This window comes from Mesoplodon bidens (assembly GCF_964165515.1).
Source record: "Mesoplodon bidens genome assembly, chromosome: 1".
NCBI lineage: Eukaryota > Metazoa > Chordata > Mammalia > Artiodactyla > Ziphiidae > Mesoplodon > Mesoplodon bidens.
The window spans coordinates 6,866,136-6,937,983 of record NC_138176.1 but is presented as its reverse complement, the minus strand read 5'-3'; the positions used below and the strand labels follow the sequence as shown (position 1 = coordinate 6,937,983).

The 71,848-nt window shown below is 41.3% G+C and overlaps 2 protein-coding genes and 1 long non-coding RNA gene across 4 annotated transcripts; 1 reads left to right on the top strand and 2 right to left on the bottom strand.

The window, feature by feature from the left end:
• Positions 1-12,927: 12,927 nt before the first annotated feature.
• On the bottom strand, positions 12,928-22,070 carry LOC308619160. The gene is made up of 3 exons (XR_014016133.1): positions 21,749-22,070; positions 16,277-16,476; positions 12,928-13,095 (listed from the first exon to the last, which is right to left on the bottom strand). It is a non-coding gene; the product is annotated as an uncharacterized lncRNA (long non-coding RNA).
• A 1,740-nt stretch (positions 22,071-23,810) lies between these two features.
• Positions 23,811-64,427, top strand: EDRF1 (erythroid differentiation regulatory factor 1). Of its 2 annotated transcripts, none has more exons than XM_081236529.1 (25): positions 23,811-24,027; positions 25,348-25,556; positions 27,540-27,606; positions 28,266-28,391; positions 29,467-29,591; positions 29,832-29,988; positions 33,330-33,431; positions 33,699-33,820; positions 34,532-34,643; positions 35,945-36,092; positions 36,186-36,294; positions 36,611-36,722; positions 38,368-38,628; positions 40,386-40,457; positions 40,758-40,908; positions 43,058-43,246; positions 43,573-43,773; positions 45,414-45,632; positions 47,294-47,517; positions 48,891-49,049; positions 49,224-49,373; positions 50,898-51,051; positions 52,403-52,518; positions 54,009-54,160; positions 63,352-64,427. In XM_081236529.1, exons 1-25 carry the CDS (start codon positions 23,920-23,922, stop codon positions 63,518-63,520), a joined length of 3,714 nt encoding a protein of 1,237 aa, XP_081092655.1. In that variant the 5' UTR covers positions 23,811-23,919; the 3' UTR covers positions 63,521-64,427. The 2 variants fall into 2 exon arrangements, with proteins under 2 accessions (XP_081092655.1, XP_081092654.1); XM_081236528.1 differs by having other exon boundaries at positions 63,349-64,427.
• Positions 64,428-67,304: 2,877 nt separating this feature from the next.
• MMP21 (matrix metallopeptidase 21) lies at positions 67,305-68,288 on the bottom strand (the record flags this gene model as incomplete). The annotated part of the gene is given in 6 exon segments (XM_081245116.1): positions 67,305-67,402; positions 67,405-67,461; positions 67,464-67,597; positions 67,856-67,928; positions 67,931-68,041; positions 68,264-68,288. Coding segments are annotated over 6 exon segments (498 nt in total).
• Positions 68,289-71,848: the final 3,560 nt, after the last annotated feature.

The following is a 71,848-nucleotide window of genomic DNA, read 5'->3' as shown; positions in this document are numbered from 1 at the left end:
TATCCATGTTCATAGCAGCATTTGCAGCAGCCAAAAGGTGGAAACAACCTAAATTCACAGGCAGATGAATGCATAAACAACATGTGGCATATACATACAATGGAATATTACTCAACTTTAAGAAGGAAGGAAGTTCTGACACCTGCTGTGCTGCAACATGGATGAGTTTTGAAGACTTTATGCTCGGTGAGATAAGCCAGTCACAAAAGGACAAATATTGTGATTCCACTTCTATGAGATACCTAGAATAGGCAAATTCATAGAGACAGAAAATAGAGGTTATGAGGGGCTGAGGGGATGGGGGAGTGGAGAGCTAGTGTTTAATGGGCACAGAGTTTCTGTTTGGGAAGGTAAAAAAAGCTGTGGAGCTGGATGGTGGTGATGGTCCCACAACATTGTGGATGTGCTTAATGCCACCGAACTGCACACTTAAAAATCGATTAAATGGATTAAAAGAAATACTTGTATAAGAATAATATTTGGAGTTACAGTGGTAACCAACAGAAGCAACAGCTGGGAGCTGTGAGCACTCACCACCTGGAAGCAACATGGGGAGACGGGAGGAATGTGGCCAGAGACGGCTCCTTTTTATTACAGCCCTTTTTGCGCCGTTTGACTTTAAAAAGTACAGTGTGCACATTCCTACAGGCCTGCTTTAAATACTTTATGTATATGCTCATTTAATTCTCATATCACTACGAGGTAGGTGTCTGTTCCATATTTTGGAGAAAGAAAACAGATCGAGGGAGGTGGAGAGGGCACCAGCCCAGGCAGGCTGACTCCAGAATCCCTGCTCTTAATCATTCTACTTTGCTGCCTTTAATGCATGTGTATTACTGTGATACAAGAAAAAAATTAATTTTAAAAATATGCTTGTATACATATTTTATGTGCTAGTGTGAGAAAATCAGATTCCTGATTTTCCCCAATTCTATAAAATTCTATAAAATAAAATAGAAAATTTCCCCAATTTCTATAAAAGATGAAACATGGCATTCAGTTCATCATGTGGGCATAAAAGCTACTGGAATAACACTGATACTGACATTATGCTCATTTTATTATGGAACTGAAGCACAGAAGCAAATGACTTGTCTTTGTATTATAATTTTTTTAACATCTTTATTGGAGTCTAATTGCTTTACAATGGTGTGTTAGTTTCTGTTTTTAAAAAAAGTGAATCAGCTATATGTATACATATATCCCCATATCTCCTCACTCTTGCATCTCCCTCCCACCCTTCCTATCCCATCCCTCTAGGTGGTCACAAAGCACTGAGCAGATCTCCCTGCACTATGCGGCTGCTTTCCATTAGCTATCTATTTTACATTTGGTAGTGTATATATGTCCATGCCACTTTCTCACTTCGTCCCAGCTTACCCTTCCCCATCCCCGTGTCCTCAAGTCCATTCTCTATGTCTGCGTCTTTATTCCTGCCCTGCCCCTAGGTTCTTCAGAAGCATTATTTTTTTAGATTCCATATATATGTTAGCATACGGTATTTGTTTTTCTCTTTCTGACTTACTTCACTCTGTATGACACACTCTAGCTCCATCCACCTCACTACAAATAACTCAATTCCATTTCTTTTTATGGCTCAGTAATATTCCATTGTATATATATGCCATATCTTCTTTATCCATTCATCTGTCGATAAACACTTAGGGTGCTTCCATGTCCTGGCTACTGTAAATACAGCTGCAATGAACATTGTGGTACACGACTCTTTTTGAATTATGGTTTTCTCAGGGTATATGCTCAGTAGTGGGATTGATGGGTCATATGGTAGTTCTGTTTTTAGTTTTGTAAGGAACCTCCATACTGTTCTCCATAGTGGCGGTATCAATATACATTCCCACCAACAGTGCAAGAGGGTTCCTTTTTCTCCACACCCTCTCCAGCATTTATTGTTTGTAGATTTTTTGATGATGGCCATTCTGACTGGTGTGAGGTGATACCTCATTGTAGTTTTGATTTGCATTTCTCTAATGATTAGTGATGTTGAGCATCCTTTCATGCGTATGTTGGCAATCTGTATCTCTTCTTTGGAGAAATGTCTGTTTAGGTCTTCTGACCATTTTTGGATTGGGTTGTTTGTTTTTTAGATATTGAGCTGCATGAGCTGCTTGTAAATTTTGTAGATTAATCCTTTGTCAGTTGCTTCATTTGCAAATAATTTCTCCCATGCTGAGGGTTCTCTTTTCATCTTGTTTATGGTTTCCTTTGCTGTGCAAAAGCTTTGAAGTTTCATTAGGTCCCATTTGTTTATTCTTGTTTTTATTTCCATTTCTCTAGGAGGTGGGTCCAAAAGGATCTTGCTGCGATTTATGTGATAGAGTGTTCTGCGTATGTTTTCCTCTACGAGTTTTATAGTGTCTGGCCTTACATTTAGGTCTTTAATCCATTTTGAGTTTATTTTTGTGTATGGTGTTAGGGAGTGTTCTAATTTCATTCTTTTATATGTAGCTGTCCAGTTTTCCCAGCACCACTTATTGAAGAGGCTGTCTTTTCTCCATTGTATATTCTTGCCTCTTTTATCAAAGATAAGGTGACCATATGTGCATGGGTTTATCTCTGGGCCTTCTATCCTGTTCCACTGATCGAAATTTCTGTTTTTGTGCCAGTACCGTACTGTCTTGATTACTGTAGCTTTGTGGTATAGTCTGAAGTCGGGGAGCCTGATTCCTCCAGCTCCGTTTTTCTTTCTCAAGATTGCTTTGGCTATTCGGGGTCTTTTGTGTTTCCATATGAATTGTAAAATTTTTTGTTCTAATTCTGTGAAGACTGCCATTGGTAGTTTGATAGGGACAGCATTGAATCTGCAGATTGCTTTGGGTAGTATAGTCACTTTCACAATGTTAATTCTTCCAATCCAAGAACGTGGTATATCTCTCCATCTGTTTGTATCATCTTTAATTTCTTTCATCAGTGTTTTATAGTTTTCTAGGTCTTTTGTCCCCTTAGGTAGGTTTATTCCTAGGTGTTTTATTCTTTTTGTTGCCATGGTAAATAGGAGTGTTTCCCTAATTTCTCTTGTATTATAATTTTTAACAGGTCTCCCTGGTTTTTGCAACCCCTCCAATTTTCCCTCTCAGCTCACCTGTCACAGTGATCATCACCATAATGGTACCTGTGGAATAAAACACAAAAAAAATGAGCACTGAGACAGTAAATCAAGCTTCCTTTAGACATAGAGGAAAACAATTTTTCAGTTAGAAAACATGTTGAAATATTATTTTTTACAGTGAAAATAGTTACATCACAATTTTAAATTACATTTCCATTTGAAATGGAGTCGATTTGCACCACCTACTGGAATATACAGATCTATATATTCAGAGGTTTCAAAATTATAAAACCACCTTTAAACTTTAGAGTTACATGTCTAGTTATCTTCAAGAGACCAGCCCCTTGGACATGCTGGAAATACCAAATGCTAATTTACTTCAGGGACCATTTTCTAAAACAAACTTTCTTTAGAAGCCAAATTTAATCATCTAGCTAAATTAACAAATTGTACAGCTGCTTATAAAAATGAAGTGATTAAGCCAAATACATCAACCAAAGAGATAAAAATGTAAATTAGAAGCAAAACTGAAATCAATACACATTATCAGTTGCTAACTCACTATTAAAAAAGAGGATTCAAACAGACAAATGGAAAATGGCAGGAAACATAAGCAAACAGGATAATAAAAAGAACATAACTCAACATTAATTTAAAAAGAACTCACCCAATGAAAATTTGATAGTGTTTATATCCAAAGTAATAATCATTGTCATGGCTTAAATACAGCCAAACATCAACACACAAAGTATTTGTATTTAGGTTTTTTGACATTTTAAAGGAAACATCCACAGAAAATTTCATGTTTCATTACAAACTACTCCAAGCAATAAATTTCTCAGAGAGAACTTCAAGATGGCAGAGGAGATGTGGAGATCACCTTCCTCCCCACAAATACATCAGAAATACATCTACATGTGGAACAACTCCTAAAGAACACCTACTGAACGCTGGCAGAAGATCTCAGACTTCCCAAAAGGCAAGAAACTCCCCACGTACCTGGGTAGGGCAAAAGAAAAAGAGACAAAAGAATAGGGACGGGACCTGCACCTCTGGGAAGGAGCTGTGAAGGAGGAAAAGTTTCCACAGGCTAGGAATCCCCTTCACTGGCAGAGATGGGTGGTGGTGGGGGGGAAGATTCGGAGCCACAGAGGAGAGCGCAGCAACAGGGGTGCAGAGGGCAAAGCGGAGAGATTCCCGCACAGAGGATCAGTGCCGACCAGCACTCACCAGCCCAAGAGGCTTGTCTGCTCACCCACCGGGGTGGGCGGGGCTGGGAGCTGAGGCTCAGGCTTCAGAGCTCTGATCCCAGGGAGAGGACTGGGGTTGGCAGCGTGAACACAGCCTGAAGGAGGCTACTGTGCCACAGATGGCTGGGAGGGAGTCCAGGAAAAAGTCTGGACCTGCCTAAGAGGCAAGAGACCATTGTTTCAGGGTGTGCGAGGAGAGGGTATCAGAGCACCGCCTAAACAGGCTCCAGAGAGGGGTGCAAGCCGCGGCTATCAGCGAGGACCCCAGAGGTGGACACGAGATGCTAAGGCTGCTGCTGCTGCAGCCACCAAGAAGCCTGTGTGCGAGCACAGGCCACTATCCACACCTCCCCTCCTGGGAGCCTGTTCAGCCCACCACTGCCAGGGTCCCATGATCCAGGGACAACTTCCCCAGTAGAACACACAGCAAGTTCCAGGTTGGTGCAACGTCACGCCAGTCTCTGCCGTCGCAGGCTCGCCCCGCACTCCATACCCCTCCCTCCCCCCGGCCTGAGTAAGCCAGAACCCCCGAATCAGGTGTTCCTCTAACCCCATCCTGTCTGAGCGGAGAACAGATGCCCTCAGGCGACCTACACACAGAGGCGGGTCCAAATCCAAAGCTGAACCCCGGGAGCTGGGCGAAAAAAGAAAAGAAAGGGAAATCTCTCCCAGCAGCCTCAGGAGCAGTGGATTAAACCTCCACAATCAACTTGATGTACCCTGTATCTGTGGAATACCTGAATAGACAATGAATCATCCCAAACTTGAGGCGGTGGACTTTGGGAGCAACTGTAGACTTGGGGTTTGCTTTCTGCATCTAATTTGTTTCTGGTTTTATGTCTATCTTAGTTTAGTATTTAGAGTTTATTATCATTGGTAGATTTGTTTATTGATTTGGTTGTTCTCTTCTTTATATATATATATATGTGTATATATATATATATTTTTTCTCTTTTTGTGAGTGTGTATGTGTATGCTTCTTTGTGTTATTTTGTCTGTATAGCTTTGTTTTTACCATTTGTCCTAGGGTTTTGTCTGTCCGTTTTTTTGTTTGTTTTTGTTTTTTTTAGTATAGTTTTTAGCTCTCATTATAATTAGTGGATCTGTTTTTTGGTTTGGTTGCTCTCTTCTTTCTTTCTTTTTAAAATTACTTTTAATTTTTTTATTTTTAATAATTAAAAAATTTTTATTTTAGTAACTTTATCTTATTCTTTCTTTCTCTTTCTCTCTTCCTTCCTTCCTCTTTCTTTCTTTCTCTCCCTCTCTCTCTCTCTCTTTCTTTCTTTCTTTCTTCTTTTTTCTTATCTCCATTTTCTTCTGAGCCATGTGGCTGACAGGCTCTTGCTGCTCCAGCTGGGAGTCAGGCCTGTGTCTCTGAGGTGGGAGAGCTGAGTTCAGGACACTGGACCACCAGAGACCTCCTGGCTCCATGTAATATCAAACAGCAAAAGCTCTGCCAGAGATCTCCATCTCAACGCTAAGACCCAGTTCCACTCAACGACCAGCAATCTATAGTGCTGGACACCCTATGCCAAACAACTAGAAAGACAGGAATACAACCCCACCCATTAGCAGAGAGGCTGCCTAAAATCATAAGGTCACAGACACCCCAAAACACACCACTGGATGCAGTCCTTCCCACCAGAAAGACAAGATCCAGCCTCATCCACCAGAACACAGGCACCAGTCCCCTCCACCAGGAAGCCTACACAACCCACTGAACCAACCTTAGCCACGTGGGGCAGACACCAAAAACAACAGGAACTACAAACCTGCAGCCTGGGAAAAGGAGACCCCCAACACAGTAAGTTAAGCACAATGAGAAAAAGAGAAACACACAGCAGATGAAGGAGAAAGGTAAAAACTCACCAGACCAAACAAATGAAGAGGAAATAGGCAGTCTACCTGAAAAAGAATTCACAGTAATGATAGTAAACATGATCCAAAATCTTGGAAATAGAATGGAGAAAATACAAGAAATGTTTAACAAGTACCTAGAAGAACTAAAGAGCAAACAAACAATGATGAACAACACAATAAATGAAAATAAAAATTCTCTAGAAGGAATCAACAGCAGAATAACTGAGGCAGAAGAACGGATAAGTGACCTGGAAGATAAAATACGGGAAATAACTACCACAGAGCAGAATAAAGAGAAAAGAATGAAAAGAATCGAGGACAGTCTCAGAGACCTCTGGGACAACATTAAATGCACTAACATTTGAATTATAGGGGTCCCAAAAGAAGAAGAGAAAAAGAAAGTGTCTGAGAAAATATTTCAAGAGATTATAGTTGAAAACTTCCCTAATATGGGAAAGGAAATAGTCAGTCAAGTACAGGAAGCGTAGACAGTCCCATACAGGATAAATACAAGGAGAAACATGCCAAGATACATATTAATCAAACTGTCAAAAATTAAATACAAAGAAAAAATATTAAAAGCAGCAAGGGAAAAACAACAAATAACATACAAGGGAATCTCCATAAGGTTAACAGCTGATCTTTCAGCAGAAACTCTGCAAGCCAGAAGGGAGTGGCAGGACATATTTAAAGTGATGAAATGGAAAAACCTACAACCAAGACTACTCTACTCAGCAAGGATCTCATTCAGATTCGACAGAGAAATTAAAACCTTTACAGACAAGCAAAAGTTAAGAGAATTCAGCACCACCAAACCAGCTTTACAACAAATGCTAAAGGAACTTCTCTAGATAGGAAACACAAGAGAAGGAAAAGACCTACAATAACAAACCCAAAACAATTAAGAAAATGGGAATAGGAACATACATATTGATAACTACCTTAAATGTAAATGGATTAAATGCTCCAACCAAAAGACATAGACTGGTTGAATGGATACAAAAACAAGACCCGTATGTATGCTGTCTACAAGAGACCCACTTCACACCTAGGGATACATACAGACTGAAAGTGAGGGGATGGAAAAAGAGATTCCATGCAAATGGAAATCTAAAGAAAGCTGGAGTAGCAATTCTCATATCAGACAAAATAGACTTTAAAATAAAAACTCTTACAAGAGACAAAGAAGTACATGACCTAATGATCAAGGGATCAATCCAAGGAGAAAATATAACAATTGTAAATAATTATGTACCCAACATAGGAGCACCTCAATACGTAAGGCAAATGCTAACAGCCAGAAAAGGGGAAATCGACAGTAACACAATCATACTAGGGGACTTTAACATCCCACTTTCACCAATGGAAAGATCATCCAAGATGAAAATAAATAAGGAAATACAAGCTTTAAATGATACATTAAATAAGATGGACTTAATTGATATTTATAGGACGTTTCATCCAAAAACAACAGAATATACTCAAGGAACATTCTCCAGGATAGATCATATCTTGGGTCACAAATCTAGCCTTTGTAAATTTAAGAAAATTGAAATTGTATCAAGTATCTTTTCTGACCACAATGCTATGACACTAGATATCAATTACAGGAAAAAATCTGTATAAAATACAAACACATGCAGGCTAAACAATACACTACTAAATAACCAAGAGATCACTGAAGAAATCAAAGAGGAAATCAAAAAACACCAAGAAACAAATGACAATGAAAACATGATGATGCAAAACCTATGGGATGCAGCAAAAGCATTTGTAAGAGGGAAGTTTATAGCAATATAATCCTACCTCAAGAAATAAGAAACATCTCAAATAAACAACCTAACCTTACACCTAAAGCAATTAGAGAAAGAAAAGCAAAAAAAAAATCCCAAAGTTAGCAGAAGGAAAGAAATCATAAAGATCAGATCAGAAATAAATGAAAAAGAAATGAGGGAAACAAAAGCAAAGATCAATAAAACTAAAAGCGGTTTTTTGAGAAGATAAACAAAATTGATAAACTGTTCACCAGATTCATCAAGAAAAAAAGGGAGAAGACTCAAATCAATAGAATTAGAAATGAAAAAGGAGAAGTAACAACTGACACTGCAGAAATACAAAAGACCATGAGAGATTGCTACAAGCAACTATATGCCAATAAAATGGACAACCTGGAAGAAATGGACAAATTCTTAGAAAAGCACAACCTCCTGAGACTGAACCAGGAAGAACTAGAAAATACAAGCAGACCAATCACAAGTAATGAAATTGAGACTGTGATTAAAAATCTTCCAACAAACAAAAGCCCAGGACCAGATGGCTTCACAGGCGAATTCTATCAAACATTTAGAGAAGAGCTAACACCTGTCCTTCTCAAACTCTTCCAAAATATAGCAGAGGGAGGAACACACCCAAACTCTTTCTACGAGGCCACCATCGCCCGGATACCAAAACTAGACAAAGATGTCACAAAGAAATAAAACTACAGGCCAATATCACTGATGAACATAGATGCAAAAATCCTCAACAAAATACTAGCAAACAGATTCCAACAGCACATTAAAAGGATCATCCACCATGATCAAGTGGGGTTTATCCCAGGAATGCAAGGATTCTTCAATATACGCAAATCAATCAATGTGATAAACCATATTAACAAAATGAAGGAGAGAAACCACATGATAATCTCAATAGATGCAGAAAAAGCTTTCGACATAATTCAACACCAATTTATGATAAAAATTCTCCAGAAAGTAGGCATAGAGGGAACTTACCTCAACATAAAAAAGGCTATATATGACAAACCCACAGCCAACATTGTTCTCAATGGTAAAAAACTGAAACCATTTCTCCTAAGATGAGGAAGAAGACAAGGTTGTCCACTTTCACCACTATTATTCAACATAGTTTTGGAAATTTTAGCCATAGCAATCAGAGAAGAAAAAGAAATAAAAGGAATACAAATTGGAAAAGAAGATGTAAAGCTGTTACTGTTTACAGATGACATGACACTATACGTAGAGAATCCTAAAGATGCCACCAGAAAACTACTAGAGCTAATCAATGAATTTGGTAAAGTAGCAAGATACAAAATTAATGCACAGAAATCTCTTGCATTCCTATACACTAATGATGAAAAATCTGAAAGAGAAATTAAGGAAACACTCCCATTTACCATTGCAACAAAAAGAATAAAATACCTAGGAATAAACCTACCTAAGGAGACAAAAGACCTGTATGCAGAAAACTATAACACACTGATGAAAGAAATTAAAGATGATACAAACAGATGGAGAGATATACCATGTTCTTGGAATGGAAGAATCAACATTGTGAAAATGGCTATACTACCCAAGGCAATCTACAGATTCAATGCAATCCCTATCAAATTACCAATGGCATTTTTCACAGAACTAGAACAAAAAATTTCACAATTTGTATGGAGACACAAAAGACCCCAAATAGCCAAAGCAATCTTGAGAAAGAAAAACAGAGCTGGAGAAATCAGACTCCCTGACTTCATACTATACCACAAAGCTACAGTAATCAAGCCAGTACGGCACTGGCACAAAAACAGAAACATCGATCAATGGAACAGGATAGAAAGCCCAGAGATGAACCCATGCACATATGGTCACCTTATTTTTGATAAAGGAGGCAAGAATATACAATGGAGAAAAGACAGCCTCTTCAATAAGTGGTGCTGGGAAAACTGGACAGCTACATGTAAAAGAATGAAATTAGAAGACTCCCTAGCACCATACACAGAAATAAACTTAAAATGGATTAAAGACCTAAATGTAAGGCCAGACACTATAAAACTCATAGAGGAAAACATACGCAGAACACTCTATCACATAAATCACAGCAAGATCCTTTTGGACCCACCTCCTAGAGAAATGGAAATAAAAACAAGAATAAACAAATGGGACCTAATGAAACTTCAAAGCTTTTGCACAGCAAAGGAAACCATAAACAAGATGAAAAGAGAACCCTCAGCATGGGAGAAATTATTTGCAAATGAAGCAACTGACAAAGGATTAATCTACAAAATATACAAGCAGCTCATGCAGCTCAATATCAAAAAAACAAACAACCCAATCCAAAAATGGTCAGAAGACCTAAACAGACATTTCTCCAAAGAAGATATACAGATTACCAACAAACACATGAAAGGATGCTCAACATCACTAATCATTAGAGAAACGCAAATCAAAACTACAATGAGGTATCACCTCACACCAGTCAGAATGGCCATCATCAAAAAATCTACAAACAATAAATGCTGGAGAGGGTGTGGAGAAAAAGGAACCCTCTTGCACTGTTGGTGGGAATGTATATTGATACCGCCACTATGGAGAACAGTATGGAGGCTCCTTAAAAAACTACAAATAGAACTACCATATCACCCATCAATCCCACTACTAGGCATATACCCTGAGAAAACCATAATTCAAAAAGAGACATGTACCAAAATGTTCATTGCAGCTCTATTCACGTAGCCCGGAGATGGAAACAACCTAAGTGTCGACTGACAGATGAATGGATAAAGAAGATGTGGCACAGATATACAATGGAATATTACTGAGCCATAAAAAGAAATGAAATTGAGTTATTTGTAGTGAGGTAGATGGAGCTAGAGTCTGTCATACAGAGTGAAGTAAGTCAGAAAGAGAAAAACAAATACCGTATGCTAACACATATATATGGAATCTAAAAAAAAAAAAAAAGTGGTTCTGAAGAACCTAGTGTCAGGACAGGAATAAAGACACAGATGCAGAGAATGGATTTGAGGACACCGGGATGGGGAAGGGTACGCTGGGATGAGTTGAGAAAGTGGCATGGACTTAGATACACTACCAAATGTAAAATAGATAGCTAGTGGGAAGCAGCTGTATAGCACAGGGAGATCAGCTCAGTGCTTTGTGACCACCTAGAAGGGAGGGATAGGGAGGGTGGGAGGGAGACCCAAGAGGGAGGAGATATGGGGATTATGTATACATATAGCTGATTCACTTTGTTATACAGCAGAAACTGCCGCAACACTGTAAAGCAATTATACTCCAATAAAGATGTTAAAAAAATAAATTTCTGGGTATATAGTAGCCACATTTATTATTGTATGATTCACAGAGATTCAGGAAAAAATTACATCCACAATATCTACCGTTCTAGATGAAATTGCTTTAGAATAGAAGCCTAAATATATTACATTTTAATTTCTTGAAACCTATTATAGCATTCCACTTATTTTATGTGTATTTTGTCTGAAAATTGATTTTATTTTTATATGTCAACTAAATTAGATGTCAACTAAATTAACTGAAGCATGAAATATGCCAGCAAGATATATTTACAAATACACATGGCAAAATGCTATGCAAGTAACAGGAATCTGATTTAAACTCACAAGCACAAAAAGTCCCCTTGCAACAGTGACCAACTCATCCCTAATCCTCTTCGTTGTTGTAGGTGATTTGTGCACGACAAGCCTGTTTACAGTGACCAATGTCATGAGCAAGGTTGCCAGAAGGTTTTTGTCATTTTAGTTCACAGCTGGTGTGATTCCTCTTAAGGTTCTCATCTGCATCAGAAAGCTTGGGTTGTTTAATTTCTACCAGGTGAGTGGACAGTCTCTCCCCAGACATCACATCCGTGGACCCTAATTCTAACCCTAAGGTTAAGGTTGGCTCACCACCTCTGTGGAGATGACTCCCACACCTAAGTCTGCTGCAGCCCTGACCTCTTTTTACTGCTCAAGTGGTATATCCTCCTGCCTGCTGAGGACCGTCCTAGGTGCCCCAAAGGTACCTCAAACCTGTATGTCCCAGAGCCAACTCATGACCTACCCCTCCAACTTCACCTTCTTTCAGTGTTCCCAGATCGTCCACCCTATTTATCTGACCAATTTCCCCTGATATGTATTTCCCACTTGCCCCTAATCCAATCCCCCCAGAGTCCTGGCCATTTTACTTTCTAAATCTCCCTGGAGCCTGTCTGCCATTCTCCATCTCCATCACTATCCCACTGGTCCAAAGAACCATTATGTCTAGCCAGGACCAATTCAAGATGGTGTAGCCTTGTTTACCCTGATCCTGTGACCCTTTGCTCAAAGCCTTTCACTGAGGATGCTGAGAAATTCCTTAACAAGGTCACGGAGACCTCCCCTGGTCAGTGCACACCTGCCTCTCCAGCCCCGCCTCCCAGCTCAAGCTCCTGTGGCTCCCATCCCAGCCTTACCACCGTGTTCCCCTGCCTCACAATGGCTGTGCCTCTCTCTGTTGATACCAGGACTTCACCTATGCTTTTCCCTCTGCCTGGAATTCTCTTCTCTGCCCTTTTTGCCTAGTTACCTCCTCCCTGACTTTACTGACTGGGTCAAGTCATAGTTGCAAGTTCACAATTCTGAGGGGGAACTTACTTGACAGCTTCTGCATATGCCCCCGCTAAACTGTTTCCCCTCACCTTTGTGTTCCCAGCACCCAGCATACCACCTGTACATGGAAACATGGAATAATTCACTCAAATCAGAGTCAGAGGGGTGCCTGCTCTGGCTTTCCTCTGGCCACCCCTGCCCTAAGCCCCCTGTAACACACAGGGAGACAGGCCCACCTGGAGCTCCTGAGAGCCTTCCCTAATGGCTCCAAGCCTGCTTCAGGGCCCACACAGTGTGCTTCCCAGGCCTGACCCCCAGAGGACCTGGTGTTTGTACCCTATGCCCAAGGGGTGGCCAGGGGGCACCTGTTAGAAGGGTCAGAGGATAGAACGTTTTAATAGTCTCCAAGGGGTGGCTGCGATGAAGGTGTACCAGCCAAGGAAGGAGGATAGGATATATTTTATTTAATAATTTGTTGGCTTAATATATAACTTAGATATTTAGCCATATGCTCTGCAGACTCCATTTACAGTCTTCCCCAGGCCCTGCAAAAAAAAAAGCAAACAAAACAAAAATAAAAAAACAAGCACAGGCTTGGTTTCATGCATATCTGAGAATAAACTTTCCCTCTCATTCAATATAGAGATGATCCCCTGTATCCCATCTGCAATCTGAGCTCAAAGGAGGATTGACTCTTAAAGTCAGCAGAGATAGAAATATTAACGCCAAAACTCGATAAGCACAATGAATGGGGCGGGGAGGGGGGCGGGGTGAATTACTGAAGTCATTCAGTATCAAAAACATGTTCCCAAATCGTCATATGACACAAAAACATTAAAAATTATGTTCTTTGGATAGTGGGACGATGCATTTTCTTGCCTTTTTGCGTTTTGCTACGTTTGAATTTTCCAACATAAACGGGCCCACATTTGTAATGAAAACCTTATTCTTTTGAAAAATCAAGTTACTGTTCTGTTTCATTTACAAAACACGAACGTTTTGCCAAAGCTCACCATCTTCTTTGCCCTCCCTTACATGGAAGCAATGCTAGGAATTTTCTGTCCATGTATTTTTTCACTGGCAGAGACAAAAAAACCATATTTTCTCAGAACTCAGCAGCAAAAGACTACAGTTATACTTACATTTTATGTAGTGGGGAATCACAATAAGTCTCATTTATAGGTTTAAAAAATGCATCGCCTGGCTAGTGGAAGCTGGGTCCACTTTATTTCAGGCAGCTACCTGAGTTTTCTTATACCACCCCTGCTGCCTAACTTCCGTTAAGCCCACCTTGATTTCTTCCGGTTTCCTAAGTGTGGTCTGCAGTATGTTTTTCATAGCCATGCCCTAAAAATCCAGTTTTGGTTTTCCTTACTTAGAAATAAATATTATCTAGTTCTTAACCTAGGAAGAACCAATTGCCCTCCTCCCCCCACCACCCCTCCTTCCCCCATTCCTCCCACCAAGCCCCTTGCACCTTGTGTTCCAGCCAACTGGGGCACTCCCACAGCTCCCTCAGCTATTCCCACCTCCACGTTTTGGCAAGTGTTTTTCCTTCACTGTCCCACCCCACACTCAACCTTCCAAGTCCCTCCTCAACACCTCAGGCTCCACGGGCCTTGCTGACCTCCCTGAACCCTCACCCCTCCCAGCCCAGTGTGTCTATCTCAACCTGGAATGTCCCCCGCACCTGGTCTTTTCCCTTTCTCAGTGGTTACATCCGCCTTCTATTGCTGACTACTTGCTACAGCCCTTGTCCTCTTCCCAGAACTAGATCATATGCCCTTGAGGTTAGGAACCCTGTTCTGCCGACATCCTTAACCCAGCACTGTGCCTAGGACCAGACGTGTGTCTTTGGGTGGAACTGAATTAAGCCTAGGTCGTTTGGCCAGTCTCAATATTTCTCCCTTGAGAAATGTGTCTGCTTAGGGCTCCCTTGAGAAAGGTGTCTTTTCATAGACAATCCAGGAGACTGACTTAAGACAGTGATTGACAGAAGAAAATGGCCAGAAAAATGCAACAGGGAGCATTAAATTAAAAATAGTTAAGGAGGGCTTCCCTGGTGGCTCAGTGGTTAAGAATCCATCTGCCAATGCAGGGTACACGGGTTCCAGCCCTGGTCCGGGAAGATCCCACATGCCACGGAGCAACTAGGCCTGTGTGCCACGACTACTGAAGCCTGTGCTCTGAAGACCATGAGCTACAACTACTGAGCCCATGTGCCACAACTACTGAAGCCTGTGCACCTAGAGCCCGTGCTCTGCAACAAGAGAAGCCACGGCAATGAGAAGCCTGCACACCGTATCGAAGAGTAGCTCCGGCTCACCGCAACTAGAGAAAGCCCGCGTGCAGCAACAAAGACCCAACGCATCCAAAAATAAACAAATAAATTTATTTTTAAAAAAGTATGAGGTGGGCTTCCCTGGTGGCGCAGTGGTTGAGAGTCCGCCTGCCGATGCAGGGGACACGGGTTCGTGCCCCGGTCTGGGAAGATCCCACATGCCGCAGAGCGGCTAGGCCCGTGAGCCATGGCTGCTGAGCCTGCGCATCCGGAGCCTGTGCTCTGCAAGGGGAGAGGCCACAACAGTGAGAGGCCCGCCTACCGCAAAAAAAAAAAAAAAAAAAAAAAGTATGAGGTAATTTCAATAATCATCTGAGGAAGGGGAGGGTGTGTGGAAGGAGATTGGATGGTGTTGGTCATTTTTCAAGGTGGATAATGGTGATGGGTACATGGGGGTTCATTTTACTGTTCTCTCTGCTTAGGTATATATTTGAGATTTTTGTGATGAAAAGATTTGAAGAAGGAGGCAAAGGAGGAGGAGAAGCAGCAGCTGATTTGCAGATTCAGAAGGGACCCTGGGCAGAGGAAAAAGAGAAGGGCTTGGCATCTGGGTCTCTCCCTTTGGGAACCATCTCTCCTGGTAGCAGCACTCCTGCTCTCCAAGCACCTCTCCTCCTGCATCTATACACACCGCCCCACCACTCATTTATATGGCCCCCCACGCTCAGACCTTTGACCTGAGTAACACCATCCCAGGCTCTGTCTCTTGGGTAATGCCCCATGTTCTAGAACATTCCCAGAGGGGCATGGGAGCCCCTCCAAGCCAGGCCCTACTTTGACTAATACAGTTGGCAAACCCTCATCCATGTGTGTGATGTCACACACTGAGAACTTCTGGGGCAGAAAGTCCTTGATGCTTCTTAAATCATACCAAGCAGGGCCCCTGCAAGAAAGGATCTGCCACGGGTCAAAGGAGCCATCATGATGGACGTTTCTCCACTCCGGCAGCTAGTAGAGAACTGAGCACCGTCCGCCCAGAATGGCTCCTTTCTAAATGACCCCTCAGCAGCTCTTCCCCATGGCTGTGATTCTCCCATGAGTCACTGAAGTCAGATAATACACATTCACTGCAGCCAAGATGCACAAAGCACTGTCCTGAGTTCACACTCAGGTCTTTCCAAAACAATTCATGACATCCACAGCGATCATGTCCAACCAGTTTTAGGGATAAACAAGCAGGAGACCCTCCAACATGAGAGCTCACTCTTATGCAGTCCCTTTCCCACTTCCAGACCATTAAAGGAGAGAGATTTGTAATGTAGATGAGGCCAGTCCTTTTGCACAATGTTGACAGACACGAGGAAGATTCCAGAGAGAAATGCCACAGCAGCAAATGAATATAAAGGATGCTTTTTCACTCTGTGCTTATAAAATGCCTTTTGTACCTGAATCTCAAAGCGCTCCAGGAAGCAAGTCTTTGGCACTTCCACTCAGGGTAACTGTGAATGGTCAGATCTTCTCAAGTCATTTGTGATAAGAAAGAACAAAAGTCCGGACACTTTTAAAATGCAATAGTCTTGCCTTCTGGGTAGTAAACAAAAGCGTGCAGATGGATCATGACATCTGTGGATTCTGGCTTCATTTCCTGGAGAGAACAAAATGTAAATAAATATGTAAAGAATTGTCCTATGTGGATAACACTCGTGGTCCATCCAGTAGTTACCATTCTGTCCAACATGCTCCTGCAGTGGATTCCATTCCTGGGTGCAGCCTTGTGACTGCATTACACTGACAAGGTGAAATAGATCTCTTCAATGCCCACAGGAAGACAAATATAGAAATGTTTAGTAAAAAGGTCCAGTTCTGACACCGGACACTTTTGCACTAAGTGATGCCTTCCTTTTGTTCTCTCCACTGGAAGCTTCCTTGGAAATGCTCAATGGCTAAATGATTCATTAGGGTCTGGAAAGGCCAAGCCCTTAACTGGAAAGGCAGAGGCCTGCCTGAGGGATTGATCTGAAGGTTCATTTGAGAATTCTTTCCTTCTCACCCTTAGCCTAAGGTGTGTGCCCAGCACGAATCACCACTAGTGCTCCAGCCCCCAATGAGGTGCCTGGAGAGCAGTCGTGAGTGAGTTTGGAACTGTTGCTGGGATTCCTTTAGGGTAATAATCAGCTTCGGAGGATAAAACTCACAAAGACTCTAAGGACGTTTCTGCTGGGAAAGTTAACACCCAGCAGAGACAACCTGCCCCTACGACCACCAGTGTTGGATTCTGAAAGTCAAGGCTAATAGCTTGCAAAAGAATTTGAGTTCATCGTGTATCTAGAAAAGTATCTGCATTGAGTTCAAATGCAGTTGAAATGATTTCCAAATAGTTTCAATTATTTTGCTTAAATGCTATTAGTCTATAGAACAATTAAATAATTATCAAGAATAATTATGTAAGGTATCCTGTAATTGTAACTGAGTGTTCCTTGCCATTACACTGGTAAATTGCACATCAAGGTTTGCATTATCTTATACTCTAAAATTTTTCTACTCTGGTCAAATTAAAGTGTCAAGGAAAATATAGATTATTAATTTACTAACTGTTCTTGACCTAAAGAGTAGCTAGCATGTGGTTTTTGGTTCCAAAAGCAGTGGTCTATAAACTCTTATCTTATACTATTAGTTGAAAAAAATTCTGAACATGTAGCCCCAATATATGCATCTTAATTTATTTGTAAATAATACACTAGCAGTAATACATTAGCATAAAAACACAAAAGTAGAAAATGCTTAAAGTCTAAAACAATATTTTAAATATTTTAATTTTATTTATTGATTGCAAACTAGTTCTGCTCTCCCTAGCATTTTTTTAAAGAGAGTAAAGTGGTCAAATAGGTTTATTTTTGTGACTCTTGACTGAAAACTCTGTGATATAACAATTTGAAGTGCGCTTCTAAGTTCCGTTTATTTTAAAACTTGGTTTTAATGGCTGTCATTGCTTAAAATATCTCAAAAGATAAGTAAACTAACTAGGAAGAATCACACCGCTTACCAAGTCAAACTGCTCATTGCAATTGTTTCAATTGTTTCCACAAATCATGCAAAGGTTTTAAATGAAATTTGGCTAAATTTCCATCTGCTCTGAAGTCCACCAATCCTCCTTTTACAAACCAATTAAATGGTGTCAAGGAATAATTCAGAGATGCTTAGCTAGTTGTTTTATATGCAATTCATTTACTTGTACATGAGGAAGAAAGGTCAATTGACTGTTGTCATGGAACACAATTAAAAACAGGATGTAGAGAGGAGAGAGGAAAAACCCTGCTGGCAGCTGGGAATGGTGAATCTTACACACACATTTTAGGGGTAAACAAATCAGTTGGAGGCTGACAAAGAGATCAGTCTGGAAAGATTTGCAAACCTCTATTTTCAAAAATGCTCTCTCCATAGGATTCAGTTCTTTTGAAAACCAATGAGTTTCTCACTCATTGTTAAAAACATCACCGTTATCATGAAGGAACAGATTAAGTCTGTTTATTTTTGTGAAACTCTCTCCTACACCATCCTGATGACAGCTACTTGTCATCACAGAAAAGATGAGTAAATGTGGAATACTTTCTGTAAAACAAAATATAGTAACTCATTTTTTAAGCTTGACAATTCTTTCAAGTGCTTTGTCACAAGATGATCTGTGAACTGTGTGGTACATGAGATTTTCAAGGTCACCCCTCATCTTATTACAAAACTCTGAAAAGATTCTTCTAAAGGCCTTTTTTTTTTTTAAAGTCTTTATTGAATTTGTTACAATATTGCTTCTGTTTTACATTTTGGTTTTTTTTGGCTGTGAGACATGTGGGATCTCAGCTCCCCAACCAGGTATCGAACCCACACCCCCTGCATTGGAAGGCAAAGTCTTAATCACTGGACCGCCAGTGAAGTCCCTAAAGGCCTTGTTTTGTCATATTTTACCCTGTGGATGGCATCTGGTGGCCCATCCAAGCCACCATATGCCGTGGTAGACTGCATAATGGTCCACAGACACCCAATGTCCTTCTGTAGGGAATCATTAGTCTTCACCACCACCTGGATGCTAAGCTTGGCCATGTGTATCATTTTGGCCAAAAAAAGTGAGAGGCAGCGTGTTTGTCACTTCTGAGCCAGAGATTTAGGAGCTAGTTTATGGTTCACCAATCTCTTTGTTGCCCCACCACCCCTACTAGTTCCAGATGCAGGTTGCTTCATCAACCTGGGTTCTGGAGTAAAAATTACCTGGACCAGTGAAAGTCTGTCCCAAATGTCACAGGTGACATACTGCTACTAAATATTTGGAAATTCTTACCCCCAATTTTTTCTGTTTATCTTAAATTTATTTTACTTGACGTCCCTGGTTTAAGTCCCTGACATCTGGGGATCATTTGTTTTGGCTGCATAACCCAGTCATACTGGACTGATACACCAGCTGACCACAGCCCAGGGAAGGACACCTGTGTCAACCTGTATGTTAGGCATTAGTAAGGCTTAATTTTGCCTTTACTTTCCAGATTAAAAAAAAAAACAAAAAACAGAAGCCACAGTTCTTCCTGCACCCCAGGGCTTAATTTTGCCTTTACTTTCCAGATTAAAAAAAAAAAAACAAAAAACAGAAGCCACAGTTCTTCCTGCACCCCAGGGGATAATCCTTGGAGATCACTGTTCTAAGTTGTGGTCTGCAGGCCAAGGTGGTCAGACACGAGGAACTCACTCAAAACGTCGATTCCCCAGCACTGGCCTAGCAATACTGACTTAGCACCTGGAGGTGGTTAGAGGATTTGCTCGCTTAACAAGTTCCTCAGGTGATTCGGAAGCAAATTAAAGTTCCACTGGCCAGTGTTTGCAATTTGACTGTTTTAAAGACTAAGTGGGGCTTCCCTGGTGGCGCAGTGGTTGAGAGTCCGCCTGCCGATGCAGGGGACACAGGTTCGTGCCCCGGTCTGGGAAGATCCCACATGCCGCGGAGCAGCTGGGCCCGTGAGCCATGGCCACTGAGCCTGCGCATCCAGAGCCTGTGCTCCGCAACGGGAGAGGGCACAGCAGTGAGAGGCCCGCGTACCGCAAAAAAAAAAAAAAAAAAGACTAAGTGTACTTACTAGTACTCCGGGACCTGGGTACCAGTCCTGCCTTTGCTGTTTAAACTACGTTTTCACGATATTCAACAGGTCAATTCTATCCTCCTTTCTGGACTGCACTGCTCTCATCTAAAGGGGGACAGGATTGGCTCAGATAATCTCAAATCTCTCTTCCAGCTCAAAGTCCAGGACCAGGAATCAGAAAACCAGGGACTTTCAGTGACCAGCAGGCAGAGTACACAAGCGAGGCTGAGGAGGTATAAGACACTAGGTCATGGAGGGGACAGTGGCAAACAGACTGAAGGGCCCAAGCCTCAGTCTAAGCACTTCCTGAAGTTTCCCTCTCTGCAGGCAGGGCTGTTCGGGAATTCCAAGGGCCCTAAGCATATCTGCCTTACATGCAACTGTAAAAGTTTTAGAAAAGATTTCTCATTTTGCTTTGGAAAGTACTGTGTGCTACGAGTAACTAAATGAATTTTTGATTGGCATTTCTCTGAAATCATCTTGGGTGCTGGATTTTTGTAAGCAGAGAAAATCTAACATACAAGTTGTTTTAGAATGGAACAAACTGTGTGAATACTTTAATAATTAATGACATTGACACTGCAAATTTTGTAGCTACTTCATTAAACATTTTAGCTTTCATTTTGCAAGATTAAAAATGTTTATCTTGGAGCCAACATTGTTTTTATGTCTCGAACATTTTGATAAGCATTTTAAAAGCCTGTTGGCACCAGTCATTTTACCTGCATTAGCCTAACAGTTCTGTGGGCTGGTGCTGCTCTGGCGTTGGTAAAACAGATGATCAGATAGAACATTAGCCCTTGAGGAGCTCACAGTCAGCAAGGGAGGCAGATACAAGTAAGTAACTTTTCTATAAGGGGACAAGTGCAGGAAAAAGCTACGTACAAGTTTTGGGAACAAAGAAAGGGACCCTATAGGGTAAGGAGAGGGAGGTGTCAGGAGAGACTTTTTAGGGATGACACCTGTGACGGATGAGCCTCTAGGAATGAGCCGGGTGAGGAAGGGAAAGGTATTCTAGGCAAAGGAAAAGCACCAGCAGACACACGTTACGGGACAACTTGTGGAAGCAGCAAACTATAAGCAGTTCATTCATTCAGCAAACATCTCTTTAGTGGTGATGGCATCAGGCACTGGGGAGACAGGTAAACATGTGAGAGCACTGATTGGTTACAAGATCCAGGATAACTGCCCCTGCAGGGCAGAGCAGGCCACAGATGATGAAGTACACATTGACGGGGGCTGGGAGCTGGGGGGCAGGGAAGGAGGGGAAGGCAGACACTGGGAAAATATAAAAATGAACATAAGTAAGTGTCTTAAAATGTGAAGTTCTGGAAGTAATGACCCATGTTTTCCCACATTATATTTCAATCAAAGACATTAAAAACAATGATATTAACTTAAACCCACAGCACATGAACGATTTTGAAGAGGGAAAAGAAAAAAATTAATAAGCACTTAGAGCTAGAAGAATGTGTAAACTTTATGTAATTCAGATGTGCTCAGTTTCTCCTGCCATCAGGGATCATCCTCCTTCACCACCTAAATCTCTCTAGTCCTGCCCTGTGAGAGGCCCCAGGATATCTAGTCCCTCCTCAGGTTTCCTTCCACAAACAGTTCCTGGGCGTCCCTGGTTCCCCCAGCCCAATGCCCGCTCTCAAAGTCCCCTCTGCCGCTGACCTCTCTTTTCCTGTGCTGCGTTCCTGGTTCTCTGTGTTTCATTCTTCTCGCTGCCTTTTCACAGGCTGTTTCCAGCACATTTTCTCCCTAAGCATTATCAACAAGGGTTCAGGAACTTACTTCTCAAGAGGCCTACAGTATATGTGAGTCCTGAAGAAAGAATCAGTGCTACGTCAGGAAATCCCTTCTTGCAAACACAGAATTATACAATGAAACAACAGAACTCAAAGATCATTAGAGGGCTTCCCTGGTGGCGCAGTGGTTGAGAGACCGCCTGCCGATGTTGGGGGCACGGGTTCATGCCCCGGTCCGGAGGATCCCGCATGCTGTGGAGCGGCTGGGCCCGTGAGCCATGGCCGCTGGGCCTGCGCGTCCAGAGCCTGTGATCTGCAACAGGAGAGGCCACATCAGTGAGAGGCCTGTGTACCGGAAAAAAAAAAAAAAAAAAAAAAAGATCATTAGAAGCTAAATTATATATGTATAAAAGCTTAATAAAATGACATTTTACTCTAAAATAATGCATAATCAGAAAGAAAAATAGGAAAATGAAGATTTAAAGAATAAATTTTAAATCATTTCATTTTACCCCATAGAGATATGTTTTTATGTACATTGACACAGAAATAAACAAGTCTGTGAAATTAAGACCTTATCACAGGTTTGCTTTAAATTTTTTTTTTAATCACAACATCGCGCACGATCTTACAGTACAGGTACACTTATATTAACATACAATGTGCAATTTAAATGTTCTTGAATATTCTTGAAAAACAATTTATTGATAATAGTTGCATAAGTTAATGGTATTATGTACCAAAAGTAGACTTAACCATCCTCCTAATGTCCTTAGACCTTTAAGTTGTGTTCAACTTTTTACTATAATGTAAAATAATAATGTTACTTGCAAAAAACGAAAAAAGAATTGACTGCAAAATACAAACAGAAATTATAGATATCAAAACCAATACATGTTGATTTAAGTTCTACAAAATATACTATGATATTAAATTCACTGTTAAATATAAATCATAAAATGTTTTGTTACAATTGAAAACAATTTGTAAATTGAGTTTGCTAACAGTTACAAGGACTTCTAAATCTGCAGATAATTAGTGTTATTATCAGCACCTGATGTAAATTACAAATTGAGATAGCCAAATAATTGCAAAAGCAAAACTAATTTTTCAAGAAACTTTCAATATTTTACTGCAAAACAAAAGTTTTATGAAGGCTGTGGCTGCATGTAACGATACGATACTGGGTTTCGGCTCAGAGGATAAGAGAGCCTAGCATCTTCGAAGCTTTAAACCGGCCTTGGCTATTTCTCTGCCTCCTTGCTACTCAAAGCACTGGCATCATCTCCTGGGGGTCTGGTAGAGATGCAGAATCTCAGGCCCCTCTCAGACCAACTGAATCAAAATCTGCATGTCAACTAGATCCCCAGGTGTTTCCTGAGCCCTTTAACGCTCGAGAAGTCCCTGGACCACCGGAATGCCCTTTGCTAGTTCCCTGGGGCCCGACAAATACGGGGCTCTCCGCAGATGCTCCAGGCGTCACTAAGCAGCAAACTCGGCACCTCTGGGGGTGCCGTCTCCTCTGAAATCCTTCCCTTCAGCAAAGGCGGAGGGCCTCCTCTCCCCGTGGAGCCCCGCCGCTCCTACACTCGGGACCGCGAGGCCCACGCACGCACTGCGATGAGCGGACAGGACGCCGAGGCCGGGCTGGGTTGAGTCTGGACGGCCCCTCACCTGGGCATGTCTTTCCTTTCCTGGGCCTGGGAGCCCGACTGCAAACCGAGGGGGCACTGAAAGCTGGGGCGGGAAGAGTGCTGACCCTTCACTACTTCACGTTACGGGAGCCGCTGGTTACACCTACAGCCGCTCTTCCCCGCCCACGCAGAGAGGACCTCGGCGACTTTGACTCCGCCCAAAGCCCAAGTCCCGAGGACTGTTGGCCAACAAAGACCGGCGTGCAAGGGGTGGAGCCTGGGAGTCAGATAACGCGAGAGGTAGTTTCCCGCAGAAACTCTGGCAGACATCGGCGCACGACAGTTCCTGCCCCCGCCGCGAAGCTGGTATCTACCGGGGGAGGCGGGGCCGGGCCTCTGGAGCAAAAGTCGCGAGATTTGAACGCGTTCGCGCCAGTTCTTCCTGTCAGAGGCCGGAAGTGCGGGGCGTATCTGGCGCCTGCTCTGCTGGGCAGCAGCGCCTGTGGGCCCGGCAACTTGTCACGGCTTCTCGGGTCGAGCCTCGCCTTGCCTCGCCTCGCCCCGCCTCGCCTGGACCGAGGTGATGGGGGACTCTAAGGAGGCCGGGACCGAGGCTCCGCCGGCCGGCACCGCTGCTCGGGGAAGGCTCAGCCTCTTGTCCCAAGGAGAGTCCGAGGAACCTTCTGCACAGGTGAGTCCGCGGTGGGGCGGGACCTGCAGGGCTCCGTGGGCTGCGGGCCCGCTCGGCCCGGGAGGGATGTCACGGTTCCCGGCGGCTTCTGCCGCCTTCTCCACGCCTCCCCGACGGCCTCCAAACGGAGTGGAAGTCCGTGTGCCTGTCGGTGAGTACTCAGGCATTTACTTTTAGGTCATTCGTATCAAAAGCAGTCCTGGCTTCTCAGTCGATGGTAACCGACAGGTGAGTTAGACACGACCTTCGCTCTCAAGAGGCGTACGTGTAAATATGTGGTTCCCAAGTTGGCACAGCCTTGCAGAGCTGAAGGGAGAAGAAAGCGAGCTCACCGAGATGGCACTGAGCTAATTAATGTTAGAAGGGCGCAAAGTGTTTGCCAGGCCGAAGCGGGGCTGCGTGAAGGAAGGTTGGAAGAGTTAACTTAGACCCTGAGCTTTCTTGGTGTGCGAGTGAAATCTGTGCGCACCCCCGAGGGACTTGCTATGAAGTTAGACATTCAGAATACTTGTGTCATAAACTGACTAATCAGTTACTAAACGCTCACTTAAAAACAACAAACGCCCAGCTATCTCACCACAAACTACTTTCTAAATGATGTATGTTATTGACCTTGAAATACATCTTTAATATTGAGCAGAGGTTTTATTAAATTTTGTATTTAGTTAACGTGCTACTCTTGACTCCTTGGTTTCTGCTTCTGCACTTTCTTATGAATGTTTTAAAAGATAGTTCGGTTGGCCTGTTTCCTAGCTAATAACCGTACCCATCACACTCCTTGGCTCATCTTTTTTTCTTTGAAAGTATGTGAAAAAGAGCTAAGTAAATGGTACACATTTTTTTTTTAAGAAGGTCATTTTTTTTTGATGTTGGGGGTAGGAGTTTATTAATTTATTTTTTTGCTGTGTTGGGTCTTCGTTTCTGTGCGAGGGCTTTCTCTAGTTGTGGCAAGCGGGGGCCACTCTTCATCGTGGTGCGCGGGCCTCTATTGCGGCCTTTCTTGTCGCGGAGCACAGGCTCCAGACGCGCAGGCTCAGTAGTTGTGGCTCACGGGCCCAGCCGCTCTGCGGCATGTGGGATCCTTCCAGACCAGGGCTCGAACCCGTGTCCCCTGCATCAGCAGGCAGGTTCTCAACCACTGCGCCACCAGGGAAGCCCTAAATGGTACACATTTACGCTCACACTTACTAACTGCTGTTAGTAACATGTAGTATGCGTTCTTGTAAGCCTGATGTGGTAGGGTTTTTATTATTATTATTAAGGTGGTTTTTTTAAATTCCTAGTAGTGTATATTAGAATTTCATTTAATGTTTTAATCAGGGATCAGCGTTATTTCTTGGAGGCAATGAAGTGAAGAGCCGAGCTGTGGTGAAATACTCGTCTGCCCCACCTCGGACAGCGTTTGCACGCCTCCAGGAGAAAACAGACTTGAAACTCCCACCTGCCAACTGGTTACGAGAGAGTGCCAAACTAGGACCAGCAGGAACTACCATTCTTGGCAACAGTAGGAAAAGCAAACCGTTTTCCAGGTAAATATTAACTGAAGGCATTTTTACCTGTCCCTCAACCTTCCACCTTAAAACCCTTAATACTCACTGTTCAGTTTAATTTGTCATGTTCATCAACGTGCCAAGATTTCGCTTTGGTAAAAGATTATATTTGACTTTCAATGTCCTTTATCCCCCTGATAATAGGACTCTGTTAAAATATGAAGATATCAATCGCGTATGCTTCTTTTAAGTCTGCAGCATGTTATTAACAAAGATGAGGTTTGACCACTAAAATTCCATCAGCTATTTTAATTTTAGCCAATTTACGTACTTTTTGAATATGTGAATGCGGAGAATCAGGGTGGCACATGATGAGGAAAGCCCTTAACACTGCCTAACCTGTCCTGTGGGATTTTTCATTAAATGGTGGTGGATTGTCTGGGCTGAAAAAGCAGTGATGTAAAAACACAGCATGTCGAGTGTTGTACACCCTTGACTTTGACACTTGCTGGTGGTATTTAAAGTTGAGAGAGTGACCTGGGTCTTACAGAGAAAAATGTACTGATGTCCATATTCTTGTAGACCATTTAATGTATGGGGTTCTCTTTTTTCCTCTCAGCGATTGAACCTAAAATATTTCTGCATAACATATAGCAAGAGCCATAAATACATTAGTACCTTATGTGCCAGTAGTTTGGAAATTATCCTAATGACTCAGAAGGTAAAAGTTATATTTGTAAAATGTTGCTTGTTTGTAGTATTATTTATACTAGCAAAAAAAAATTGGAAATAGTCTGCCTATCTTCTTTTAGAAGAATGGCTTAATAAATTATAGGTCAACAGAATTAAATGTTATAAAGTGATTTAAATGATAATTATATTGACTGTGTACAGACACTGTGCTGAGTACTTTATATGTTTATCTCATTTCATTCTCACAACAACCCTTTGAGTTTGGTACTGTTAACTAACTTTCCTGCGGAAAACTGAAGCTTGGAAAGGTTAAGTAACTTGCCTAGACCACATGGTAAATCATCAGCATGCTTTGAAGTGAGGCAGTCCTCACTAAGTATCTTGACTCTCTGCCACCTACTAACTGAAAAATGGTGACATCAGCTGCCTTTCAGGCTTGCAGATTATAGATGTGCCTCATGTGGTGCCTGTCACAAGTTGGGTGCTCAGTTAGCTGTTTTTTCTCTTTCTGGTTGAATTGGTTTCATGTGCATTTTTTTCTCATATATTTTTTAAAAGGGTAGTAGTGTATATCACTGGGAACATAATCCCAGAGACTAAAATTCTGATAAATGTTTCTGTTGCTATTTTTCTCATCTCCCCACCTAAAAAGAATAATAACTCTAACTGACTGTTTTCTATTGGATATTTTTTAGACTTCATGACTACAAAAATAAAAATAATTGTTAATTGTTTTTATTCTAAATATTTACTATTAATTGCTTCTATTACTATTCTGTTATTACTATTTTTTATCAAATCCAACATGCCATTGATTTTTAAGTCACCCCATTATTTTAATTTTTTTTAATTTATTTTTTCTTGAACTGTAGTTGATTTACAATGCTGTGTTAGTTTCTGGTGTACAGCAGAGTGATTCAGTTTTATACACACACACACACACACACACGTACATATTCTTTTTCATTGTGGTTTATCACAGGATATTGATTTAGTTCGTGTGCTCTACAGTAGGACCTTGTTGTTTATCCATTCTATATATAATAGGTTGCATCTGCTAATCCCAAACTCCCAATCTATTCCTCCCCCACCCCCCTCCCCCATGGGAACCACAAGTCTGTTTTCTAGGTCTGTTAAGTGACCCCATTATTTTATGTACCATTAAGAAGGAAAAACTAGCCAACTGTAATGGCGATAGGCATACTGATTTCGGAGGTGTTAGAATGTAAAAAATGTGTATCCAAGAAGCGATGAAATACAGTATTCTACTATAAACAATACCTGCACCACCCTGAACGTGATTTTTGTGGACTTTGTCTTCTCCTTCAGCTTTGGGATGGCATACGACTTTATTGATTCAGTGGGAAACGATGTGGATGTTGTCTCTGACTCTGAAGTAAGTGTCCTTATTGCAAATGTAGTTGGGATGTTTGTGCTGGGGATTTATAGCCTGCTTTGTCTGCAGTCTTGAAAAATTAGTGATGAAATAAGCTACAACTATCTGATTATTGAATACCTTTTTTATTAAAGTAACAGTGTCCACTGCATCTTTCCTCAAAGAGGAGGGAGCAACCCCCCAAATAGTGGCAGTGGTAATTAATATTAGTATTGATGGTTGTGTTTTAATGATAGCAGTTTTGATGAGAGCAATTATAATGTTGGGTTATGTAATGTTACTAGTTGAGAATTAGATGTGATACTTCTGGTAAAATCTGTTGATCCTTAGTTGGTCAGTTTTATCTGAGATGCTAAAAGCCTGGGTCAGTGCAACAGTGTGACCTGTACATACTTTATGAAATTCCATCGTGTACAAGTAAATCTTTGACTGTCATTTACATTAACACAGGGTGACCGGTAAAGTGTAGGTGATTCTGGTTCTAAACCTCTGTCTTCTATGTGTTTATAGGTAGCTCTTTGTGTAAAATACAGTTTTTATGACCTTAAGGAAATAAGGTTTATTATGCTTTAAAGTTGAGTGAAGTTAAAATTTGAAAGATTCCAGATCACACTACAAAGGTCTTTCTAAATTGTTTTTTCCTCTTGATTTTTTTCAAGAACATAAAAAAGCTCCTGAAGATCCCCTACAGCAAATCGCACGTGAGCATGGCAGTGCACCGCATAGGAAGGACTCTCTTATTAGACGAGTTAGATATTCAAGAACTCTTTATGAGATCATCTCAGGTAATACTTGAAAAATAACAAGAAAAGCACTATTTTAACAACTTAAGGGAACTAGAAATGTGATTTTGTTTCAAAGAAAGGCCAAAGTGGAAACATGGTTGAGTACTTCAACCAAGAAGTGAAAAGTTTCACTGAAGATAAAAAAGCTTTAATAAAGAAAAAACAGAAAAGAGAACGGTGAAGAAACTTACTTCATTGAAACCGACAGCCAGGATTCTTGCAAGGAAGAGGGTGAAGTGAATGAAGAAAGTTGTGAAAAATCTGAAATTTAAGGGACTGGTTAAATTTTTGAAAAATCCTTTGATGTCTCCATTAAAGACATTTTCATGAAACATGGCTGCCAGGAAATGTGAAAAATGTTTAAAAAATTATTCCTATGAATATATAGTTACATTAGAATTAATTGGTTCTCTTAAAGTAGAGCTTCTCAAACTGTATGTGGTAAATGACTATTCCCCCCATTATTTTGTAAAGTATAGTAATATAATAATATTGCAGTTTCTGAAAGCTTACTCTGTACTTCTGTATTTACCTTGTCATTACAAGTAGTTCATGGTTGCAAATAGTTCATGGTCTTGCCACTCCCATAGTCTACTCTTTAAAGAATATTCCTGCAGTGCTTTGATATAGGAAAATAAGTTATAGTGATTTAAATTGACATTTAAAATAAATGTTTTTCCATTTGAAAAGACCACAGTTCAGTTCAGTCTGTATATGTTAGCCACTGGGCAGGATCTTGAGAATCACGGTCCTTGCTTCCTAACAGCTTATAATTTGGGGGTTATAAACACACAGATAATTTTAATGCAGTGTGCATAGTGGGACTGATTCCAGGCACTGAAGAACATGTTATAGAGAAGAGTCACCTCTCCTTGTCTGGCTTAAGGAGAGGAGGAGGACAGAGAGATTTCCTAAGAGGTGATAGGGACTGAGTCTAGAAAGGTAAATGTTTTACGAGTGTAGGTTTATGAAGCGGTGTTTAAAAAATAAAAAGTATTTTCTATAAGAGGGCAATAGGTAACGAATTGTTTTGACTGCAAGCTTGGTTTATTTATCAATTTCTTATGTTATTCAGACTGGTGATTGGACGTGGTTAAAAGAGTTTTATCAAAGACTTATTGATCAGAAGTGGCAGAGGAAGAAAAAAAGCAAAGAACACTGGTATCAGAAGGCTATTCTTTCGAAGTTTTTATATTACAGGTACTTGGCTACTTGTTTATTTTTATCTTAAGAGGAAAAATGAAATTCTGACCTAAAACGTAATTTGAAGCCAGCAAAAGTAATTTAAGTTTTGCCGCTATTATTGTTGACATTTGCCCTATATTGCTTTTTTAACGAGGTTTGTGCTTGATTATAGAATCTGGTTTTTAAAAACCGGTGGCCTGTTACATAAAGTTAACTTAGTAACAGTGTGGTATTTTTTCTTTCTGACTTGGCCAGTATCAATGGTGATGGAGCCGCTCAGCCTGTCCCATCTACCGCAGAACAGCAGGAATCGTCCAGCGCAGATCAGACAAACGATTCGGATGGGGCTTCTTGGCCCGCCCCCTTTGAAATGCCTTCTTCAGTCTCTGAAGACCCCAGTGCTTCCAGTCAGGTTAGTTAGGACTTAGATGCTAATTCAGCAAACTCATTTAAGGAGACAAAATCAATTATTCTGTTAATAAAAATAGACGAACCGGAGTGAAAAATATTCCATCAATTTATGTCTTCACAGTTACAAAAAGTACTTTCTTTAGTTTTTGAATATGGAATTTACAAGGGCTGTCGTGAATGGCTAGATCTGATGTTTTTTAAGAACTAATTCAAAAGCATTTGAAAGTTTTTACCACATTTAAGATAGCTTATCAATATGTTTATTGATACTGATTATCTCCTTAAAGTCATAAGGAGATATGGTATATTTAAACTGTAGAAATATTAAATGCCTATCAGATATTGAGACTCACAGGCCTGTTTGTAATTTAAATACTGATCTTCTACCTTAACTTTTAGTCAGATTGTTAGGCCTGAAATAGCCCTGCAGATTTTCTAGATGAAGTTGCTAAGACTTAACTTACATTAATATTATAAAGCTTTTAGAAAGGAAGAGAGAGTAGACTGTTACCTCTTTTGTCTCTCAATATTCTTGGTTCTTATTGTTCATTTGTTTTTGTCCTTATTGTGTCTATCAAAGAATAAAATAACTCCATAGATGTAAATTGTGCATGTTTGTTTTTAGGAAAATATATTGACAAGCTTGAGGAAGGTAAAAATAAGATCTTTAACTTGGTAAATTGTGTTTTTCCTCTTGCTGTGTATTCTCACACGTTGAACATTCAGCATTTGTCCAGATACTATCTGTCCTCACAACTTATAAGGTTATGGGGACAAATAGCTTTAACTTGATTTTAGTTTTAGTAGGTTTTCAGACAGAGATGCCTCATTAAACTATGTAGTGACCTTAAATTTTTTTCCAAAGTTGGGAAAACTAAGGAAAAGGAAGGGATTAATTACCCTGCAAGTCCATATGGTCATAACTGTAGGAGGTGGGTATGTTACATAAATGAGAAGGGACATGGGTGCTGGGTGCTAGGAGGGTCCCATGTCATGACTTGGGTAGTGGTTACATAGCTAATTTGCTTTCTAATTAGTCATTATACTATATTCTGTATTATTTGTTTTATGTACTTTCCTATATGTGATTATACTTCACTAAAGGAGTTTCTAAAAAATTACTTAGTATTCCTTGACTTCAAAACACACACATTATAAAAAGACCACATAATAGAAATACTAGTCTTCTACCACCCATTTCCTCCTTTATGAGTGTTACCATCTGTCCTTTAAGGGTAACTGTGAGAAACCTTGGAGGCTTTTGAGAATCTGCAGACCTGCATGTGGAGGAAGTGAACTGGAATCTACTTAATGCCTCTTAGGCCACGTACTTTACTCCACGTGTGGCGTATAAATTTGTTTCATCCTTGGAGCTGCATATGTACGGTGTTGATGGTACCATTTTACAAATAAGTAAATAAAGCTCATAAAAAGTAGATGTTTGTCTGTGGCCACAGAGCTGATGAAGTTCCAGCTAGGGTTTAAACCCTGATATTTCTGACTTCAGAGGCCTGTTCTCACAGCATTACTCCAGTGTGCCCATGTATCCCACACGTTTAGAAGGGCCCTGTCAGCAGTCGAGTTGTCTTAGCAATGGCATATTCCTAAGTAGAGCTACCCTGCCTAAAAATCATCTCTCACAGAATACTTTTTATAACGTATATAAATCTTTAGATTTCAACATTTAGAGGTGTATTTTTTTTTTTTTTTTTTTTTTTTCTTTTTGCGGTACGCGGGCCTCTCACTGTAGTGGCCTCTCACGTTGCGGAGCACAGGCTCCGGACGCGCAGGCCCAGAGGCCATGGCTCACGGGCCCAGCCGCTCCGCGGCATATGGGATCCTCCCGGACCGGGGCACGAACCCGCGTCCCCTGCATCGGCAGGCGGACTCACAACCACTGCGCCACCAGGGAAGCCCTAGAGGTGTATTTGTGTTCATAAGCTATCACCTCACGAATTCTTGCTCCCAGCACTAAAATGGCTAGTTTGAGGCCTGTGTTAAGCAGTGATAGAGTTCAAGTAGGTCTCTGTGGTATGGCCGTGGAGCCAAACCTTTACTGAGAACATTATAAACTAGAGCCCAAACTCCCACTAAAGCAGCTACCTGGCAAATACAGTTTGGGGGGTTGATAACTTGTCTGTGTAAATAAACAATATAATAACTGTTTGAAATCCTTTAAGGACCCTTTGAGAAGAAGACAAGACATAGCAGAAGCACTGGAGATTCGCCCCCCATGCTTGCAGTTATACGTACTTTGCAGGCGGGTGCTAGGCCTGTTAGCACACACATGGGAATAAGCAGTGCACACACATGCTCACATGTGCATGCACATATGCATGCTCATCTTGGTTTAAAGTAATGTTTCTTAAAGGTTTAAAGTAATGTTTTTTAATGGCAGCTGCCCTTATGGTTGGAAAGTTGAGTGGTGGACTGTGTTTACCCATGTCAAAGATTCCTCTTCCTATGTGTTTTCAAAATATATTCCACAGAATCTAATAAGAATAAGAAAGTGTTATGAGGTCAAATAAATGTGAGAACATTGGATTATACAGAGGCGAGGTAGGTTTTTCCAGTGCAGGACCTCTTAGGGGCTTTTTTTTTTTTTTTTTTTTTTTTTTTTGGCGTTACGCGGGCCTCTCGCTGCTGTGGCCTCTCCTGTTGCAAAGCACAGGCTCCCGATGCACAGGCTCAGCAGCCATGGCCCACGGGCCCAGCCGCTCCACGGCATGTGGGATCCTCCTGGACCAGGGCACGAACCCGTTGTCCCCTGCATCGGCAGGCGGACTCTCAACCACTGCGCCACCAGGGAAGCCTCTCTTAGGGGCTTTTTAATGGTAATAAGAATTGTTACTCTCCAAAAGCAAATCCTTGGTAAGCAGTGTTTTTCAAGCCTGACTCCAGAAATTTTTCACCCAGGGCCTAGACATCTGTGAAACACACACTAGGAAATGTGAAACTGGAGGCTGTTCTGATGACCAGTGTCTCAAAAATACGGCTGAGGTTTCTTAGGAATGTTTTAATCCAGTAGGGATGGGGTATGCTGAAAGAGCAGTGCTATTCTGATTCACCCAAAAAAAGAGGAAAAAAGGCTTGGAAAGCTTAAAATAATCTTTCATTGTTATTTGAGTAAGATCTAAATGTGATTAGCTTATTATAGTAACCGATAATTAGGAGCTGAAGTATGTCACCCAGTAACGAGAGTTAATGATTTGTATTAGCCCTGATTTACGAGAGTAGATTTGATGTGTATGCTTTGAATGTTTAGGTGATACTCTTTAACAGTAGGCCATTTTAAAGTAATTACAGCAGCAGAATCACTCCTTATCCTTGCACTTTTCACAGGGAGGTGAGCCTCTTGAACCCTCATACATAGTGGGGCATGTGGCCTCAGCACCTAAAGAACAAAACCTGACTACTTTATTCAATGACGGGGAGAACAGTCAGGTATGCTTTTCGTGGTGTCCAAGGTGAGACACCTAATCCCCAGTCCACTTCGTCATTTAAAAACTAGTCTACATTGGATTCATAGGGGAAGAAATCCACTTGATCCTGAATCTCTTTCTAAGCATCTCTGTGATCTTACAGCTCTGTGGCTTTAATTTACCTTGTCTCCCTTGTCTTTTCCTTTTTCTAGTCTTTCTGTGGATCATGGGGGGAGATTACTGATCTCCTGTTTATTATAGAATCTTTCTGTTTGATTTTAAATCACAGGGTCTTAAAAATGATTTTGCTCGGAATATTTTATGGACGTTTGAAGACATACATATGCTAGTTGGCTCCAACATGCCTATATTTGGAGGAGGCAGATATCCCGCAGTCAGTCTGCGCCTCAGGTAACCAGGCTTGTGCTCCTTCAGAATCAGCCTTCCACGTGCTTTCACCTCTGCCGTCCAGCATCGTTTCCTTTTCTAGTTATTTCACTTCCCTTCTGGCCCCACCAGTTGAAATGGCTGCAGTAAGGAAGGAGTGTTTCAGCAAATGCTGAAAGCCCTCTGGCTGGCTTTTCATTCTAGTCCTCAGTGAGTGAGCGGAGTCAGAGACCCGCTGTGCTGACCTAGTCTTAAGTCCGAATCTACAACTTGGGAGAATATAACGTACTTTATTTAACTAGTCAAGGAGATGGTCTACCAGCTTGCTGTTAACTACTTGTGAGCATTTCTTGAATGTTCCAGCTGTCTGTGTTCATACTAGTCCATGTGAATTCTGGTTTGGGCACTGTGATGCATGCTGGTCAGTCTTTCACTTCAGGTTGTGTGAAGCGCGTGCAGTAGGCTCCCGGTCATCCGCTGTCATAGTTCCTCCTATTCCTACTGAAAACTCTAATGGACACCCATTGGAAGTCCAAGAGAAGCTTGTGGAAGGATGTTAGGGACAACACACCACATAAGCTACATGTGCGTGTCTCATCAGAAGAGAAAGCATAAATGGCATCCTCCAACTAGGGAGAATAGATTAAAATATTTTAACGGGGGAAATAAGTCTCAGATGATTGATTATGGAACAGCTTAATTAAATCAAATAACACGAGAAATGTGTATTTTTAGGGATAACAACAAACCAATTAATGTGCTAACTGGAATCGACTATTGGTTGGACAACTTGATATGCAATGTACCAGAGCTGGTCATGTGTTTTCATGTAAATGGAATTGTACAGGTAAGATAGACACAGTGTGACTTTTAAAATAATCTCTCAAATACAGATTGCAGCAGAAAGTACCTCACTAAAGTTTTTAAGACTCTTAGATACTAAGGTGTATTTTGGCAAGGAAGATAGCTATGGATAAACTCAAATTTGAGTGTTTTCACTTTTGAGTTGGTGATTTCAGAATTCTAGATGTTACAGGCGTCTAGTTTTACAGGTAATTTGTGGGCAGGTCATAATACAGGACTAAAATCTATATTTGTAGCCAGAGAACTGTAATTTTAATGCCAGGCACCCATAGTAATTACCTGGAAGTGTCTAAACAGTGCAGGTGTTTATTCAGTATACAAATACCTACTCAGTTTATGCAAAGTTTTAAGGAAAGGCCCCAGCATTGCATAAAAGTAAATAGTTTATATAGCCAATTGTTATTGAGCATATTCTATTTATGAGGGACTTGGTCCCCATCAGAAATGTTGGAGGAAAAACAGTAAGGTTTGGTCACTACTCAGAACAGTTTAACCTAATGGGAAATAAGAATGCGCAAAAAGAAAAATTGGAGACAGTGGGAGAAGGATTCAAAGTGTAGTGCACACAGGAGTCTGGACGATCGGAGAAGGGTGAGATCACTTCTGTTTTGATCTGGTCTATTTTCCAACTGATTTGTAGTTTCTAGTCTTAGAGTACTTCAGAAAATACGGTAAGAGGCCTTTAGGGAAGTGTAAGCAGAAGACAAGCTAAAGCTACGGAGGCGCTTTAAAAATCGTGATAGTAATAGCCTTGGAGCCTTTACTCTGACCGTTGCCTCCACGCGCCATGCTCCATTTCTGTAAAGGAATAGAGTCCGTAGCTCAAGGGGAAAAGAGGATATACTGGAGACACTGCCCAGGTGACTATAGTGTCAGGGGAAAGAAAAAGCCAGAAATACATATTTTGAGAAAGCTTACTGGGCGAAGTCTGCCTTCATTTACCACCTTCCCAGTTGAAAACCATTAGGGTAGAATAGAAGAAAGTGTACAGCGTGACTTGTTCCATGGTTAGGACAGAAATGGGATCCTGCCTAAGTGTGTGGTTCAAAATCTGGTGATGACTCCCCCTTGAGAATTATTCCTGTGGTAAACCACCACACTGCTGGCAGGGATGGGTCAGATTTCTCTGCAGTATCAGGGCAGAAAAAAGACCAAAAGCCAGGGCCTTAAACTCTCATGCTGCGTAGGTCTCTAGTTGCGGGATTTGTATGTTTGGTTGCGTTTTCATAAAAGAAGTGTTGCTGTGTAGGTTTTCTCTTAAACTATCTTCTATCTGTTTTACAGAAGTATGAAATGATAAAGACAGAAGAGATTCCCAATTTGGAAAACTCTAATTTTTCTACTAAAGTCATAAAAGATATTGCACAGAATATTTTATCATTTTTGAAATCTAATTGTACCAAAGAAGGACATACCTATTGGCTATTTAAAGGTAAGCTAATTCTTGAATGAATAGTAATTGATTTGAGTAGCAACTGTAAAGTGAGGTTTATTTGGTTTCTTTGGTTTTTTTGTTTTTTCCCAGCAAGTGGCAGTGATATAGTGAAGCTCTATGATCTCACTACTCTTTGTGAAGAAACTGAAGACAAATACCAAAATCCATTCACAATGCCAGTGGCTATTCTCTTATATAAGTGAGTGCTTTAAGAAGTTAAGATGAAGCATTAGCCTTACTTACAATTTTTAAGTGTATAGCCACATTATCTACGCCAAGGTTTTAAATACCTTTTAGATTTTCATAGTTTAAAAAAAGTGTATGTATGTATGTATATATACACCTATATACTGTTCCAAAATAAATGGGGAAGGGGGGAGGGCAGGTATATAAAACACAATATTTAGTTGTTTCTTATGGCCCTTATTCCACTGGAAGGAAAGAAGAGCGTGCCTAGACTTGAGTCTTGTAGAGCATGATGAATGGGGAGTAAAGTTGCTATGAACTTCTTTTAGGGTTGCTTGCAACATGATGATGAAGAAGAATCAAAATAAGAAGCACTATGGGACTGTTAGAACCCTGCTTCTGAATTGTGTTAAATTGCTGGACAAAAGCAGGCATCCTCAAGTAAGATTAACATATGCTCTCTAAAAGAATTCTGGCATTCCGATAGAGAATTGTTGCCTAGACATTAAAGCCGCCTGATTCATAGTCTGTAACTGCCCAATGGATCCAGTTTGGTAGCCAGGAACCACCTGTGGCTCTTGAGCACTTAAAAGGTGCTTCATCTGGATCGAGATGTGCTTTCAATGTAAAATACACACTGAATCTTGAAGAGTGTGTGTGCGCATGTGTGTACACATTACATGATGAAATGTTTTGTTTATTGAATCAAGTGTAGTATTAAAAATTGATTTTGGGCTTCCCTGGTGCTGCAGTGGTTGAGAGTCCGCCTGCCGATGCAGGGGACACGGGTTCGTGCCCCGGTCCGGGAAGATCCCACATGCCGCGGAGCGGCTAGGCCCGTGAGCCATGGCCGCTGAGCCTGCGCGTTCGGAGCTTGTGCTCCGCAGTCGGAGAGGCCACAATAGTGAGAGGCCCGCGTACCGCAAAAAAAAAAAAAAAAAAAAAATTGATTTCAACCAGATTTTACTTTTTTTAATGTAGCCACTAGAAAATTTTAAATTTTGTGTCTGGCTCACATTTCTCTTGGATAGCACTGTTCTATAAATTTACAATTCACAGAATTTTAATAAAGTAGTGCTGCTTTTCCTTGGTATTATCACTGTTAGAAGGTGGAAAACTATAGTCTATTGAAAGATCCATTTACATGAATGTCAGTATGAATAAGGTCCACATCCTGTACCTCAGTATATAAAAGCATCTCTTAAAACAACCTCAGTTCTGTGCCCATGGTTTTACTCCACCCTTATTACCCTCAGGTGTCTGAATTTGACAACTGTATGTTTCAGTGTAAGGATAGTTGTTGTGTCCTGTTTAAATCAGAAGAGAAACGTAGTATCTGTGATTTTTTTTTTTTTAAAGATCCAAGTTCCTTTTAATTGTGGCCACATGCAGTTCGGAAATAAAGATTATCCTAGAGACCAAACCAAGATAAACTGTTTTTGAAGAAAAATGACAAAGCAGTTTCTGGCTTAACTATCTAATTGCTGATTAAGGTGGTAGTGGTTAATAAGTTAAAAATAGTGTTAAGACTATTGCATGTCTGAGACTAATAATTACTTAAACAGTAGAGTAGAATAAATGCTAATATATAAATGCTAATTTTAAGAGAAACCAGATTTTCTGGACTTTTCCCTCATTAAGCTAGTGGAGGTTTTCCCCCTGGAACCATAGGTCGTATAGTAAATATTAGTTGCCTATTAAAGATAAACTAATTAGTTCGTAGCTTGTAAAGAGAAATTCTGGTTTCTTGGTTGATATGGAGTGATGTGTTGCTAACATTTTAGTTATGACACTTTATACATGAAAACTTGTCTCCAGTGAAATACATTTGCCACTTTTTCTTAAGAGAGAGGGCTGGGAATGGAATAAGTTTAGGAAATAAACATATCAACCCATGAGGATTTTACAGAGTACATTCAGAGTATTGGTACTTTGAACCAGGAACATTTCAGTGTGTATTAACAGTCTGTGGTGGAAACAGCCTGTCTGCAGGTCTCCTAAAATTTGCTAGTACAGTAGTAAAATTCATTCCACTTCAGAGTGCTCAATTTTGATGAGTTACTTATATGTTTTTTCTTTTTATAAGATTATTGCTTCAGCCAATTACATGCTTTCAGAACTCTTCCAATTGGATGAACCTAAAAAAGAAGAAAGTTCAGAATCTCCATTAAATGAGAATTCTGATGAAAGTTATAGTGAAGAGGAGGAGGAGATGCCAGACAGTGATGAAAACGGATCCTACAGCACCTGTTCTGATCCATCAGATGATAACAAAGCAGTAGCTATAATTAAGTCTGTTGGGGAATTGTCAGTTCCAGAAAAATACAAATCCATTCATCAAATCAGAGTAAGCATATTGAAATTTGTATTAAAATTTCATCAGTGGAAAAACAAACAATTGTTAATTGAATACAGTTAGCATCTCAAAAGATGGCATTACTTCAGTAAATCTTTTATGGTCTAGGGTCTAATAATCATTAGCTCTATGAATTCTGAAACTTGGTTCTATAATTGTCCTAGGGTAACTGATCCACATGCAGACCTATGGTGGGCTGATGTGTAAACCACATCAAGATGTTAATTTTTAGGTGGGAGATTTTCCTTTCCAGTGACCAGTGTGCAGCCCTGGCTGCTCACCACGGTACTTCTTCCCGGTTGCTGTGTTGCTGGGAGACTGAATGTATAGGTTGCTTGGTGAATGTAGAATCAGAGCATACGGGTGGCTCATTATTGATCCATATGTGGAGAGATCTGGCACATTGTCCCTGTGCTACAGGACGGTACTTTTTAGTGACTGTGGCCATGTCAGCTAGATTGGACATGTCTCTTCTCTGGTCACAGCCTGATAGACCCTAAGAGCTTCCTGCCCTTTTGGTTTCTGTTGGTGTCGATGGTGTTGACTGTCACACCATCCATCTTTTTCCAGACAGTGTAATTATGTTTCATTTTTCTAAATTATAATTACTTTCCTGTCATATTTATAGATAATCTCTTAATTTAAGCTCTGAGTTTAACTTTCAGATGGAAATTTTATATCCCAATAGGTTTTTAGAGGACACCTCTGTCACCCCACAACATTGCCTGTCCTTCTGACTGTCTCTTCCTTCATTTCTCCTTTCATTCACCTTAGCCCCACTGCCTTTTTTTCTGCCTCTCACAAACCGTCTTTCTGAATTTTAGCGCACTTGCAGCTTGAACCCCGCAGTACAGTAAAAAAAAAATGTTTCTGATTATAAACAAAAACATTGATTGTAAAAGGTACCTGTATTTGGGAAACTGCATTGTAACAGAATGCGATTACATTTGGAGAATGGTATGCTTACAGATTTTTTTTTTTTTTTTTTTTTACAGAGACAGCACTTTCTATCAATATTGAAAGCACTCAGAAATACAGTCATAGTATTCATATAAACATGTCTTTCGTGGTAGCTTTGCCTTATCTCAGTACTTTTTGAAGTACAGACAGCATGGCTCCAGAGCCCCGGCCTCAGCCCTCTCTCACTGAGTGCTTGAACACATTACTTAACATCTGTGTTTACTTCTCTGTATAACGAGAATGGTAATTCCAGCCTCATAAAATTCACCAAATGGAATGCCTCGCAGAAGCTCTTACACATGATATCACTTAGTAGATGGAGGCTATTAACTGGTTCTCCTCCTAATTAAGTATATGAATTATACAGTGAGACCATTGGCAATACTTGTTAACTTATTGCTAAATTGCTGATATTGTTAACTGTGTGTTACCAAGAACTAGTGCTGATTAGGAGTCAGGCTCCCCCCATCGGATTAGCTATATGTTTATTTAAAACATTACTACTCCCATTCTTGCTTTTTTTGTTGTAATAGAATTATTTTTTTGAATTTTAAGTACTTAAAGCAACATGTATGCTGGAAGATCTTTTTAAGCAAGATTTTTGTTGATGCTTATATCAGTTTACTCTGCAGTTAAACAGTGCATTAGCCTTAAAATGTCAGATACCTCACTAAGCTGAATATATAGAAAATTTCAAAATTATTGACTTGTAGAGTTTTAGTAATTCCCAGGAGATGGAATTTGTCATATCGGTGCATATTAATAATTTTAAATGTTTGTCTCTGAAGCCGAGTTGTGCGTTTCCAGTTTGCCATGACACAGAAGAGCGCTGTAGACTTGTGCTTAGCTACGTTCTGGAGGTAAGTTTCAGTGTAGACTGCACCGTTTCAGTAAAACTTGTACTTGATATGCAAATAGTGTTTGTTTATTGGTGCCAAAATGTTATTCTGAGTGATATTCTACTGTGATTTTCCCCCCCTTTAAGCATAAGTTGAAAATTAATGTCTCCTAATTTTCGGGTCAAATGTAGTAGCTTTTTAAAGTCTGTTTTCAAAATTTAAATTCTCCTAAATGTATCTAGTAGTCCGGATATTGCCTTATATTTAGTTTCCAGTTGGTGTTCAGTGACATGTATAGTAAATGTTTCTCTTCTTTTAAAGGGTTTAAAATCTGTGGACAACAGCATCAAAAAAGAAAGTGACCTTCCTGCCGCTGACCCCAACACCCCAATCCCACTAAAATATGAAGATGAATCCACAAGGGGGGGTCCTGAGGGTCTGGAGAAGCAGATGGCCTTGTTTTTGGACAAAAGTAAGTTGAATTGAAGTGCAAATAAGGCCTTTTCAGCGGAATAATATAGTAGGCCTTTTCAACAGCAGACTTAGGTCAATTAAGGCATTCATTGAAAGGAATTCAGAAAAAGGATATCGTGTGAATGGAAAGTAGGGGAAGATATCCTTTCATTTGGACTATAAAATAAAACAGGATAATTTCGATCCTTTATAGATAGTTGTAAGAAGAACATAAGGAACCTGCTTCCTCCTGCTACCTGCTGTGAGGAACTAATGCCTTCAGCGCGGTGGGGTTCTCCTGAGAAAGCCCCGCTTCAGTAGATCCAGTCAAGGGTTTAAGCACAAGGACTTGGGAACCAAACTGCACCGCTTCAGATCTCGGCTTCACTAGGGCAGGTTGTTTGACTTGTTTGAGCCTTGTTTTCTCTCTCAAAGTAGAGACAATAATAGTCCCTACTTTAAAGGGCTGCTACACGGATTCAGTGAGTTAATGTATGTAACGTGCTTAGAACAGTGCATATAATGAGCGCCTTAGGAGTGGTCACCGTTGTCTCCTCACGGCACTTGGATAAGCTGCAGGAGTCACTTATAAAGGGTCTGATTCGTTCCTCAAGAACATCACTTCATGAGGAACATGTGGACTTTGAAGTCAAAGTCCTGAGTTTCTCGTTTATTTTAATCTAAGTTGTATTTCTTTTTCCATCCTTATCCCCCTCCCTTTGTTTTTTTAAATCACTTTCAGTTATTTTAAAAGTGTTTTGAAAGCCTATATGTTTAAAATAGTATCGAGTGCTTTCTAAAAGGTCTTTTCTTCCCTTCATGAACGTAAGGGGGCAGGGAGCAGCGTGCGTGGCAGGATTCATTTCCCCGGCATTTATGTAGTGCTTCCTATGTGCCAGCCTGAGTCTGCCCACAGTGAGGAGGACCCCACCAGCACCTGAGACCCCTGTCTGTCTGCTTCCTTCCTGGCGTTCTCTCCTCTGAAGTGCCTTTTCTGTCTCCTCCTTCCTCCCCGTCTCAGCTGTTGAAAATCCTAAGGTCTCCGTCCTCACCTCTATCCCCAGAATTACTTGGTTCCCTCACCACTCTGTCCTGTGAGCACTTAACTGAAGCCTGCCTCAGTCATCATCAGCTGTGTCTAATGCTTTTACACACACACACACACACACACGAACACACTTGTGAGCAAAACTTCATCTTCTTCATCTTTGGTTTTCTCACAATGCCTCACACACAGAAAATGCATACAGTAGCAGAGGAAAAAGAAATACATGCACAAATAAAACCATAAGAGACTAAGTACTTTTCATTGCTTTGAAAGACTCAAGTGTTGGAGCTGATCAAAAAATGAGACATCTTGAAGCTGGGAGATGATGGGGGGTGGGTTCCCACAGCATTTTGCTCTTCTCTCTGTCATTGCACTTAATATATTTTGTTGTGGTTTATGTTATTGGCCCATCTCCACCCCTGGTCTGTGGCGTCTTCAAGGACAGAGGCCATGTAACTTCATGTGGCTGTTTCTGGTGCCTAGCACGGTGCTTGGCACAGAAGTGGTCATTTGTTGGCTGAAGAGGGTAGTAATGGGCTGGACTTTAGAAAGTATTCCTGGTGGAGAAAGCAGTAAACCCAGATGGGATACAGGAAAAACAGGGTCTATGTAGGCAACAAGCTGCACCTTGATTTTGGTTGGTGGAGAGTAGGCATGGAGTACAAGGAGGTAAGACTAAAAAAAAATGGAGCTTAGGAAGTGGGCCAAGATGCTGAGACATGATTGAATAAGTGGTGAGAAGCCATTTTAATGTTTTAGAACAGGAGTTCCACTGTGATTAAAGCTGTGCTTTAGGAAGGTGAACTTTTTGGCAGGTCGGTGCATAGACTAGAGAAAGGGCGTAGATGTCAGTCATGACCTTAGTTATGTTAGTGACCCTGAAAGAGTGACAGAGTTGACAGCTGCGGGGAAGCAGGCCTTCGGAAATCCCAAGTGAGAATGTCAAAGCACTGCTATTCTACTTCATTGCATTTAAGTAGTAAAATACAGTATTTACCAGTTTTGTTGTAGCTGTTAATAGTACCTAGGCCTGGAGTGTTTTTATCAAGAAGCAAAATTTTTTTTACAGTGAGACTTACATTCAAATAAAATGTGCTGCCTTTTTTCCCTCATGTCGTAGTGGGCTCCCTTCAGAAGGGTAATTATTCCAGTCAGTCTGGAATGATCCCTGGTTCTTGGCAACATAAAATGAAACTCCAGCTGATTCTCAAGTCATCAAAGGCCTATTATGTTTTGTCTGATGCTGCCATGAGTCTTCAGAAATATGGAAGAGCGTTACGATACATTAAATTAGCTTTGCAGAGCCACGGTAAGTCACTATAAATGAAAATATTTAATAGGCATTGGGAGGAGAGAACGGAGAAGGCATCTGAATCAGTGAAATTTTAATCCTATTTCTGTTTTAAATTTAACCAAAAATTTTTTTTCTAATCTTTATGTTTCCTAGTATTTTCCACTTTGGTTTAACATCGCTTCATTTTGAAATACATGAAGTCATATGTGATATCTGACATAAAATAAACTTAGATACAGTGGTACAAAGCTTTCAGCTAGTAACAGATTTTCTTAATTTTTACTGTATTCCTTCATTTTTAATGTGCTATGTTTTTTCTCCTTCCTACCCTTTCCACATAGATACTTATTGCTGCCTCTGCACCAATATGCTTTCTGAAGTGCTGCTATTTCTTTCTCAATATTTAACACTCTGTGGTGATATCCAACTAATGCTGGCCCAGAATGCAAATAATAGAGCGGCACACCTTGAAGAGTTTAATTACCAAACAAAAGAAGACCAGGAGATATTACACAGCCTCCACAGGGAGTCCAATTGTCAAGGTATGCCAGTGAGACTCATCGTTTGATTCAGAAAAATGCCAGAAATGTTAGTGTTTCGATATTGCTGTTTTGTTTCATCATTTCTTAATGTTAAATTGAACGTGATCCTGTGTATTTGTGTATAAAGTGGTTTTGAAGTATTTTATAATTAGTAATTATACAACTAGAACTAATTAAAAAATAGTCTCTGGAGACAGTCGTATTGACGTTTTACACTTTTCTTTTTGTAAGGTTTTTCTGGGAAACCCTTTAGTCAACTAACCAAGCCATGATTTTCTTTTGAAAAGGAGTAACAGTTGGTAAAAGTGGATGAATTACATTTTGAATGGTTCACCTTTTGAATGGTTCCTGAGGGCTAAGATACAGTGATCATTTTTTAAAATTTATTTTTATTTTTATTTTTTTATTTTTATTTTTTTTGCGGTATGCGGGCCTCTCACTGTTGTGGCCTCTCCCGTTGCGGAGCACAGGCTCCGTACGCGCAGGCTCAGTGGCCATGGCTCACGGGCCCAGCCGCTCCGCGGCATGTGGGATCTTCCCGGACCGGGGCACAAACCCGTGTCCCCTGCATCGGCAGGCGGACTCTCAACCACTGCGCCACCGGGGAAGCCCCAGTGATCATTATTTTTTAAATGTAGTTCACAGCTGTCTGTTTTTGGAGTTGTCAGATTTTAAACCTGGAAGATAGGAGAATTTAGTCTGCAGAGCAGTATCCCTCCCTCTTAGCTCAGTACAGCTATATAAGCACCTTGCAATTAGGGCAGTAAGTGAGACATAAGGTGCTTTTGTAATGTATCATGGAGTTGTTTTATTATGCTCTTAAATCGTTTATATCACTTTATATCCACATCCCAAAAAACTTTGGACTGTTAACATCTAGAGAAGTATACTGGGGGAGGAAATGTATTATTGTGGGGTTTTTTTTGCCCTCTTTCTCCCCTTCTGAGTTTCTCAAATAATCATTTTATTTTAATAGACATGGTGATAAAATCCTTAGTTTGTTTTTGCCATTCCCATCATGTTAATTTCATATAAGGTACTTCTTTGTAAGAGTGATGTGCTCCTTGAAAGTTAGCAGCAGGAGTACTACCCTTTTTCTCCCTTGAATTTTTGGGCCCTGCACCTGAGTTTACTTCAGTCTCCACTAGATGGCACGTTTAAGTCTTTGAGAGCTTATCTGTCAGCTTCTTCAGTGACATAAACTTACATTGGCAAACTCTAATGTACATAACTAGCCTCTGTAGCAATCCGAACTTTATTTCAAGAACTGTTTCCAGTAATTAAAAAGGAAAAAATGGTTTACCTTGTATCAGTGGACAACTTTAGGTCTGTACCAATAAGCAGTGGACCTGGTAAAATCTGGGTCTTGGGAGTTGTTTTTAGGCAGGAAGATATTTCCTTTAATCCAACATTAATGTCCCAAGAAAATACAGTTTTTAAAATAAATTCAGAGATCTTTTCTTTTGAAATTTAAAATTTTAGTTGTATTAATTGAATCTATGTTTATACTATATTGCATATTATGGTATAAGCATAACTTTACTATACGTTATTTTGTCTTAAAAGTATTAGATTACTTAGATACTAAGGAAGAAGGGTTCATGTGACTCATGGTGATGTTTCCTTTTTTTTCTTTTAAGGATTTGCATGGGCAACTGATTTGTCTACGGACTTAGAAAGTCAACTTTCAGTTAGTTGTAAATGTTATGAGGCTGCTAATGAAATCTTGCAGTTTAGTGACTTAAAAAGTCAAAATCCAGAACAGTATATACAAGTATTGAAGAGAATGGGTAACATTAGAAATGAAATCGGTGTCTTTTACATGAATCAGGCTGCCGCATTACAGAGTGAGAGAGTAGGTGAGTACGTCTCTGGGGTCCTGTCTTCATTGCCCGTTCTCCTAGAAACTCATGCTGATTTTACATGGTTCAAGCCAAGAACTGTGGCATTTGATTTTATGTCATAAAGGGGTGCGCTGTTAAAGAATCTTTTATGATTAAATTCTCAAGGAATAAAAGTAGGAAAAGACATTATTTCCCCTTGGGAGTCATCATCTCACTGTCCTCCGTCCTCCATCTGATCAGTTCAGAAGTGAGTTGGACAATCAGCCATGTGCTAGGCTCTATACTGGATATGTAATTGGCTAAGACATAGTTCTCCGAGCTGGGAAGCCAGATATGAATACAAATCTCTGAAAAATGCTATAAGTACAAATGCCGTACAGTAGAGGAGTGGGGAAAGGAGACGCTCCTTGGAGTTGTGGCCTTCTTGGAAGGCTTGTGGGGAGAAGGTGTAGTTTGGGCAGATTGCAGCATGATATGATTGCAGCAGGCAGATGTGGGAAAGGTGGGGTGTCTCGACTGGAGTAGGCAGCATTAGGAAGGAGCCAAAGATATAGTGTCCGGTGGGTGTTAAGAGGAGCAGCAAGTGGTCTCCAGTGATTCAGGCAGAGGGGCATGGATTCATCTGCGCCCATGTTGAGTTGGAGAAGCCAGTGGACATGTACGTGAATGGTATGACTTAGTAGTCAGTTAGAACTGTGTGCTTAGAGCTCTTTGGGTTAGCAAGGCATAGGTTGGGAACCATTCACGTAGGGGTGGTAGTTGAAGCCATGAGAATGGGTGAAACTGTAGAGGCTGTACACACAGCATGGGAAACCAAAAGGGCCGAGATAAAACTGAGGACAGCAGGTAGGTTGAATTAAGTTATTGTGTGCCTGTTGATCTGTGAGCTGTACTTGGCACAGGGATATAGAGGTCATTGCCGGTGGGAGAACCTGTGCTTTTTTGTTGCTGTTATTTATACGTATATAATACATTTTTTAAATAGAGATATAAGAACCTGTGCTTTTAAGGTGCCTCTGGAGGAGGAAGTTGGTGAAGGTGTATGAAAAGTGGTTGTCAGAAACCTAGGAGAATTAGAGAAGACACAGACTGTGCCTCTTGAAATTCATGGGACCATATCTTTTGAATCTTTATAAAATAGTGCTTTGCTCGATGTTTTTATTTGCCTGCTTTAATATCATCTGGTTAATAGAGAAGAGAACTCCAAGTGTTGTGTCAATCTGCCCAGCTGCCATAGACTAGGTGGCTTCAACAACAGAAATTTATTTCTCATAATGTGGAGCTGGAAGTCCAAGGCTGGATTTCTCTGAGACTTCTCTTCTTGGCTTGCAGGTGGCCACTTTCTTGCTGTGTCCTCACCTGGTCTTTTCTGTATGTATGTTCCTGACGTCTCTCTCTCTTATGAGAACACCAGTCATTTTGGATCAGGGTCCCACCTTATGACCTCATAAATGAGACCTTAGTCACATTTGTGGTTAGGGCCTCAACATGAATTTGGGGCGGGGGGCGAGGGAGGACACAGGTGTGATGAGAATAGTGCGCTGCAGTGGGTCCAGGTGGCTGGCGGTCCACTAGACGTTCTCTCACTGCCACGCTCTCATCATCTCGTCGAGAGACACTGGTGGGTTTACGCTGATACCTGCTTACGCAATTGTTTTCTTTCTTTTTTTGTGAAGTGAGCAAAACTGTGTCTACTGCAGAGCAGCAGTTGTGGAAAAAAAGCTTTTCTTGTTTTGAAAAGGGAATTCACAACTTTGAGTCAATTGACGATGCCACAAATGCTGCCCTTTTACTATGTAACACGGGACGACTCATGCGAATTTGTGCACAGGCGCACTGTGGTGCAGGTGATGAATTTAAACGTGAATTTTCTCCAGAAGAAGGCTTGTATTACAATAAGGTAACTTGCTTACATGTTGGACCTCATCTGTTCACACCTGATTGTCCTTTACACTTTGCCACAGCTCCACTAAAAGGTTATAAAACTAAAATAATTAACAACTGTGGTGATGGCACAGGACTTGACAGATCATTAAAACACTTAGAAACTGGAAGAATACTGAGAATTTAGTAGTGAAGATGACAGGTTGAATTGGTAGGGAAAGATGATTGTTCAGTAAATTATGTCGGTGTAGCGAGAGCATGTCAGATGGATTAAAGATCGACACGGAGAAGTGAAACTCTGGAAGTCCCAGGCGAAAATACAGGTAGACGGTTATCTGATGGGATGGGAAAGGACTTTTGCAGCATAACACAAAGAGCAAAAATTGCGACATAAAAGATGGATAAATTCAAATGCATAAAAATTGTTTTTTAAATGCACAACAGAAAGCAAAATTGAAAAGCAGTCCACAATTCAGGGAAAATACTTAGAGCACACATGACAGATCAGAGGTTAATAAACCCTTAATATATAAAGAACAATTAAGAATCATTGAAAATAAACTGCCCCAATAGAAGAATAACCTTGAACAAAAAAAGTCATACGTGTTTAAAAAAAAAAAAAAAAAAGTAAACGGTTAATATGTAAGAAAAATTTCAAAATTTAAACTTTTATGAAATTTAAAAATAAAGTTTTTTTTAATCAAATTGTGAATATTTTTTGGCAAATGGTAATATCCAGCGTTGGGGGAGGTACAAGAACACTCATTTAGTCGAGAACTTTGAAGCTGTTTAAATTACATTAGTGAGCAATGTTCATTGCATAGAGAACTTAAAAAAAAAGTGATCTTGTTTTTCTTTAAGCCTACATATACACAGAAAATGTGAGTAAGTACACACCAGAAATGTAGAAATTATTGCTGGGTGATGGAATTCAGTGTGATTTTATTTGATTACATACAATGACCATGTATTTCAGCATGGTGGTGACAGAGGTGGGAAGGGTTGCTTCTTTATACAATCAAACCCAGCAAATTTTTTATCCATAGACTTGTCAGATTATTTTTTCTATTTTGCTAGTCATATAAGCTGTAATTCTCATTTAGAAAGAAAGGAAAACAAATGAAAAAAATGCATCCTCATGCTTCACATGAGTCATAAGACACTCAGATGGGCGGATGATAGACTCGAGAGAAAATGTGGGCAACATGCAGTCCACTTTAAATCACTTTCTTCATTGAAATTGTGTCACTGATTTACTTTTTTCCTTTCCTCATGATATTGGTCTTTTATAAATTCTCTCAAATTAATGTTGGGGTGATTGTGAGGCATGTTTTACTTTATGGTGTATATTTAAACTGAGTCACAACGGTCCTCTTTCCTCCCTTGCAGGCTGTTGATTACTACTTGAAAGCTCTAAGATCCTTGGGAACACGAGACACACACCCAGCTGTTTGGGACTCAGTGAATTGGGAATTGTCCACTACTTATTTTACTATGGCAACTCTACAGCAAGATTATGCTCCGTTATCTAGAAAAGCTCAAGAGCAGGTAACATTTGCTGGATTATAAAGAAGTCTTAACCTTACTTATTCCTTTGTTTGACAGATATTGAGCATCTGTTATAGTCTTTTCCTTGACAAGCAGTATTTAAATGTTTTTAAAATTCTTACATAAGATTATGGGATTGTCATTTTTTTCCTCCCCCTTAAAAAAAATACACAGATTGAAAAAGAAGTCAGTGAAGCTATGAGGAAGTCCCTGAAATACTGTGATGTGGACTTGGTGTCTGCTCGACAGCCTCTTTGTCAGTACCGAGCTGCAACCATCCATCACAGGCTGGCGTCCATGTACCACAGTTGTCTGAGGAATCAGGTACTGCCATTTCGATTCAAGTTAAGTGCCAAGTCCATTTAAAAGTGTTCTGGTGCTTTTCTTACATTTCTGTAGACATTTAAAATGCCATCTATTCTTTTAGCCATTTGAGAAAAACTTGGACTGTAGGTATTTTTCCCCTCTCTCCTATGCTATGTATTTTTCTATTATAATTGGGTCTTAGTTTGCAAAATTATGTGTTTGCCTGGGTGTATTATTTAGATTTTTTTTAAATGTAGTTAGGCTTTATAGTAGCGGTTCTATGCCAATTTTAAAGTATGCATTGATCATTTTAAAAAATTTTTATTGTGAAATAGAGCATGCATATAAAAGCACATAGAAGATGTATGTGAAGCATTTATACAGTTTAAAGAATAACAAAGGAAACTCCTGTGTACCTCACCTTGAGGTTAAGGAATGGAAGACTCCTTCAGGGATCCGATGTGTACCCCTCCCTGTTGAGTCTCTCTCAGTACCCACCCACATTAACTACTGTCCCTGATTTTCTATTATGTCTGTACCTTTTCTGTCTTTAACCACCTAGATTAACTACTGTCCCAGATTTTCTACTATGTCTGTACCTTTTCTGTGTTTTACCACTTAAACAGCATGTTTACATTTTACCTGGTTGTGAAATTTATAGAGCAAGTCATACTGTACATATTCTTCTGTGGCTTATTGCTTTTTAGTTAACATCATGTTTTGGAGATTCTTTCAGGTTGATACACGTAGCTGTTCATTTTCTCAGCTCAATAGTATTCATTAAATGAATAAAATATATCACAGTTTATTTATCCATTCTATGATTACTGAACTTTGGGGTTGTTCTAGTTTGAGGCTGTTAGCAATAATATGATGAACAGTCTTGTACCTGAATCCTGGTGCTCAAATGCATGTATTTCTAAGGATAATTTGAGGCCTGAGCTGAAGGTGCCTTCCTTCAGAGAGGTTGCCTTGCTTCGGCCAGGAGTCTTGTGCTTATAGTTTCTCAGGGATATTTTTTTAATTGTTTTGTTGTTCTCCCTTTCTTAGCTCAGCACCAAGACACATTATCTTGCAGTTCCTTGGGTATGGGTTTACTTCTGGGATGCCTTTATCCTGGAAATACTGTCCTTTGAGGTCCAGCTGAATCTGGAGAGTGTTTTTTCCACTCTGAGCTGGCCCTAGACTCTCTTCCCCTTGCCACAGAGGGCCGCCAACCTAAATTCACATTTGTCCAGATGGCCTAATACCCCCACGGCAAAAGCAAGCTTGAGAGAATTCGAAGACAATTCACTGGAGGAAGAATTGTCTGTTCAGCAAATCATGCTGGGACAACTGGACATCTGCGTGCAGAAGGATAGGGTTAGACTCCTCCCTCACATAACATATAAAAATGAACTGAAAATGGATTAGAGACCTAAATGTAAGAGCTAAAACTCTAGGACACAACAAAACACTAAGAAGTATTCAGTGGTCCAGAGACTTGGTTAAGTAGTTAGTGTGAAATCCAAGCCTTAGGCTTTATTTTATGTTTGGTTCTAGGTCGGTGATGAATGTCTTAGGAAGCAGCACCGGGTGCTAGCAGACCTTCATTACAGCAAAGCTGTGAAGCTTTTTCAGCTTCTGAAAGATGCTCCGTGTGAACTACTTAGAGTACAGTTAGAAAGAGTGGCATTTGCAGAATTTCAGATGACCAGTAAGTCTCACTGTTTGGTTTCTCAGATTTGTATGCATTGGCTTAGCGTTGGATTGTCTTAGAGTGAGGCAGACTGTGGATCTCTCTTGGATGTGAGCAATATTGTTTTCTTTTGCATTTGCCCATAGTTAATGTCTTTGGGTAGGGACATTTTTTGAAATGCTTTTTAAAACTTAGAGAAATGCATTAGCTTATGTTTAATGAGTAGATATACTGAAATATATAGCCCAGGATTTCTTACTTGAAAAAAAATGATGACAAGTTAGTTTAGACAAAGATTTTAAGCATCATGAACAAGATGAGAGTGGAAAACGGTGATGGAGAAGTGGTGGGCCTGAGTCCCCTTGAACGAAGAACCAAGACTGGCAGCTTTGGATTGTGGTTCTAGAGCAGACTTTAACTGCAGATCCTGAGCAAGGTGGCGATGACGTGGGAGGGCAGGGAGGGCGAAAGCGAGGCGCTTCACGTATCGTTTCCCACGGCGGAGTAAGCTGGCCCTCCACCACTGAGCAGTTTTTTCTGAATTCCCTCCTCGCTCTTGTTCAACGGCTCCCCCTCTGCACAGGGATCTTTTGAGAAATATCTCTTGTGTGGTAAAGCAACAAGAGACGTTTATTTGAAGTACAGCAATTCCATTGGTTTCATTTCAGTTGTTTTCTTCTATAAAATTAAAATAAATTTAATATTTAACATATGCATGACTCTTTATATAGTATCTCTGGAAGGATGGGCGAGAAACTGACGGCATTGTCACTTCCGTGGCTCTCAGTGTGTGCCCATTTGTACCTTATACATTTTGACAGTGTATTACCTATTCAGAACAGTTTTTAGAAATACTTTTTACTAAAAGCATCTTTTTAAACTTTTTGTCAGTACATAGAGCCTAGCTGAATGTCTTGGATGGTCACCCAGGATTAATAGTAGCTCTTTCTGGGGGCAGTCTGGGGTGATCTTCTTTTCCAATTTGCATCTTTGAATTTTCTGCCATGTTTGAATTCCTTAGAATGAGCAGGCATCGTTTTTATTTAAAAAAAAAAAAAAGTAGATACTGGGAACAAGTTTGCTAAGATGGTAAGTATGCTTAATTCCCTTTTTAAAAAATGTTTAATACTGTGACTGTAAAACCAGATAGTGAGGCAGGGAAACAATGATTGTTTATTGCCTTGTCAAGTCCTCCTGTTTTTCTTTAGGGATAATTACTAGACAAAAGTTGGATTTAGAAGATTTCTTGGGATTCTCATGAGTTACCTTTACAGCATTTGAAAATCTGAATTTTCATTAATACATTGGCATTGGATGGGTTTCTAGATTTATATTTAAAGGAATGATCATTTTGTGTTTGACACTCTAGGTCAGAATAGCAATATTGGAAAATTAAAAACACTTTCTGGGGCTCTTGATATAATGGTGAGAACTAAGCATGCATTCCAGCTCATCAGAAAGGAGCTTGTAGAGGAATTTGACCAGGTAAATGGAAAAAAGATTTATCATTGTTTTTTATGTGTCTTAAACTAAATGCTACATGACTGTGTATAGTGGGCATATGGGATGCGTGTATGTGTATGTATGTGTCTGTATATGCATTGTGTGTGTACAGATACATACATAAATACATATGCTCTGCATAAAAACATGTTAACAGTGATTTATTACATTTTCTTTGTGGAATTATTAAACTCAAATTTACAAGTGTATCTTTTATATATATATATATATATATATATATATTTTTTTTTTTTTTTTTTTTTTTTTTTTTTTTTTTGCGGTATGCAGGCCTCTCAATGTTGTGGCCTCTCCCATGGTGGAGCACAGGCTCCGGACATGCAGGCTCAGCGGCCATGGCTCATGGGCCCAGCCGCTCCGCGGCATGTGGGATCTTCCCGGACCGGGGCACGAACCCATGTCCCCTGCATCGGCAGGCGGACTCTCAACCACTGCGCCACCAGGGAAGCCCTATCTTTTATATTTTAAAATTATTTCTTGTGGGCTTCCCTGGTGGCACTGTGGTTAAGAATCCGCCTGCCAAATGCAAGGGACACGGGTTCGAGCCCCAGCCCGGGAAGATCCCACATGCCGCAGAGCGGCTAAGCCTGTGCGCCACAACTACTGAGCCTCAGCTCTGGAGCCCGCAAGCCACAACTACTGAGTCCACATGCCACAACTGCTGAGGCCTGCGTGCCTAGAGCCTGTGTTCCACAACAAGAGAAGCCACCACAATGAGAAGCCCGCGCACCGCAACGAAGATTAGCCCCCGCTTGCTGCAACTAGAGAAAGCCTGCGTGCAGCAGCGAAGACCCAACACAGCCAAAAATAAAATAAATAAATTTATTAAAAAAAATTATTTCTTTAAATAACCACATAGACCTTGGTTAATAATAAGGCCCTGGGAGTATAAAGTCTGTTAAGTTTTGCTTTTGTTTTTTTGTTTGTGTTTTTAAGAGAAAGGTCTGTGCCGCCTTTTATAATTTCCACTAAACTGTCTGCAGTTGAACGGTGATTGGGCTTAAGCAGACTCCTTGGGAAGGCCTTTCCGGTTTGCCAGGCATTCCCACATTCATGCTGCCTTCTGCTGAAAGCTTCCCTGAGTCCCTGTGGCCTCCAGCCTATTTCCAAACTCTGGTTCTCAAACCATACAGTACCCATTTCCATCTTGCTCCTTGAGCGTCTGACGTTGGAACGTCAGGAGGTTTGTTCAGGATTAGTTTCTTCTACGTAAGTGCCTTTTAGGTCTGAGACATTTTTTTTAATGTGGTTTAGTCTATCAGAATGTTCTCAGGGGAGGGAGGAGGAGGCCGTGATGAGGCTGCCAGCAGGCTGTCCCCGAGGAAAAATCATCTCAGGTTTGCTCTGTTTTGCTTTTGGTTTAAAAGTTTACTGGATTATTGAAATGGCAGTTCCATCACTTTAGTATGAAACTGTGAGGTAGCTTAGGTGAAATAACTTTTTGTTGTTTCTAGCCTAAGAGTGAAGAGACCCCTCCAGCTGCTGATTCTTCTCCTAGCCTCAATCGAGAAGAAGTGATAAAACTCCTGGGTATATTTGAATCTCGCTTGTCATTCCTTCTTCTTCAGTCCATCAAACTGCTGTCTTCAACTAAAAAGAAAACAAGGTAAATTTTGTGGAAATTTCTTTCCAAGCACCTTACCTATATACTTTTTATTACTGATACTGTAAAAGGATGGGCCCCATTTTTTGTTGTGTTTTTTAAGTGGTGCTCTTTCGTGATTTGTTAAATTGAGTGAGAATCATCTCCACGTGGCCTACTACGTGTTGAGATTATAGAAACAAATCTTGCTGCCTAAGGGTAAATACCCTATAGGTTGTAATATTTTCCCTGAGAGAGATGAATGACCTGGAATGAAGACCTTGACTGTTTCTTGTCACTCTTCTGAGCATTGTGTTTAATGGGAAGTCAGAACTATAGTTTAGATACTCAGGGCCAAGCGCATCATAAAAAGTAGGTGACTAAACCTCAAAGTCTCTCTACCCAAGAAACTAGTGAAGAGAAGAGTGAGCATCTCAGCAAATACACCTATAACATCTTATACAATTATGTTGTTTTCCAGAGTTATTATGTTGGGATTATTAATTTAATTTGAAATTCTGGTAGTAAATACTAGATCAGGAAAATAATAAACAATATGCCTTTTTTTTTAGTATAAGTATAATCTAGCCATATTACAAAATTTGAAAAATAGAAAAAGGAAAAAGAAAATCATTTATCCTAATATATTCATTCTTGTCAGTTATCCTGTGCATATTTTACCAATTTATAAAATTGGGATACAGATAATTTTTGTCTCTTTTTATGTTTTATTTATATATAGTAAAATTCATCCTTTGTGGTGTACAGTTCTTCAAGCTTTGGCAAATGCATAGATATGTATATCTACTGCCTAAATCATGGTACAGAGCAGTTCCATCAATCCAAAAATTCCCTCTTGCTGCCTCTTTATAGTTAATTCCTCTCCTGATTTCAGTTCCTTAGTATCTCAGGGAGAAAGCATTCTGTCTCCTGCTATGAAGTGTGACATCAGCTACAGGTTTTTGTAGATCAAGTTGACGATGTTCCCTTCTATTCCTAGTTTGCTGAGAGTTTCTATCATGAATGAATGTTAAATTTTTGTCAGATGCTTGTGCTATATACATTGAAATGACTATCATTTTCCATCTTTAATCTGTTAATATAGTGGATTACATTGATTTTTTTTTTTAAATGTTAAACCAGCTTTGAATCCCTGGGATAAACTAGTACTTTGTTGTGGTGTATTTTTTTTTAATGTATTGTTGGATTCCATTTGCTAATATTGTGTTGAGAATTTTTGTGTCTGTTCATAAGGGGTATTGGTCTATACGTCTCTTATAATGGTTTTATCTGGTTTTGGTATTCGAGCAATGCTGGCCTCATAAAATCAATTGGCAAGTGTTCCCTCTCCTGTTTTTTGAAAGAGATTGGAATTTATTGGTGAAACCATTTTAACGTAGAGTTGGCTTTATGAAAAGTTTTAATAATTAGTTCAATTTCATTTCATAGATATAATATTATTCAAGTTGTCTTTTTTTCTTCTTGAGTTTCATCTGTTGTCAAATATATAGGTTCACAGTATTCCCTTATTAGCCTTTTAATATCTAAAGGAGTTTTTAGTGATAGCCCTTCTCTCATTCCTGATATTAGTTTTATCTTCTCTTTTTTTTTTTTTTTTGGTCTGGTTAGAAGTTTATCAATTTTATTGATCTTTTCAAAGAACTAGCTTTTGGTTTGGTTTCTCTTCCCCCATTGTTTTTTTATTTTCAGTGCCATTGATTTCTACACTTATCTATATTTCCTTTTGTTTATTTTGGGTTTAATCTGCTCTTTTTCTGTTTTATATATATATATATATATATATATATATATATATATATATATTTATTTATTTATTTATGGATGGCTGGCTGGCTGGCTGGCTGTGTTGGGTCTTTGTTGCTGCGGGCAGGCTTTCTCTAGTTGTGGCGAGCGGGGGCTACTCTTCGTTGTGGTGCATGGGCTTCTCATGCGGTGGCTTCTCTTGTTGTGGAGCACAGGCTCTAGGTGCGTGGGCTCAGTAGTTGTGGAGCATGGGCTTAATTGCTCCGTGGCATGTGGGATCTTCCTGGACCAGGGCTTGAACCTGTGTCCCCTGCATTGGCAGGCAGATTCTTAACCACTGTGCCACCAGGGAAGTCCCTTTTTCTTGTTTCTTAAAGTGGAAGCCTAAATTACTGATTTGAGACCCTTTTTCTTTTTAAATATAAGTATTTGCCGCTATAAATTTTCTTCTAAGCACTGCTTTTGCTATATCTCACAAATTTTGATATATTTTCCTTTTCATTCAGTTCAAAGTAATTTTTTTATATCCCCTGAGATGTCCTCTTTGATCCATGTATTATTTAGAGGCATGCTGCTTAATGTCTGAATATTGGGACCGTCCAGATATCTTTCCATTACTGATTGCTTTATTTTAATTGCACTATGGGCTGAGATCATAACTGCATATGATTTCTCTTCTTTCACAGTTGTTTAGATTTGTTTTATGGCCAAGAATATGGTTTGCCTTGGCAGGTGTTCCATGTGCACTTGAAAATTATGAGTAGCTTACTGTTTGGAGTGTTGTGTAAATGTCGGTTAGGTTTAGTTGGTTCAGCGTGTTGCTCAGGTCTTCTGTATTCACACTTTCTGTCCAATTGTTCGGTCAGTTACTGAGAGAAGCACGTTGAAGTTTCCAGTGACGGTTGTGTGGATTCATCTGTCTCTCCTTTCGATTCTTTCAGTTTTGTTTCACATATTTTGAGGCGCTATTAGTCATATACACATTTAGGACTGTTATATCTTGGAGAACTGAGCCCCTTATATAACATGTGATGTCCATCTTTGATATTAATATAGCTGCTCAGCTTTTTTTTGTTAATGTCTTTTTCCATCTTTTGCTTTTGACCTAGCTCTGTCTTTTAAACTAAATGTGAGTTTCTTATAGATCACATATAGTTGTCTTGCTTTTTCAATCCAAACTTATAGGTGGTATTTTTAGACCAGTCACATTTAATGTGATTACTGATGTCGTTAGATTTAAATCTATCATCTTGCTAGCTGTTTTCTGTTTGTCTTTTTCTTCCTTGAGTTAATTGAACATTTTCTATGATTCCTTTTTATTTCACTATTGATTTATTATTTATACCACTTTTTAAAGTTTTGGTCGTTGACCCAGTGTTTACGTTCTTAATCGGAGGCCACCTTCAAATAATATTATCCTGCTTCACATGTGTGAAGACTTTAAAACAATATGCTCCCAGTTCTTCCCTTCCATCATTTGTACTGTTATCATTCATTTTACTTTTACACATAATAAACAAACAATACACTGCTACTGTGTTTGCTTAGATAGTATGCCTTTTGTTTATATAGAGTTTTAAGAGAACAAGGACTTTTTTTGCCTTTATTTATTCCATTTCTAGTGCTCTTAACTTCCGTGTAGATAGACCATTTTTTTTGTGTGGTATCATATTCTTTCTACATGAAAAGCTTCCTTTATCGTTTTTTATAGTATAGGTGTGCTAGCAAGGAATTCCTCCTTTCTTGTGAAAGCCTTTATTACTTCTTCATGTTTTAGAAGATCTTTTGGCTGGGTATAGAGTTCTTTCCACACTTCAGAGATGTCACTGCATTGCCTTCTGGTTTGCCCATTTTCTGACAAAGTCTGCCGTTCTGATCTTTGTTCTTCTGTATGTCATGTACCTTTTTCGCTCTAGCTGCCCTCAAGATTTCTTCCTTCTCTTCCCCCAGCAGTTGTGGGCATTATATGCCTAGGTGGTATGATTTTTTTTTCCCTCCTCAGTGTTTTTATTTCTTCTCCAATTTCTCTTTTTCTTTGGTTCCACTTATACCTATATTAAACTGTTTGATACTGTTCCACAGCTTTTAGGTGTTCTGTTTTTTACAGGTTTTTTCTTTTTGTGTTTCAGCTTAGGCGATTTCCCTTGACCTGTCTTCAAGTTCACTGTTTGTTGACTCAGTTTTGTGTCATATACGGTTGGACTTGTTGAAGGCATTCTTTGTCTCTGTCACTGTGTTCCTCATTTCTAGTATTTCCCTTGGTTCTTTCTTATAGTTTCCCTCTCTCTGCTGAAGTTACCAATCTGATGCTGCGTGTCGTCCACATTTTCCATTTGAGCCTTTTAATCATTGTCATTTTAAATCCCCTATCAGATGGTTCCAACATCTGTGTCGTGTCTGAGTCTGGTTCTCTTGCTTCTTTGACTCCTGGCAGTGTGTGGTTTCATTGCCTTTCTACATCTTGTAATTGTTTGTGGGAAACTGGGCATCTCCTGTAGGATAGTAGAGACTGAGGGAAGTGATTATTAAGCCTGGCAAGTTTGTACACCTGTCTCACGCTAGGCCTTCAGTGTGGGGAGTTTGAGTTCATTTTTCAGGTCTGGCGTTGAGCTGTGGTTGAGATTTTCTTGTTGCCTTGGTTACCTCCCGTGCTCCTCTGGCAGTGCCTGGATTGGCGTGGAGCAGCTCTGTGGAGGCTTCTTGTACCGTCTTCTCCATCTTCACGTCTGGTCGTCTTCTTCCTGTAGCATCTCAAAGAGGGCCTGTGTTCATGCTCTTACAGCTCCCAGCTGTATTCCACTCACTGGTCCCCTGGGAGGGGAGGGGGAGTTGGCTGGGCTTCTCACTTGTTTCGGGTAAGCCTCAGTCTGGGGCAGACCCTGCGTCCCTGAGTGTCAGGGGTGTGGCCTTCCCCCTCCTCCCGCCCCTCCCCCAGGGCTAGTGTTTCTTCCCTTCCCCTTCCCCTGTCTGCACTGACCTTCACCACCAGCGCTGCTCCCTCCCCACCCCCGCCCCACATATTCAGGCTTCTGGTTCCTGCGGAGAAGGGTCCGGTGAGTTTGGGTTGCCTGCCCTGCCTCCTCCCACCGCTGCAGCAGCTGTTCCCCTCGCCCAGGCCTGCACCACGGGAGCCCGGAGCGTGGCCTGGGACTCTCACCGGGCTCGGGCTCTCACGTCAGCTCCTGCTGGGGCTCTTGCAAGCCCCTCCCTCACCAGCCCTCTCTCCACCTCTACCAGCTCATTAAGGATTTTAGCTGAATTCTTCTTTCCGTGTCCAGCTGTGTCCACCCCAGGTGAGGAAGAACTTTCCTGTCTCGCCCAGTGTTCGCCTCTCTGTCCTTCGTTTTCAGACTGGTTGGTGGCCCTGCAACCCCAGCTCTCTGATGGGTTCAAGCCAAGTCATGACCTTGTAGGTTGTCCTGCTTTTATTGCTGTTTTTGTCGTAAGGTTGGGAATGGTACTTTTCCCAGCTCTCTACATCCTAAGCAGAAACTCCCTCTCCTAATTGTTTTTGAGTAATTCTGTCTGGTCTGAGAAGTGGGTTCGTTTTGAGAGGAGCACTGGGTAACAGGTGCGCTGCCGCCCCAGCCCCGTTGTTAGCCCTGGGCGGCTACTCCGTGTCACTGGTGCACAGCAAGGGTAGCCGACACACCCATCTTCTGAAGAACCAGAAGGCAAAGGAGCTGTGCGTGTGGTGATGCACAGCTGGAAAAACTCATGGTTTTTCCTTTTTAACAGCAGTGGGTAAATTTTGAGAAATTTTTTACTGGTTTCCACAAAGTGGCAGTATAAATATATATGAGATGTGAGAAACAGTGATTCATCGTTTTTCACAAATCCATGGTTTAAGTAATTGGCTAACACGTAACAGTTCAGTCTTCTAGTATCCTTTATACTGGTTAACAGTCATACGTATATGACCTGAGTCATCTTTATTTTAGTGGAGGGTCCTCTAACGTTCTGTTTATTCAAGTTATTACTATTCTAGTTAAAAAGTTTTAACCTAAACTTCTTACACGTGATGCATAAAGTCCTATTTAGCTAATCTGTGTTCGTTTCTTAAGGTTTATTAAATAAAAGACTTAAATGTGCTGCATGTGTTAATACGGTTAGTATGTTGACAGGTTGCACAACATAGAGACGTATTGACTAGTAAGTCAATGACTGTTTCTCTCATGTTTCACTGATACACACATGAACATCTATAATTTTATTGTGGAGAGGAGAACATCCTGTGCTGCAAGCCCAGTTATTTCACCAGGAATTAATGAACATTCCTTTTTGGAGTAAAGGGAAATCAAAATTAGCCTTTGAAAGAAAGGAAATAGTCATATGTTTTTATTTTGACTGTTTCTTCCTTCCCTCCCACCAAAAAAGAAAAGAACAGAATGAACTGAGCTTGGTAATTTAATTCTTAGAATCCTAAAGAATTGGAAAGAAATCTAAGAAAATTAAGATGCATTTAATTTAAAACCATTTTTGTTTTCCTTTTGAGATTGTGTAGGCACTCACGATGGCTGTGTCAGCACTGTCCTGCCAGAAACAATGGTTTTGTCTGTTGGGTTGTGTTTTTTCTTTTTGGATCAAGAATTTATTTGCTCTTGTACTGCATTTTAATATTCACTGCTTTAGCCTCTTGACCTTTTGCTGGCTTTGGGGTTTAATATAATGAAAAAGTACAAAAAATAGAAGTAGTCTCTGAGGGTTTGGATGCCCTCTGCCATAGTCAGAGAACAGACCCTTTAGATTTATGGGTTTTCCTGGCCAGGTATGTCCATCTAATATTCGGTTAAGAATAGTGAAAAGGAAAAGAAAAGAATGTAGGTTACCTTCTTTTGGAAAAAAGTGAACCCTGTGAAATGATAGGACGCCTCAGGATAGAGTTCATGGTTTCATTAACTGTGTGTGTGTGTGTGTGTTTGTGTAGATACCATAATGTTTATTTCTGCAGGAAAAATAAACATGAACAAAATCAAATCAATTATAAAATTGAAAAGGACAATACCATTGTAAATCCTAAATAACACAGCTAGAACTATACTTCATGTCAATTTTTATTAAGCATGGTCAATTTTAAAATGGTCAAATACTGGCAATTTCTTACGGTTCAATAAAATTTGAAGTACATTATAGAGAGCTTAATGGCATAAGATAAATTCCTTTCTTTTACTTCAGGTTGCCTTTTTCAGTTTCCCAGTTTCTAGACTGAACGATATGGCTGTTGACAATACCTAAGTTTTTGCAGTATAGAGAGAGAAAGAAAAAAAGATACAGAGAAATGGAAGCACAGTGAGACTAAATTATAGAGAAGAGAGACTGAATTTGTCCTGGGCCTGAACCTGGTTCCTAGAGAAGCAGCTTTGAGCAGCGCCTGCTCTTGGACCACCCAGCATAGTCAGTGCGGGGGTGAGGGCAGAGCCCCTGCGGAATGGGGTCCAAGGGTTCACCCCTGCAGGCCAGAACAGAGTGGCGACCAGCACAGTGATCACTGACAGGTGGACAGACAGCCCAGTAATCGTCCTCCAAGGATGTGAGTCTTGGAGCTGCTATTCCACTGCTCTGTCAGGGCTCTGTGTGAGCCCTGAGATAAAGAAGTAATATTGAAAATATTTAACATCAGGTAGCAGTCAATCAGAAATCAGACCCAGGTTGTGAACAGGTGGCTGAGCCATCCCAGTGCATTCCCCTGAGGAGAGTATGAGGTCCTCTCATAAATATGAATATCATTATTCCCAGAGGTAGTTATTTTGTGGACCTGGGCAGGTTTCATTAACTGTTGATGAGAGTTGCTTAAGGAAGGGAATGATTTGTAGAAATTGGAAGATAAAGATTTAACATTCAGAATTATGATCAGAACAAATCAAAGGGTTTTATATTTACGATCTCAGAAGCCCATCAGTTATCCTTAGGCATCCAGCTGAAATGACAGTGTGATGTCATTGTCCACAGAGACCAATTCATATTTCAGACAGTGTTTCTAATTGTTAAGTGCTGTTGCTTTGAGTACTGTCAGATAGGAGTTTAAATGTCTTATAAGGTTATCGGAGGTTTGTGAATGTTAACCTTCCCCCCACAAAAAAACCCCCCAAAACCTAAAACATATCCATCTTAGGCCTGAACTGCAGAGAGTGAATACGTTTTGAATGGTCATTTTACTGTGCTGTGGGTGGTGCTGGGTGGTGCTGGGTGGGCGTGGGGCGGAGAGAGGAGGAGATGTGCCTGGCGAAAGTCAGAACGAGCGGGAAGGAGAAAGGGGTCTGTAAGAGGGGGGTGTGGGCGGGCTCCCGTTGGCTGCCAGCCTGGGCCCGTGGTCAGGCCGGCCACAGCATGGAAGAGGTGGGTCCTGTCGAAGAGCAGTAGTGGGGCTGTGAGAGAAGCGGGGCTCCCTACAGCCTGAGCCTCGATCTGGGGCAGAAGGGAGGGTCCAGGCTGCTGGTTTGCTCTCCCGCAGGCCTGACCAACAGGCACTCGGGCAAAGGTGGAAGATTTGCATATTGGAGAGTGGAAAGAACACAGCATTTGAAGTCAGAAAACATTTTGACCTTGAACCAAATTATTTAACCCTTCTGGGCTTAGTTTTCACATCACTGAGTTTTTCATTACAAAATAAGAATACCAGTCCTTGCTCTCCCGAGGGCACAGGGTCACAGGCAGATCTCGTGTGCATGTGCGCACTCTCAGCTGTTCTCTGTTTGTGTGGCCAGGGCTCTGCGTTTATTATATCCGGACTCAAAAAATAAAAAGGATGCCAGAAATGAACTGCCGTGCGATTACTCGTCTTTTTCAGTAACATAAATATAATCCATCGATCTACCCTACTGGGGAGATATTTTCAAAATAAACTGCAAACTTAAGAAATTTTTTTAAGACAGTTTTGAAATGGAAATTCCCTCTAGAACTCTCCAGCTGAGGGGCACTCTTCACACGGGAGCTGCGCGTCATGTCAGCTAGATGAGGGGCAGTGCGCCCGTCTCCGGCGGTGCTCGCTCCAGGGGAGCAGTCCGCAGTCGCTCTAGGTGTGGGCCCGGGAGCTGCTCCGCGTGGCTTCTCGCCCTCGCCTGGCCCCGCTGTGTTTTCTTCACAGCACGTGTCAGCTTAGTCTGTTCTCTTCACCGTCTCGACGTCTCTTCCCCTAGCTCTTCCCTCAGTAGACTGTGGGGTCCATGGAGGCCGGGGCTCTGGGTCTGTTTTGTTCATGACCACGAGTGGTTCCTGGTACATAGTAGGTAGTCGAATATTTATAAAAAGAATAATCATTGGCTTTAATTGATGTTTGAAATAAATGTTTAAAAACAGGCCCATAAGCAGTCAGGGGAGTCGGCATTAATAGAACACCTGCTTCCACGTGAAAAGTGGTGGCAGGGCTGCCCGTGTCCAGCGTTCGGATTTCTTTCACAGCTGTTGGTGGGCATCACTCTTTGCTTCATCTCCCTCTCTTTTGAACCCAGTAGTAACCTTGAAGAAGATGTAGTCCTCAAAACCAACAAGCAGATTTACTCCCAGCTTCTAAGAGCTACTGCGAACAAAAACGCATCTCTCCTGGAAAGAATCGACGTCCTCGTCCATTTGCTGGACCAGCTGGCTCGGGGCAGCGGCGGAGACGGCGGTGCTCTTCAGTGACTCCCGCCTGGGGCTGCATCCGCAGAGATGCTGTCAGTGCCTTCTGCACTCGGGAGCTAGTGTGTCCATCTGGTGCTTCGTTTCATTAAATATGAGGGAAATATCCACTTAAAACAGGCACGGCAGTGGAAACAGAGTTCTCATTTCCCGGGGCAGACAGTCATGGTTGAGTTCTTTGGCTTCCTTGTTGGAGGTGCCAACATCAGAATCAGACCCAGAGCTCCCACATTGGTTTCTTTGAGAAGCATGTGGTACCTCAGTATTAATAGACTTGCTGTGAGGCAGTTAACACTTTTTGTTTGTTTGTTTGTTTTTGTTTTTTTTGCAGTACGCGGGCCTCTCACTGCTGTGGCCTCTCCCGTTGCGGAGCACAGGCTCCGGACGCGCAGGCTCAGCGGCCATGGCTCACGGGCCCAGCCGTTCCGCGGCATGTGGGATCTTCCCGGACCGGGGCACGAACCCGTGTCCCCTGCATTGGCAGGCGGACTCTCAACCACTGCGCCACCAGGGAAGCCCCAGTTAACACTTTTAAATGTTTCTGAAGTATGTTAAGCTACATGGGTTTAACAGATAATTATCTTGGATAAATGTTACTTTGGTCAAGGGAACTTTTATCCAAATGATTTCAGTGGTTCATGTCAGTTAAAGAAACTTCCTGTACATCCACAGTGTTCCCTTCTCAATTGCACAGAAAAAGCCTGCCCTTCTTAAGCTTCGGTACAGGATTTTTCGAGGACTAGCCATTGCGCAGTTCTCTCTGTAGTGCATGTTCTGAACGGATCTGCTTTTCTCTGACTTTGTATGACAGTTGATGAAGAATTGGTACTCCCCCCCCCCTTTTTTTTCATTTTAAACTTGAAACTGTGACTAAGGTAAGAAAACTATTTTGAATAAATAAATTATTTATTTAAAATGTCTTTGTAGTTTTCTATTTCACATTCTTCACATTGAGTTTTTTTTAAAGTCTCTGAAAAGTAGACTTTATTTATTTTAATTTTTATTTATTTATTTATTTATTCATTTATTTATGGCTGTTGGCTCTTCGTTTCTGTGTGAGGGCTTTCTCTAGTTGCGGCAAGTGGGGGCCACTCCTCATCGCGGTGTGCGGGCCTCTCACTATCGCGGCCTCTCGTTGTGGAGCACAGGCTCCGGACGCGCAGGCTCAGTATTTGTGGCTCACGGGGCTAGTTGCTCCGCGGCATGTGGGATCTTCCCAGACCAGGGCTCGAACCCGTGTCCCCTGCATCGGCAGGCAGATTCTCAACCACTGCGCCACCAGGGAAGCCCCACATTGAGCTTTGATGTGAACTGGTTTAATTGATAAATTTTACAAAGTGAATATTAAAACATTAAAATTCTCCCATCCACTAAATTCTCACTAGAATATTATACTTACTACTTGCTGCTACATGGCTCTTGTCCAGTTGCTTAAAACATACTCTATTTTTCCAGTGCCTACAGCATGCAAGGCTGTACTTGTCATAGTTAATTAATCTCAGTTTCAAAAAGATAGTGTAATCTACAGATCCAGCATCCTCTTTCCTGTTGGGTTGATGGTTTGGATTTACGTGCACGATGCCTCTGTAGACGAGAGCTTGCCCCGCCACCAAGTCCAGTGGCCGGGCCTGAGTGTGGGAAGACATGCTGCTGCCGACGCCCCCTCGGTGCCACGTGCAGATGATTTTCACTGTGCAGCCCCCGTCCACTCACTAGCCACACCCTTCTGAAGAAATCTGAACTGGACTAGAAAAGTGTCTGGAATAAACTTGCTGTAAGCTGCAGTGTTACAGACTCCTTTTTCGTACACTGAGATTTTCAGGTGTTTTCACTGGTGACTTGACAGCTGTCACAGCCTGGCAGAATGATCGCTTTTGCCATTTGTCCACGTCCTTGTAATTGTGCAGTTTGCTTTGCCCTCGGGACACATTTGCATCAACTAATCACTGAAGCATTGAAAGTTTTGCCTAAATTGTAAAGCAGTTGTACAAAATCAACGATGTCCCACATCAGGACAGCTGTCATTCTGTTTCCCCTTGTGGCAAGCACACACGCAGAATAAAACTCTTGTTAGTTAAACCCGGACATGTCCATTGATTCTATCTAATTGGGGGGTTAATGAGTTCCAAAGGATATTCTACTTAGGCAGAAAGAAGCTGGAGTTCATGGTATTAGAGTCGCTCATCTTACCTCTCTCCTTAGCAGACAGCCTTTCAGTCAAGAGGAAGATGTGCTTTTAAGCAAGAAGCCACCAATTCCAGCTCTCTTCATTTGTCAGAGCAATAACATGAAAGTTCCTACAGGGGAAGAAAAGGTCCTTTTAAAATGTTTTTGTCATTTGCTGATTTTAATTTAAATTAAAGCTTTTTAAAGTGCCTGTGTTTTAGCTGTGTCTTTAGAAGTATGGGGTATTTGTGGCCTGATCGTCGTGAGTTCTTTTTCAGTTTAACTTCAGTGCCCAAATTTTGTCCTTATTACATACGACTTTGGGGGGTTTGTTTACGTTAAGAACAGGTAACGGTGGCCATATTATGTATTACGTAAAAGTTAAAGGAGCATGATGCCTAAGATAACTGACACAGGAAAAATAAAGTTATCCAATTAGCTTCAGGAGTCTTATTTTGGTAGTCTAACCCTCGGAACATAAATAAGCCGCCATATAAAGTGTTTCCTGCCTTGAAGAGGGAGGCGCACATTATAGGAATTACAGCGAAGCCATTCTGTTCAGGACCATTTGGGATGCAGGTGTGTATATTCAAACAGAAGAGCGCCACGTGAATGGAGAGAGTGCAAGGGCGCTAGGCTGAGATGAGGAGAAGGAGGGTCAAGGGCGACAGTGGCGGTCGACCTTTGGCCAGACACAACTAGGGAACTTCAGTTTCTTTATCTAGAAACGTGCACAGCACTATCTGTCCTGCCACTGACAAGAGTTGTGAAGAGCAAGAGAGAAATACACACGAAAACCTTTTGGGGGCTTCCCTGCTGGCGCAGTGGTTGAGAGTCCGCCTGCCGATGCAGGGGACACGGGTTCGTGCCCCGGTCCGGGAAGATCCCACATGCCGCGGAGCGGCTGGGCCCGTGAGCCATGGCCGCTGAGCCTGCGCGTCCAGAGCCTGTGCTCCACAACGGGAGAGGCCACGATAGTGAGTGGCCCCCGCTTGCCGCAACTAGAGAAAGCCCTCGCACAGAAACGAAGACCCAACACAGCAAAAATAAATTAATTAATTAATAAACTCCTACCCCCAACATCTTTAAAAAAAAAAAAAACTTTTGTACACTGTCAAGTATTAGAAAAAGATAAATTGTTAGGACAGGGATTTTGGAGTATAGTTAATTCAAATTCTGTGATCTTTTCCACTGAATCCCTGAGTTTTCAGTGCAGTAAAATCATTTCCATGCCCTTGGGGTTCAGGGGCTGAGTGGCATCTCCCGTGATTGGACCCATGGCTATGGCTGCCTTCCTGTCTCCCGGTGAAATTGGGGCCGAGGTGGGTGGAGAGACAGACGGTGGGTGTTGGGAACGTGGCTACAGAGCCCTAGACAGACTGGAAGGCAGACGGATTCCTCGGGATGCTTTTTCTAACCTTTCCTAAAATTTTTGTAGAATTATTTGTTGAGAAATTTGATTTTCCAATCAAGTAATTTAAAAGCTCAAGTAATGCTTTTCCCATTGGGTTTCAAGTTAAGGAGGCATATGTGCTTCGGTTACTAAAAATCTGGTTTGTTTTCTTTGTAAAAGAAAGGGGACTTAGAAATCCTCTGGCTCTCCATTTGCCTATTTTTCTCATTACGAGTTCAGGATGCAGGAATCGACGTCACAGACGTCAAGCCACTGCTCTGAGCTAGACTGCTTGGGAAATAAGCCACTTGAAGGCAGCCAGGAATCTGTTGTTTGTCCCTGCTCTTGCCAACTTTCCAGCACGTGCTGCCTTTGCAGAAGAAGGCGAGCGGTGAGTGCACGAGTAGTCAGCTGAGTCTACGTTGACAGAATGCCTTTGTGGCTCTATTTTCGGAAAAACCTTAATAATCTTCATCGGATAAGGGTCAAGGACTTGATTTCTATTCACATCGATGCAAACACTTGCAAAGCAAAGTTAAGACTGGCTTTTCTAGAAGTCATTGATTTTTAGGTTAATTTATAGCAATGAGGTAAGCACATCTGTGGCTTTGCACCAAATTTTTGGGGCTTGAAGATCTTAATAATTTTCTGTATGATGGGATGATCTGCCATGGCCGTATATATAGGTCTTCAGTAATTCAAAACAGCTTTTAACTAAGAACTTGGTCATCTGACAAATTGCAGTCAAGGATGACAGAAGCAACACGAGGCTGGAAAGCCTTCTATTACGAGGGACCCTTTGAAGAAGTAAATAAATGAACTGCTTTCTTCGGTCATAAAAGGCATCGTCCAGGGACTTGGGATGCCAGGAAATCCTTCTGAAATCAATCTGGGGTAGCTTCTTCCCCGTTCATCTTCTGTCTGGGCCTGGTCCTTGTCACTGTCATATCTCTGGTATTGATTTTCTGAGAGCCAAACAAGTTTTAATGTGTTCTATTACCATTAAGTCACAGGAAACGACAGAGACAGCTTTCAGTGTGGGCCCCAGCCATCCGTGCTGTTCTGCCATGATTCCAGGAGAAAGCAGGACTTGCAGCATCCATCCGAGTGGCCTCTGCTCAAAGCAACGACTCCCCAGGCCTTGAATCACCTCTAGATTTAACCCCAGGAGTCGATTTCTCTTTCACCTCTTCGCTGCAGCTCCCAGCCCATTGGTGCTCATCAAAAGCAAAAACAAAACAACAAAAACCATGCAGTCTTCTTCACATCAACATCTTATTTTTCTTCTCCTTCCTGTATAGTCTAAAGATTTTTCTTTTACATGTTAGGGGCCCATGGATTGTCCCGAATCATTTTCCTAGCCTAATTAATATATCCTCTCTTTTTAAGGAAAAAAATCATGATGCTTATTATTGGATTCTTCTTTATTCCAGGGTTTTAGAATCATCTAGTTCCACCACCAGCCCCGTTTTTGCAAATGAGGAAACTGGAATAGAGTTGAAGCGGTTCACCCCAATTCAGACAGCCTAGGTTGAAGCAGGGATACGGCCCGGGACTCCCAAATTTTACCCAGGCGACTTTACCCACTGTCCTATGAATATTTTGTAATTTTGTTATCTTAAAATTTCATTTTAAGATCCAAATGCTGATTTCATGCTCTGAAACAGCGTAGGATTATTTTAAGCGGTCCTTTTTTTTTTTTTTTTTTTCGCGGCACGCGGGCCTCTCACTGTCGTGGCCCCTCCCGCTGCGGAGCACAGGCTCCGGACGCACAGGCTCAGCGGCCATGGCTCACGGGCCCAGGCACTCAGCGGCATGTGGGATCTTCCCGGACTGGGGCACGAACCCGTGTCCCCTGCATTGGCAGGCGGACTCTCAACCACTGCGCCACCAGGGAAGCCCTAAGCGGTCCTTATTTGTTCCTTGCCCTGAATATTTGGTATATTGTCGGCGTGCAATAGAATAAATCCACTGAGTTAGATACTTTTGAGGTCACAACGCACAAAGCATCACAAGCAGTTACATTCCTTAGCAACCAAATATTCGATATATTTGAAAGGTTTACCACTGAGAAGAGTGTGACATGTCCAGCTAAAGGTGCGATTCACTAACTGGAATGATTTTTGAATTTAGAGAATTCACAGCAGGTTAAATTTAAGATGTTTTTTAAAGCTCCAAGAATGAAATACAGCTGTCATTACAGAAACCCCCATGATGACCTAATTCTGTAATTGAGATGCTCTGCGCGTTCCCTATATAAATTCTGGACTTCTGAAGGCACAGAAAGATATGCTTACAACTCCGAAAGATCCGAACCATCAAAGTCCGCGCTGAGGCCATTTCTTTATGTCACTGGACTGAAATCATTCTTCCTCTGTGTGACGTGAAGGAAGAGGACAACCAGATTCATGCACAGGTCTCTATGGCAACAGTTGTGTGCAGAGTTCTTTCAGTTTGGCTCCGGCCTCTTTTTGAGCAATTTAAAGAAATGTGGTTCTACTACTAGGATTCAGGCCGAGGGAGGGCCCACGACTTATTTCTGGGTGGCCAGAGGAAGGAAAAGCAGCAACCGCAAAACTGTGCGTGTGATCAGACTGTGCCCATCTGGTCTGCACAGGTGGCCAGCCTCCGCCCCGGGCACGGAGGCCGGGGCAGGCCCCCGGCTGCCTTCTCTGTGTCACCGCAGGCCCCACCTCAGCTTCTGTTTCCCGGCCAAACACTGCCCCTCCCTGCTCAGAAACTGCCACTGTCCTGCTCAGTGAAGTCCCCCGGACCCTGGTGTTCCATGCGCCCAGGCTGGCGGGTCTCTGCAACCTGGCCTCAGCCGGGGTGAGGGCCCTGCCGCCCCTCCCAGGGCGCAGCTGTCTCGCAGCCGCGCCTCATTCCTGCTCAGCTCTGAGGCCTTCCTTCTGCTTCCTGAGTCTGTACCCCGGCCTCACCTCCCAAGACAGACTGAAGAGAAAGAAAAGCATCTGACCTACCATTATTGTGCCTTAAAACTTAGCAATAACCCTTTAATCTTATCACATTTACCCAGGGAGCATTCACACTTTTCAGCTGTGGTCTCGTTCTTTATTAAATTTGAAATTAGCCTTTGATTGGAAGCTAAAAACTTTCTGTAAAACAAAAACTAAGAAGATGAAAGGCAGAATGATATGACGTAAGGTGTCACGCCGGCATCCTGTACTTCCCATGTGACTATGATACGTGACATTTACACAGAGCCAGAGAGAGATGGCCTGGAGCCTGCTGGCTGCCAGTCCCCACGCCTGTGCCCGTGAGGTCCATTCTGCTCCTCTCCTGCCCCTGGGCTTCCGCGAGGAGCCTCACGTAGCTAAATGAACCCCCTCGTCTACTGGAACTGGCTTGGCAGGCTCTCCATACCTTGTGATCAGAGAAACGTGACCAGAACCAAACTCTAGCTTCTTCTCACCGCACGGTACGTTTTCGACGTCAGTATACAGTTCTCAACTATACTGTCAGTTGTATGCTCTCTGTATAACATAAATAGCCATACATAGCACTGACATATATGTCAATTGTATGTTTTATATATAGAGTCATTTATAAAACTATGTATATAGTTATAGGGACTTCCCTGGCGGTCCAGTGGTTAAGACTCTGTGCTTCCAGTGCAGGGGGCACGGGTTCAATCCCTGGTCAGGGAACTAAGATCCCGCATGCCATGTGGCACAGCCAGAAAAAAAAAAAAAAATTATGTATCAATATATAGTTATATATCAATTATATATGTCAGTTCTATTTATCAATTTACTTAATCAGATCAATATATGTCAGTGAACACAGATCTGAGTTGTGATAAGTGGCTACATAGTGTCCACCATGTGGCCATAACTCTTGGGTCTAAGGACACTGACTCCCCCTACATGGCAGGGTTTTTCTTCCATCTTTTCATCAAAATCTCAAACTATGTTTTGATTAGAAGACAAACCTTAACTATTTTCTCTGAGGGAAACCAGAACAGGCAAAGCTGCAAGACTTAGAACAAAATGATGCAAAAATTTCATCTAGACATTCTGCATTTCCTGGGAGGCGAAAATAAACCTAAATGCAGGACAGAATTGAGAAGTCTGTGATTGGGAGCTGGTGTTCTGAGGGCTGATGTCACACAGCCTGCGTCCTGATGGGTCTCAAAGCCCCAGGACCTGCCTGTCCCTCCCTTGAGCTCTGGCGGAAGATGGCATATCTGGAAGTCAGGTCTCCCTCTAGATGACAATGGGATCCTTCTTAGGATCATAGGAGCGGGGGATTTATTACTGAAGGGTCTTGTTCCCTACAATTCATTTTATTTTTAATTTATTTTGATTTGGTTTCATGCAGCTCAGGACGCCTGGACTCAGGGAGGTGTTGCTTACCATTGGAATCGTTGGCTTTTCTCAGGGAGTTACTTCTCTCCTCTCCAGTGATTACCAAGCCTTTGAAGGGACTGGCTTCTCAAGGTTCACAGTGTTTGATTAACTAAATTGCTTATTCCAGGTAAATTGGATTTTGAGGAAATCAGTTGGATTTCAGAAGAAAAATAGCTGAGGGAGGCGTGTGACCTACAATAAAGAGAGAATAAGGGAGAGGGGTTCCTGGCGAAGGTGGCTCCTGGTCTGTCTGTGCAGGACACTCTCCACCTTGGAGCCAGGGGAAGGGTTTGGCTGGGAGCTTCTAGAATTTCCTTAAATACTAAGATGGCATGACCTACTTGTCTTTGGGAGAACTGATTTTTTTCCCCTAAAACACATATCATTTACAAAGTGGGTTTG

Bases quoted from the DNA above. Each gene is read 5' to 3' on its own strand.
- EDRF1 (XM_081236528.1), top strand. From the start codon at position 23,920: ATGGGGGACTCTAAGGAGGCCGGGACCGAGGCTCCGCCGGCCGGCACC. The intron at 25,557-27,539 runs GTAAATATTAAC...CTTCTCCTTCAG, and splicing joins AAAAGCAAACCGTTTTCCAG to CTTTGGGATGGCATACGACT. The intron at 47,518-48,890 runs GTAACTTGCTTA...CCTCCCTTGCAG, and splicing joins AAGGCTTGTATTACAATAAG to GCTGTTGATTACTACTTGAA.